Raw genomic sequence first — 71228 nt, 5'->3', positions numbered from 1 at the left:
AATGTGTGTAGCTTATTAGCAAGATGGAAAAGAGAATTGTAGAGAAAAAATAAGAGTGTGTTGAGATCGAAAAAGAAAGTAGGTAAAAAATGAGGATATAATCATCAAAATTAATTATCTTTATTTTTTTTTTGTAAGATTCATTTTATTTAAAATATTTCTTTAGGTTTTGTTCTTGTTGACTATGAATATTTTATTCTGTTTAAAGGATTTTTCATTACTACACCAAATATAGAAAGACGCAAATTTTGTTTTCTTACACACTTTTGTAAACTACAACAAATTAACATGACAATATTTATTATTAAGTTTGACTAGACATGGAGCACATGTAATAAGTGAACATAACAAAAGGTTTGAATAAACAAATATTTATCTAAAATAGAAAATAAATTAGTTGTGTGCAGTTTATTTGAAAGATAAAAGAAAGAATTTTTAGAGGATAAATAAGCGTGTGTAGAGAGTGACAAAGCAATGTTTGGGAAAATTTTGAGATGGTTATCAAAAATTTAATTTATCTTTATTTATATTGCTAATTTATTACAATAACTTAAGAAATATTATCTAATTTATTAAAGAAGTTTTTTTTTTTTTTTTTGGAGAAAAATTTATTTAAGTTAGTCATGAAAAATGGTGTAATTTCAAATTTTTGTAATATATATATATATATATAATTCTTTAGTTACAATGGGGAGGGAAATTTAAATCTTAGATATCTTGTAAAATATGATGAGATACCAACCAATTGAAATACATCTATACGAGGATATGACATCAACTTTTTATTATTACAATGTGTTTTCAAGTGATTTAATCTACACAATTTCTTCATGAATATAAATAAACAAAATATGTATTAAGATTAAAACTGTTGAAATAAACTATAATGTTACCCATAAGAATCATATTTTAAGGGTTGTATAAAAAATTCTCTTTTTTTTTTTTTTTTTTAGTTCATCCGATATATGTATATCAATTAGAGAAGTCAACCCTAGACCTTTGATTACAAGCTGTCATTTCAGGCTATTGTCAGACCATAGGGATGTTTGGATCTTCTAATTTGAATTAACAAAATATATCTCATGAGGAAAAAAAAAAAAAGAAGTATTAATGTATGAAAATTTCCAAGTGAACAAGAATTATAAAAATTTATTTCTTTCTTTGGTTTTTTTTTTTTTTTTTTTTTGGGCAAAATAACATTAGAGTCTATTAGCAAATAAATAAAAAAAGCCCCAATAACAACCACTGGGCAAGACAATAACAAAACAACTTGAAAACACGGCTAAGCACCAAACCCCATCCTAGGACTAAGGAGTTATTACATATCCATATAGAAGAAAAGGAAAATGCAATTTTTTTTTGAATTTGGCTCTCTTAGATAATCTATTCTCGACGTTCATACTTTCTAGCCCATATGTGTTTCCCATTGATCCGGAATTTTGCAATGTGAAGTCCACTCAAAATTCGATCAACATTCTCAACAGAACGCAAAACCATCTTAGCATACAAGGGCTGTGAATTATTGGAAGGTGCATTCCCCATATGCACACTCTCCACACAATCTCCATATTTTTTTGTAAAAAGCTCCCTCACTTCCTCTTCCAACACTGGAAAACCCCGAGAAAATGTCAAAAAGATTGTCCTATCATCCTCCGAAGCACAATCAGTTGCTTGCCAACCCCATAATTCTCCTGTAGGAAAATCACACTGTGTAGTCGTTGGTACTATAGTGATGGGACCAAATATTGGGTGTGGAGAACCAGGGAGATCAAAAGGTTGGCTCGAAGTTGATTGTGAAGTGCCAGCCATAACTTGTTGCAAAATATCTGTAAAAATTTGGCAACAAATAGTGTTAAGAAAATTCTTGATCCCAGTAGTTGCAGTGAATCTATTTTGCCTGAACAGTTGTAGAGATATGTCCCTTTCCATGAGTCTTGCAGTGATGGGAATGCCACCGCTTACTGCCGCAGAAGGAGTGCTGGGATCTAGGCACTTGAGACATAAAACAGCTTCGTTTGCCAATGCATTTACAGTAGCATCAGGCATCTCCACCATTTTTTCAACAATGTTGGGATAACCCTTTTCTTCGAGCCACAACCATGCAGCCATGACAAGCAAGGATTCTGTTGGATCTCGGGCTAATTTAATAACTAGTCGCGAGAATATCTCTCTATCAATTTTGTGAAAAAGGTGGAGCTCCTCGAGGCTAATTGAGGCCATCATGAGAATGTGTAGGTAAATAAACAAAAAAGCAAAATCTTAATAGAATGAATAGCAGAAGCTACAGTCACTGAAAAAACCTAAGAATGTGTCTGTATGTGGATGAATGATTGTATTATATAAACTAGGAAGGGTCACTATATGGTAAGTTTTGGCATATAAATCTACGGTAAAACGTGTTACACGCAACATTTCACACACCAATACACACACATGAATTTAAACTAAAATCGTGAATTAAAATTACTATCTACTTGCCCTAAAATCTATATAGGGATGCCCGCGCTAAGAAACTATTTCAAAAGAAGTCAGTATAATTTGCACATAATCCTAATTTCCTTCAAGTGATTGCATGCCCTCAGAGGTATTTTTCACTACTAAAGTTTAGAAGTAGTTCAGAGTGCAATTAATATCACTTCTCATGCTTTTATGAACTTCCCATCTATGGCTCTTTTTACTATATGCTCTCTTAATTTCACAGTCAAAATTTTGACTATGAATGACATTCTAATCCTTATTGCCACTACAATTTGTGAACCTAAATGCTAACGTGGTTTAAATAAAATGCACCAGGTGCACTTTAGGTGTATTAGTGACCAAGTCGAATGGAAGCCAATATTTTGTTTGAAAGACATCGAATATCACTACTGCCACATGATAGGGGACTGCAAAAGTTAGTGCAAAGAGCCAAACATTACCTGAAGGAGAGGAATAATGAAAATAAGCTCTGAAATCCAGTCGGGATTGTATAAGGAAAATCAAAATACGGTGAAGTTAATGCAAAACTACTTTCAATCCCATCCACTGGCAGCTCCACGTAGAGTCAAGAGCCAAACATTACCTGAAGGAGAGGAATAATGAAAATAAGCTCTGAAATCCAGTCGGGATTGTATAAGGAAAATCAAAATACGGTGAAGTTAATGCAAACCTACTTTCAATCCCATCCACTGGCAGCTCCACGTAGAGTCCAGCGTGGTTATAGGACCATCCTGACTTGGAAAAAAAATTAATTATTATATGTAAAATTTATGATTTTTTATCCTTAAAAAATATTTGGGACCACCTTAAATTTTTTTACGCTTAACATAATTACACTTCGGACAAAATTTAGCAATAAATTTAGTTGTAAATTAAGACTACAACTCCACTCAATTTTTTTTATTGGATATAAATTTTGGCAAATCTAACACTAGATTACATTTTTTTCTTTAATCCTCCATGCATGCTTGCAAAATTTCAAAAAGATCAAATATCAATAGCTATGTTATCACTCAAATCTTTTAATTTTGAATTTTTGTTGTCTAAAATTATATATAAAAAATAAGTATAGATTAAATAGTAAATAATTTTTGATTGACATGAAATTTGACATGTGTTTTAAGAACATAAAGAATATTCAATTTAACATTTGAATTTTCAAAATATGTAACTATATATGTTAATTTGTTTAGTGAAAGTTGTAACCTTAGGCTACAGCTTAGTTTGTAGTCAAATTTTTCTTTAAACTTTGATCATCTTAACAATATATTAAGTCCTTACAAACAAAAAGAAAAAGCCCAAGAAAATTTGTATGGAACTAAAATTTTGAAAAAGATGTAATTTGCAGTATTAATAATGAGACTATCGTGCAAAATTTTCAAAATAAGAAAATTCAAAAAGGAAATTGTAAGACTTTATGCCTTTGTGTGTGTATGTGGTTTTTTTTTTTTTTTTTTATGGTCAATATGTGAAGTTCTATTTTTATTAAATTTTGTATAATTTAAGTTTCTTAATGATCATCCTGAAAAATATTCCTGGAGCCACCACTGATCCCATCAAGTAAAATCTTTATTTAGAATCGTGAATTCTGCATTCTTCATGATCCTACCATCTATGTCCAAAGAAAGAATGGTTGATCCGCATAAACTTTAAATTGTGAAGATTAAGATGTTTGATAGGTTTGTGACTTGTGAGAGTTCTTGATATAATTTAAGTTTCTTAATGATCATCCTGAAAAATATTCCTGGAGCCACCACTGATCCCATCAAGTAAAATCTTTATTTAGAATCGTGAATTCTGCATTCTTCATGATCCTACCATCTATGTCCAAAGAAAGAATGGTTGATCCGCATAAACTTTAAATTGTGAAGATTAAGATGTTTGATAGGTTTGTGACTTGTGTGAGTTCTTGAAGGAGTAAAACATGTTTTAGGCCTAAAAAAAAAAAATTAGTTTCTTGTGGTGTATTAAATGTGTTAGGAGTTAGATGTTAGCTAAATTCATGATTAATTTATATATCATTGTTAGGCTTTCATATTATAATGTACAAAGTAGTAAAGGCTAAAGTTGAAGATTTTGTTCACTATGCAAGAAAGACAAGCTTGGTATTGCGAAGATTAAGCTCGATCATGCGAAACTAAAGTATTAGTCATGCAAGATCCAAATAGAAACTCTCGACAGAGTCTCAATAGAGTTTCGGTCAATTAAAACCTTGTCTCAGTAGATTCTCTTCAAGAGTCAATTTTGTGACTAGTTCAAGCCTGAATGAACCCTATAAATATAAAAATCCTATGTCAACCTTGATCTAAAAGGAAAGAAGACAACTACCAAAATACACATAAAAATCTATTGAACATGTTCTTTGTCTCCCAACCCTCTCTAATTGAATTATTCTTGAGAGGGGATTTTCACACAAATTAATTCTAAGATCACCTACTAAGTATTTGTTTGGGATGTGATGAAAAGTCCGGCTTATTTGAGTTTTTAGCTTCTTTTTTATACTATTCATGGGTCCCATTACACTAAAATGGGTTCCATTGTACTATTCAGCTAGTTTTTAACCTTGTTTCTTTTATAGTTTTAGCAAAAAAATTTCAATTTCAACTAAATAAATTGTTTTCAAACAGACCCTAAGTATATTAGACTCCCTTATGAAACCGCAAAGATGTCGAAAATCTTCAAGTGGCCTTAAAGTAACCAAGAAATTGGTTTTGTGATTGGTGATAGACTTGCAGCGTTGGATCATTGTGAAGACACAGGTTGGATTAGCAGTTGCAATAGGAGCAAGGAGATCAGATATAGTGTCCAATTACATGTACTGGAGGTCTTGTAAGTTTGCTTCTATAGCAACTTTTTTCTGGTGGATTTGGTGAGCTGGGCTAGGCCCATGAGTGTTTTTTCCAATTAAGTTTTCACTTCGTTGGACAATCCCTTATCTCAAATGTGTGGTTGTTCTTGTGATTTTTTTTTTTTTACAGCCTTATCCATATCATAATTGTAATTGGCTAATTAACTATTTGGACTACTAATTGTAAATTAATAAAATTGTTAGTAAATCATGTTTAGGGGGTCTAAAAACCGTAATTTTCAACTGGTATTAGAGCTTTCGTTCGCGTTATTTGGATTTATTTCCTCCATGTGATCCTTGACCCAAATATGTCATATACAAAGCACAATTGTTGACTGTCCCGCCATACTTTGATGACAATAATCATTCAGATTGGAAGGTTCACATGCATGCATTTCTAAAATCCATCGATGAACGAGTTTGGTTAGCCATTGATAAAGGGTGCACCAAACCAGAAACACCCTTTAAGCAGTACTGGAACAAAGAACAAATAGCTAAATCTAAATTTAATAATAAGGCTTTGAATGTAATTTACAATGCAATCTACCTAGATGAGTTTTAAAGGATTTCAACTAACCCAATATATTCTAGAAACTTCTCTTGAAGGTACTAAAGTGGTTAAAAACTCTAAACTCCATATGTTAATCACCAAGTTTGAAGCCTTTAAGATGGAAGAAGACAAAAGCTTTAACGAGTTTTATGCGAATTGAATGATATAGTGAATTCAACATTCAATTTAGGTGAGAAGATCGACGAGACTGAGATGGGTAGGAAAGTTTTAAGATCTTTTCCTATATAAGATTCTGTCCAAAGTTCACTATCATAAAAGAGAGCAAAGACTTAGAATCTCTTAAATTAGACAAACTTGCCTAAAAGATTTAGCCCTGTTAGAACATATGTGTTTCACTTGTTAGAAACATATGTCACTATTTTATGCAATTGGCTAATCTTTTGACAAAACGCATTTTACTTGTATTTAGGTAGAACTAGGATGTGTTTAATACTTCAAGAAACTTTGTTTCAAGATCAAGTGTTGAAGCCATGCAAGTTTGTCCAAGATTCAAGTCTAAAAAGTGTCTGCCATTAAAACTCGACAGCTTGCCATCTATCAAGCTTGAAGAGCTGTTCCAGCCCCATGGCTCGACAGTAGCTCAACAGATAGGGTATCTATCGAGGTTTATGAAAAACAGAGTTTCAAATTTGTTTTGACTCCAATCTGTGATTATGTGTTTGGGTTTTCTTTTCTCACAACCCTAGACATATAAAAGGATTATTTTAAGGGCCGTCAAACAAAACACAAGTTGCACAAGTGTTGAGCAAAAGTTTGTTCAAGCAAATTGTGACCAAAAACAGAGTTTACCCTAATTCATCGTTCTTGTGAAGAAGTTGTTATGTTTGTGCATCATAGGGTTTTGTGACCAAGCATCTTCTTAATCTTTATCGTCTAGATGAACTGAAGAATTTTGCAACCAACAACTTTCTCTAGTTGGTGATTGAAGTCGCGTACTAGGATCCGCGCAATTGGTTAGTCACATACTAGGAGCCGTGCATTACAAGGAGAGATTGTCACTACAAAACAAGTCCAATTGGGTATTGGGGTAAGGGTTCAACTGTAGGTTGGTATAAGGTACTGGGATTCATTTACTTGTAACCGCTTGTTGTGATAATAGTGGATTCTCGGAAGTGGTGACCTTAAAATCACCTGGTGGAGTTTTTGCCGTGTTGGTTTTCCCCATTCGTAAACAAATCACTGTGTCAATTTATTTTCCACTGCACGTAGTTTAATTGGTGATTTGTTTGTGCTACCACGCATTTGCATGTTAATTTGATTAATTAATAAACTTAGATAATTAATCAATTAATTTATCACAAGGGGCCAATTCGTTTTTTGGCCTATCAAGCCCAAAGGTCACTACCATAAAAGAGAGCAAAGATGTAGAATCTCTTAAATTAGATGAACATGTAGGGTCTTTACAAACTTATTGTTGGGTTAAGATAATTTGACTCCAGTTAATTAATTCAATTACTCAAGTTGATTAATTAGGTTTAATTTCATGCAAATCGTGAAGGCACTAACAAATCACCAAAAATACTAAGTGCAGCGAAAAATAAATTAGACACAGTGATTTGTTGACAAATGGGGAAAACCTCGCAAAGCAAAAACCCCACCGGGTGATTTTAAGGTCACTCTCCCAAGAATCCACTAATCAACAATCAAGCAGTTACAAGTATAAGGAATCTTATCAACTACCCTAACCTATCCGGAAATACCAACCTATAGCTGAACCTTCGCTCCAATACCCAATTAGACTTGATCTTGTAGTAGCCTTCTTTCCTTTGATGCACAAACCTCCAATTTGTGACTAACCATTTGCACAAATTCCAATGCGTGACTAACTCCAGCAACTTGAACAGATGTTGTTGGCTGCAAAGTTCTTCACATCATCAACAATGAAGATCAAGAAGCACTTGATTACAAAACCCTTTGGCATACAAACGCAGTAGCTTCTCACAAAGAAAATAAGTCTCTTGGTCTCTATATCCATGTGTGACGACTCTTAAAATAAGCCTTATATATGTCTAGGGTTGTGAGAAAAGAAACCCTAAACAATTGCACAAGACTAGGCCGAATTTTAGATCTGGAAATTCTGAAATCATAGTTCTCGATAAATCGAGCTACTGTTGAGCTATCTATTGAACTTCACATTAATTCTCGATAGCAGGCTTATGTCGAGCTATTTGTCGAGACTTAATAAATAGCTTTTCTTCACTTGTTTCTTGGACCAATCTTCATGTCTTTAATACTTGACTTGAACAGCATGTTTCTTGAAGTACTAAACCCATCTTAAATCTACCCAATTACAATTAAATTGCATTTTGTCAAAGGATTAACCAATTGCAATAAAATATGACCCTAACACTTTTGAATTTACCCTTTCCCTCAATAGGAAAAACAAGTCCATAACCCTAAAAATTGTTAAGGAATAAGACTCTTACTCATCCATTGATGATGATGCTGCTAAGAAAAACTTAGTTCTCCTAGCTAAGAATTTCAAAAAATTATTGAAGTTTAAGAAAAGTCAAAGGGATCTAAGGACAACGACAACATGCTAACAACAGCAGTTACGTAAGCGACATTAAGTCATTAAGTTACTGGGAGAAGAGAGAGTGATTATTAGATTTGAAACCCAATTTTTTTCTCAATCCGAAACAACCCAATATAAACCGGGACAAAATAGAAGTATTTTTGTGCTAACTTAGGTATTGAAACGAAGAATACGGGTTGTACCGATTGATATGGTACAGAATTGACTTCTTTGATTTTGAAACATTTTTAGGGCTATTTATTGTGTGTGAAACTATTTTCTTTTAAGCTTTGGGATGGTTCCAATTTCCAAGGATATATATATTTATATACATAAGTTGGGTTCAAGTTACATCCAATATAACTTTAAGTAATGTTACAGCACCTAATAATTTATTATAGAATTCATATTTTGAAAATTTTATCGTTGAATTACATATTCTATATGTTCTTAACATTTATGCCAATTTTCATATCAATTGAATGTTATTTACCATTTGATCCATAAACTCATTTTTTATACATTATTTTATACTACAATACTTGAATTTAAACAATTGATTGATGACATGGCTATTAATCTTTGATCACCTTGAAATTTTGCAAGCATGGAGAATATATGAAAATAATATAATCTAACGGTGGATTTGTCAAAATTCACATTCAATTAAAAAATATTGAGTGGTGTATCATTCCTTAAAGTTACACCAAATATAAATTGAACCCAACCCTTAAATTATGATGCAACTCATTCAGGGTCTCACCACTATTCATAAAAATCAAAGTGATCACACTATTAATATAAGTTTCAAAAGTACAACAAACTAACTTTCAAACTAACCCAAAAGAATTTAACTTGGAAAAGAATCTAATGCATAAATAACACATCTCGCCATTATTCATAAAAATCAAAGTAATCACACTATTAATATAAGTTTCAAAAGTACAACAAACTAACTTTCAAACTAAACCAAAAGAATTTAACTTGGAAAAGAATCTAATGCATAGATAACACATTCTCTCTCTCATTTGGTGAATTTCATTTTGTGAATTTCATTTGGTGAATTTCATTTTGTCAAAATCATACTGCCCAAGATTCTCATGCCGTTGATTTATCATTGGAAGGGTAAATAGATTTATGTTTATTACTTAATTTTTGGTTCTCTCATTTGCATGCATTACATCAATGATCGTGAGGATGAAAAAAAAAAACAAAAAAAGAGAACTTAAAATTATGATTTTGGGAGTTAGAACTGTTGAATCTCATACAACCTCAAGATTCTACAATGGCAGATTAACAATCACACACAAAGAGAGAATGAGAGAGAAACTATGAGAGAGCAAATGAGAAAATGCTTTCGTGTATTGATAAATATCTACCTCTGTTCTTTATATAAGAGAAATAGAGGAGCGGAAAACCATAACAGAATAACCAACTGCCTAACCAATCTAATCATGACAAGTGGCACCACTATACAACTAACTATCAACTACTCTATGCTATGTACTGTACAAACGACAATCCGTTCTGTACACTAATATAATTTCAATTACTAAACTATAGGTAGCTTAAGCAGTAATAAACTTGCATTGCTTCATCAATCTTGCTTCAATTTTTAACACTCCCCCTCAAGATGAATTATATATGCTAATCAAGTTCATCTTGGAAAGCAAGTGAAAGAATTGCTTCTGCCCAAGAGCTTTAGTAAAGAAATCTGCAATCTAGTGCCGTGTAGGAACATGAAATGTTTTAATAACTCCATCTTCAGTCTTTTCTCGAATGAAATGGTAGTCAATTTCAATATGCTTTGTTCTTTCATGGTACACAAGATTTGCAGCAATATAGAGGGCCGCTTTACCATCACAATAAAGGAAAGCAGGTTGTGTGTGATTTAAACCAAAATTTTTGAGCAAAGTAATGAGCCAAACCACCTCACTAGTGACTGTTGCCATAGATCTATACTCTGACTCAGTAGAGGATCTTGACACTGCCTGTTGTTTCTTACTCTTCCAAGAGATCAGTGAATCACCTAAAAACACACAAAACCCTATGATTGATCTTCTGGTATTAGGGTAGGCTGCCCAGTCAGCATCACAATAGGACTTCAATTGCAATTCTGATCTTGCAGACAGGAACAAGCCTTGACCTGGTGTTTTCTTCAAGTACTTAAGGATTCTATAAGCAGCTTGAAGATAAGGTACTTTAGGTGAACTCATGAATTGGCTTAACTTGTGGACTGAATAGCATATGTTAGGCCTAGTAATGTCAAATACAGAAGTCTCCCTATTAACCTTCTATACAATGAAGCATCTGGAACTGCATCACCAACTGAACTACTGAACTTAGCTGATGGTTCCATGGGAATGCTTGTTGGCTTAGAAGCTAACATACCAGCATCAGACGGAAGCTCAAGGGTATACTTTCTCTGACATAATGAAATTTCATTGGAAGTTCTTGCTACCTCAAGACCTAGGAATGATGATCATGGAACCTCCCTTAATGCTGGTAAAGACAGAGTAGTCTACCTTGGATTGAACAAAACCTTGATCCACAATTGTAGAGGACAACTTTGCAAACCATTGTCTACTTACCTGTTTAAGCCCATAAAGAGACTTTGTAAGTCTACAAACCTCCCCCTTGCTGCCAAATCCAAGTGGAGGAAGCATGTAAACCTCTTCTTGTAAGTCCCCATGTAGAAAAGCATTGTTGACATCTAACTGAGTTAGATGCCAACCATGAATAGCAACAAAAGCCAAAAGAATTCTGACAGTAACAAACTTGACCGCATGAGAGAATGTCTCATAAAAGTCTATAGCCTCAGTTTGTGTAAAACCTTTAGCCACTAATCTGGCCTTATACCTCTCAACAGAACCACCAGCCTTTAACTTGATTTTATAAACCCATTTACACCCAATTGGTACTTACCAGGAGGAAGCTTGCACATAACCCAAGTATTGTTAGCTTGAAGAGCATTAATTTCAGCTTTCATGGCATCAAGCCATTTAGGATCATTCAAAGCTTGAGCATAAGAATCAGGTTCCTTAGCAATGGTTAAGGCAAGGGCAAAAGATTTAGGGAAAGAAGAAAGTTTGGCATAGGAAAGAGTTGAAGCAAGAGGATAAAGAATACATGTATCACCAGAAGCAGTGGAATCATCTGATTGAGGAAGTGAAACTAAGGCAGACACATGTGCAGAAGCCAAGTTGCAATGATAGTCTTGAAGATAACTAGGAGGTTTTCTAACTCTAGTGGACTGCTTAACAGGTTGAACAACATGTGGAGACTGAGGAACTTCACAAGATGTATTAGAGGAGTCAGAATCAGGGTGAACAAGGTCTGGAAACTCATCAGGAGGAACAGCCAAATCTATGGAGAATGAAGGAGTGAATTCTGTAGTAGGAAAAGAAGAACTGGAATCTAGTATGACAGGTTGACTGGAATCTGATATGACAGGTAGAGAAGGAAACATGGAAGGGCAGGAAGGAATAGAAATAGACTTAGAATGTGACATCCAATGTTTAAAAAGAAAGATATTTTCCTTAACAACAACATCTCTAGAGACAAAACAAGTTTTAGTAGCCAAATCATAAACCTTATAACCCTTAGTACCAAAAAGATAACCAATGAACATACGAGGCTTAGCCCTGGCATCAAACTTAGTCCTATCTCTAGACAAGGTTGAAGCAAAGCATAAAAAACCAAAAATCCTTAAATGGCCATAAGAAGGTGAATGTCCTAACAGCTTCTCATAAGGAGTGATATTGTGAAGAAGTGGACTAGTTGTTCTATTAATCAAATAAGTGGCAGTAAGAACACAATCACCCCAGAACTTGAGAGGTAAATCTGCTTGAAATCTCAATGCTTAAGCCACAATAAAAAAAATGTTGGTGTTTTCCCTCAACAACTGAATTTTGTTGAGGTGTTTCCACACAAGACAGTTGGTGAATAATCCCTTTAGAAGCATAAAAGGAGTTCAAAGCAAACTCGGGTCCATTGTCTGATCTAATGACCTTAATAGGAAGTTTAAACTGAGTAAGAATCAGATTATAAAAGGATTGAAGTAATGATGAAGCCTCTGACTTATGTTTCATCAAAAAGACCCAAGTGCACCTAATATAGTCATCCACTATGGTGAGAAAATACCTAGAACCATTTAAAGATGGTGTGGAATATAGTCCCCAGATATCAACATGTATTAAATCAAAACATGCAAATGAATGAAAAACAGAAGTAGGAAATGATAATCTCCTTTGCTTGGCTAGTGGACAGATAGAACAATCAAAAACTTTATTATTGCAAGAAATGATGTTTGGTACAACAGATTGTAACAAGTCAAGTCTTTTAGTTGAGGGATGACCTAACCTACAATGCCATAAACTAGTTGTATCAACAGAATTCACATTACAAGAATTGAGAGTTGTTATAACTGGAAAAGAAGATGAAAGCTTGGAAAGAGCATCAGAAACACGTGGTGGCAAACTATCTAGCAAGTTGCTTTGCAATCTACCCAACCCAATCATCTTCCAGAGTTGTAAGTCCTGAATGAAACAGTATTGTGAAAGGAAAATACAACAACAACAAGGATGTTGGGTCAGTTTACTAATGGAAATCAGATTAAAAGAGAAACTAGGTATGCAAAGCACATTGTCAAGAATTAAGGTAGATAATAGTTGCACAATTCCAATATGTGTAAATTTAGCCATGTCTCCATTGGGAAGCCTAATAGAAATTTGTACTACAGAAGTAATTGAAGTGAAAAATGCTAAAGAATGAATCATATGATCAGTGGCTCCGCTGTTAAGGATCCAATCAGTGGACTGAATATGAGAAGTACAGATAGATGAAGAAAAACTAAGTATTCAAGAGAGGGAACAGACCATATACCTGATATCTCATGTCCTTGAAGATCAAATGAAGGCTAAGTGATGATATTTGCAACCTGATGGGCATCTGCAGCTCCCTCAGAAGGTCCTTCAATACCAAAATGGCAATTGGAGTTCAACAAACCAAGTAACTGCTGATATTCTAACTTAGTAAGGCTAACACCTTCACTTGCATCATCTTCAGAAGCAATAACATTGTTGGCAAATGGTGGTAGAATAGCTACAGCTTGGCCTTTATTAGTCTTGAACTTATAGCCAAGAGGGTATCCATGCAACTTATAGTATTTATCAACCACATGACCCATAGCACCACAGTGAGTACATTGGGACCTACCTTTCTTAGCATTCTTAACATTCTTTGTTGTTAATGCTGCTGCTAAGGTAGCTGCTATGTCAAGCTACATCTTCTTGGCAGCACCTATCTTCCTTTGCTTCTCATCTTGAAGTATAAGAGAAAATACTTTGCTTAATGGAGGGATAGGATCCATAAGCAAAATTTGACCTTGAACTGCTACATAGGTATCATTTAACCCCATCAAGAGTGAGATGGTACAATCCTCTACTTAATGACCACAGGTACAAGTTTTGTAATTGACAAATCATCCCAAAGTCCCTTGAACTTAGTGTAGTAAGCATTGATGGTCAAATTGTCCTGTGTCAAAGAATTCACCTCCTTTCTTAACTCAAAAACTCTAGGACCATTACCCTGTGAGTACCTATACTGCAAGTCTACCCAAACTTCCCTTGTTGTCTTGAAGTACACCACACTAGGTTGCAAGTCCTTAGAAATGGAGTTAAACAACCAAGCCAAAATAGTGCTGTTACACTTGCACCATGCTGTATAGTAGGGATGATTCACAAACTATGGCTTTGGTATTGTACCATCAATGAAGCCTAACTTGGTTTTAGCATCCAAAGAGATAAGGACTGCTCTACTCCAAGTATTATAGTTCTCCTCAATCAAGTGTTGGACCACAAGAGACATATCAGGGTTATCACTACTAGACAAGAAATAGGGGCTAGATGAATTTTCCCATGGTTGCACAGTTGGTGCAGAGGCACTCGAATCACTATTAGTCATTCTTAATCCAATGAAGGTCACAATTCACAAATCAATTAGAATATCAAGACAAGAATTCATTTTGTACAAAATCAACTCAAAATTTCCTAGTAACCAAACACTATGATCAAAACAAGACCTTGATGAATGAAGAAGTAGAATCACTGAATCCACAAACCCTAAATCAAGGATCTCAATTTGTTATTGTGAATGAAAGAATCAAGATTTTAATCTTGTTCAAAGAAAATCAAGATTCTAGAAGAAATGAGTTGATGCAAAAATCAAAAGAAACACACAAAAAAGTATTTCTACTTGATTCGAAGAAAGCATCAAAGAAACAAGAAATTGAACTAATTAAGAAACTTAGAGAGTACTAGATTGAAGACTCTACAACTTAGTTCGGCTCTGATACCATGTTGAATCTCATACAACCTCAAGGTTCTACAATGTCGGATTAACAATCACACACAGAGAAAGAATGAGAGAGAAACTATGAGAGAGCAAATGAGAAAATGCTTTCGTGTATTGATAAATATCTACCTCTGTTCTTTATATAAGAGAAACAGAGGATCGGGAAACCATAATAGAATAACCAACTGCCTAGCCAATCTAATCATGACAAGTGGCACTACTATACAACTAACTATCAACTACTCTATGCTATATACTGTACAAACGACATGCCGTTCTATACACTAATATAATATCAGTTACTAAACTGTAGGTAGCTTAAGCAGTAATAAACTTGTACTATAAACTTGCATTGCTTCATCAATCTTGCTTCAGTTTCTAACAAGAACATGGTAAGTATAGAAGGCAAGGCACAGTAGGCATAGCACAACTTCATCTTCGATGGACATTATTTGTAGAGGCAAATATTACACTTTCAATATCACAATCATCAATACCATTCAATGGTAACGTTGTTGGTTAGGCAAGGCACTTCAAGTATGATGCTACTAGACTTTCCCTCGGCATTTTTGCAAGAGGCAGATACTGGATCTCCATTGTACGATGCTATATATGATGACTCTTGGTCATCACATTATTTCTGGTGCATGTTGGAGTACAGTTTTCAAGATCAATGGTGAGTTTGGCTACATACCCTAATACAGGGAATGGCTTGAGGATGTCCTTTCTCGCTGTGAGATAATTATTCACATGGCTCATATTTTTGAAGTCATCATTGCATCTTTATACACAAGATCATAATTAATGTTGATGTCATTCGTGCATTTTGTGAGGCATGGTGTCCAAGCACCAACACTCTATATACTCCTCTAGGCAAGATGTGTATCTCTTTGGAACTTATATCAATTTAGTGACTCTTGTCATTGGCCTTTTCTTATGATGAAGTGAATCATTCCTTTTATATGAAAAATTGACTAGACATAGTGAGAGAAGTAGAGTCATCCCCAAGAGCTATGAGTACTTATTTACTGCTTTCCATCAAAAAGAAGGAAAGCCGCATGTTTTGGTGGATGATTGGATTGCCTTCTAGTTCAAAGGGAACTTAGAATACACAACGCCAACTACTCAAAGGCAAAAGAAATCATGTCATCCTAAGCCACCTTTTTGTCTTGCTGGCTATACACGTTTGTGTTTTTGAGTGAAGATATTCACTCGAAAACACAAACGTGCAGATCCAACAAGATAGGAAGGCGGCTAAGGCAATCCAATCATCCATAAAAACACTCAGCTTCCATTCTTTCTTGCTATGATATGGAAAGCAAAAAATAAGTATTTCCATCTCTTTAGAGACTTCATCATTAATAAAAATAAAAATAAAATTTAAAAGCCAATGATAAAGAGCTTGTGAAATCGATATGAGTCCCGAACAAAGATAAACATCTTGCCTAGAGGAGTAATTTGAGTGCTGGTGCTTGGACACCATACCTCATAGAATGCACGAATGACCTCGACATTATAGTCGTGTATGAAGATGCAATGATTGCCTCAAAGATATAAGCCTTGAATAATTTTCTCACTTCAAGAAATTACTTACCCAAGCCATTCCCAGTAGTAGGGGTATGTAGCCAAACTCGCCATTGATTTTGAAAACATTACCCTAACATGTTTTACCAGAAATAATGTGACGACTCGTCAATAAACTTAACTCAGGTGTATTCTTATAAATGTGTGGTGCGCAAAGACCATTCCCTAGAAGGAGAAATTAAAATCTCTGAGATGCGTCGTACGTCCACTCTGTGACGTCTTTTGTTTTCTTAAGTTCAGGCCCTTCCCTTTTCAAAACTAAACCAATAAGGAGCTTTAGGGTAAGCAAGGATAATCCTTTTTCAACCACATCATTTGAAAATAAACCAAGAATTTTCGTCTATGGTAAACTGATAGGCCAAAAACAAATTGACCGATTGTGATAAATTAACCAATTAATTTAGTCAAGTGAATTAATTAAGCTAATTAACATGCAAACGCATGGTAGCACAAACAAATCACCAATAAACTAAGTATGCAGCGGAAAATAAATTTAACACGGTGATTTGTTTACGAATAGGGAAAACCTACATGACAAAAACCTCATCGGGTGATTTTCAGGTCACCACTCCCGAAATTCCACTATTATCAAAACAAGCGGTTACAAGTAAACAAATCTCAGTACCTTATACCAACCTATGGTTAAACTCTTACCCCAATACCCAATTGGACTTGTTCTGTAGTGACAATTTCCCCTTTTGATGCACAGCTCCCAAGTACGTGACTAACCAATGCGCGGATCCCAGTACGCGACTTCAATCACCAACTAGAGAACGTTGTTGGCTGCAAAATTCTTCAGGTCATCCCAACGATGAAAATCAAGAAAATGTTTGGTCACAAAACCCTACGGTGCACATACACAGCAACTTCTTCACAAGAATGATAAACCAGGACAAAACTTTGTCTCCGGTTACAAATTGCTTGAACAAACTTTGCTCAACACTTGTGCAACTTGTGAATATTTTGACAGCCCTTAAAATAATCCTTTTATATGTCTAGGGTTAAAAGGAAAGAAAGCCCAAACACATAATCACGGATTAGAATCAAAACAGAACTGGAATTCTGTTTTTCATAAAGCTCGACAAATACCTGTTTGTCAAGATGCTGTCAAGCAGCTGTCGAGCCATGGGGCTGGAACAGCTTCTTAAGCTCGATGGATAGCTAGTTGTCGAGCTAGCTGTCAAGTTTTAATGAACAGCACTTCTTCAGCTTGAATCTTGGACAGACTTGCATGTCTTTAACACTTGATCTTGAAACACAGTTTCTTAAAATATTAAACACATCCTAGATCTACCCAAATACAAGTAAAGTGCGTTTTGTCAAAGGATAAGCCAATTACATAAAATAGTGACATATGTTCCTAACAAGTGAATCACATATGTCCTAACATAAACGTCACTGTAAGAACATCTATGTGAAGGGGAATGTCTCTGTAAAAACATTCGAACATCACTATATGAACGTTCATCTGGCAAGGAGTTTCTGAGCTAACCATTGGCAACTAGTGATGGAAATCTTGTCACAACATTCTTGTCTTACAAGATGAAAATCGCATGCAATATCACTCCTGCATTGGAGAAAAAAATAAATTATCCATGGTTCTAGGCCCTAACACATATTGGAGGAGATGCGAGTAAAGGAAAAAATAAAAACAAACAAACAAAAAAAGACCCTGTATGGGAAAAGTTGAGTATGAGAACATAAATTCGAGAAAATGATCAATGTTGGTTCGAAGTTGTGAAATTTGCCGTCAAAATCAGAAGGAACAAGGGGGAATCAATAACAGGCAGAGACTAGTTTCTAGTAGCAAAACAAAAAACAAAAACAAAAACAAAACAAAATATAGGTTGCATAACAGCAACAAAAATTTGTTTAGTGGAGCTGTGTCCAAGGTATGGAAAGTGACATGAAAGGACTGAACAAAGAAGGTCTAAACTTATTCTATGATGAACAGGTTTCATGTCTGTCCAGTTGACTAAGATGGAAGCAAAGATTGTATTCCACAACGTTTTTTGGGCAGAGGTGGAGTTACTCGGGCAGAAGAGGGTCTTCTTCTATAGCCAAAGTGGTGGCGACTATTGAAAAATTAATAAATAAAAAACACGAGGAAGAAGGAGTTGGCCTCACCTTGCAGCGAGTTTGATTATGGAATTCAAGCTTTTGCAAACAATGATAGATGATCAAAGCAAACCCATATAGTAAATACAAAGGTTAAGAAAATAAAAAATTTGAAACAAGGTATATTACCGAATGAAGAATAAGAGATAGATGTTGCTAATTGTGTACAAGAGAAGTCCATTGTCAGGCCTGTATTGAAGAAAACAATAATCAAGATTAGAATTTTTAATATGTAATGAAGAACATCTATTTAAGGTGTCTCTTCAAAGGTGCCTATTGAAGGGCCACACCTCCTTATCTATAAATAGTGATCTATATTTATTAAGAAAGACTCCCTTCACTATTACATAGAAATTCACAAGAATTCTTTCAAAAATGTTACTTGAAGAATTTTTAGTTTAGTTGTATCCTAGGAACAAATTTGCTAGAACCCTTTAAAATCATTTTAATGGGGACAAATATTGTGTAAGGAAGGAGATTCATGCCTAAGTTTTGGTTTATCAAACTTTTATTCATTGTTTGGATTTATTAACCCCAAATTTTCTAACATAACAAAGTGCCAAGTGGCATACCAACTATAAAAAAAAATGGTTCAAGCCAAACAGAACTAGTAAGGAAAAAAAAAATTCAAGATGTATCAGCTAATATACCAATTCAAAGCAAAAAGGCAACGAAAAGTACCTCTCCAATCACACCAAATTTTCAAGCTAAAATTGTTGTAAAAATGTTGTACTTATAGCTTTATCCGTCTTTCAAAGTTTGGGCCAATCCATTTTCTTTTCTTTTTTTTTGAGCAACTCTATTTTGGGAGAGTTATTGGTGCAAAAGATAATGTTAGTGATAGGTGTGCTATAGCATGGAGACACCAGCCTTCACGCCATTATTTATGGGTTGTCACGTCATATTATTAAGTGTGCGTTTGGATTAGGATTAAAAATTAAAATTATTTCATTATTCAGCTTATTTTTACTACTATTCATGGCCCTATAGCACTTTTTTGGCACTATTCATGAGTCTCATTGTACTATTTCAACTAGCTTTTATCTTTATCTACAGTACTTTCAACAATAATTTTTCAATTTCAATTAAATAAGCGATATCCAAACACACTTTAAGTGTATATGTCTCACTATTGTCATTTAGAAACTAACGAAATTAAGTGTCACTAAATGAAAATTACAAAGAATATTCAAGAGTCAATCACATATCAATACATGTCGAGGTCTTAATTTAAAGTGGCACAAGCAGTCTAATTACATATTGTCATGTGTTGATGTATGGGCAAATCAAGTGATGTCTTATGTCCCTCGAAGAACAAGACTTACAAAGTCTCATCATTTAAGTTATAACACATGTCGTTAATCAAAATTAACTATCTTTAAACCTTCTCAAGACTCCTATAAATAGAGACCCTCATCAATCTCAAGGGATAGACTCAAAAGTTTCGAAATTCTACTAGAATCAAACTCTAAAGTATTCAAGAACTGTTATTTATAGGCCTAAGGCAGGTGCTATAAAAAATTTTCTTTAGTTTGTGACTTCACCATCTTCACCTTTTCTTTGGTCATTTCAAAAAAATTTTGAAGACACTCTTAATTTGATGATCTGCATTTCCTTTACTAGAGCACCGGTTTATATTCTGAAAATTTGGAATGCTCAGATACTTGCAGAGTCTTTTCCAACCCTTTGGTCTCCAACTTAGACTTGTTTGTTTGATTATCATTATACATTCGCTGTGATTTAGTTTGACTACTAGATTATTTTGAAGGGTTTGAATATAGGTAAGTTTCCGACACTGGTGACTCAGCAGGAATTCCTGGAGTCGAAGGTTAATGAAACAAAAGCAATGGTGAAGTTTAAACTTAAGAAGGTTCTTTGTATGAGTGTTGCTGTTGGGAATTGCAGAATGGAAGGAAGCAGATCTTCCAGAACGAGCAAATGAGTGTCAACTTCCTTGTTTCGTTGTTGAAGAAAAATTGACACACTGTAAGCTCAAAAAAATATAGATTATACTGCAATCTAACATCATGCAAATCAAACATCATGCAAACCAAATACCCCGTTAGTGTTTTATCTTCACATTGTCCCCGTTAGTGTTTTATCTTCACATTGTTGAGCGTCGATCAATTTTGTGTATTTGGAGTGTGCTTAAGTAGGTGACGTATTTGCATATGAAGAGTACCATGAGAGTTATCTAGGGGAAGAAACAAGCAAAATGTCTAATGAACACTTTTGTTATTGATAGGCCAAGAATGTATTGACCCCTTGTAATTAATTAATTGATTAACTAGCAAAATTTATTAATTAATCAAATTAACATGCAAATACGTGGCAGCACAAACAAATCACCAAATAACTAAGTATGTAGTGGAAAATAAATTTGATACGGGTGATTTGTTTACGAATGAGGAAAACCACCGAAGCAAAACCCCACCGGGTGATTTTAAGGTCACCACTCCCGAGAATCCACTATTATCACAACAAGCGGTTACAAGTAAAGGAATCACACAGTTAAACCCTTACCCCAATACCCAATTGGACTTGTTCTGTAGTGATAATCTCTCCTTTTGATGCACGGCTCCTAGTATGTGACTAACCAATCTGATGCACGGATCCCAGTACGCGACTTACTTCTTTACATGAATCCAAGTACGTGACTAACTCCACAGCAACCCTTTGATTGTTGTAGTGGATTTGCAGCAGCTTCACATAGAAACACCAATAAGATCTTCAATGTTGGTGCAAGAGACTTTGCTTGGTTACAGAACTCAAAGGCGTACAAGAAACGCAGCAAGAACTCTTTCTTCTATAGGAGGAGGCTAGGTTTCAAAAGAAAACCTTATGAAACTCTCTAGGGTTAGGTTTTTCTTTTTCCACCTCCTTTAAATAGAAACTTAATAAGCTCTCCTATTCCAAATAGGTTTACACAAACCTTGAGCTTTCCTAGTCCAATAAGGATTATACAAATCCACAAACCTTGGGTTTTCCTAGTCCTATAAGGATTATACAAACCCATAAACAAATAGCCTTTTAGAATAAAAACGTTGCTAGCTATAGTCTGAATCCCGTAAGCTCGATAGATCGAGACATCTGTCGAGCTTTAATGAATCTCAATAGATCGAGTTTCTATCGAGGAGGTATCGAGACCTGCAGATTACACTTTTCTTGAGCAGTTCTTGAGTAATCTTCATGTCTTCAATTTAACCACTTGTAATGATCATCTTGAACCTACTTAGATTTACTCAAATACAAGTAAAGTGCGTTTTGTTAAAGGATATGTCAATTACATAAAAATATGTCTCTAACAGTTATTATTATTTCCCTTATTAATGGTAATTGTGTTTAAGTAGCTATTAATATTTAAATCTTTATTTAGGGAAATTTATGTAAGATATATATTATAATGTATGTGAATTTTGTGCATAATTTTTTTATAACAATCCATTAATTCATTGTTACTATAGTCATCCTATTAAAAAAATGTATTAATGTGGGAAAGCGCATTCTACACTTCTTACTAAAGTAAAACAATTTCATTTGGCATAATTACTTTTTTTAATAAAAGTTCAAACATAATACCGAACGCAATTTATCAAAATAAATTTAAACATAATACAATCTATCAGTACACTCTGAAAAATGCATTCTACTACTAGGATGCATTCCAACAGAATACAATCTCAAAGAGTATTAAACCCAACCTTAGCATGGTGAGAATTTTAGTATAAAAACCATCTAGTATAGATAGCTGATCAGATTCATGGAGTTCCTCGTGTTTGGCCCATTCTTTTGGCATAATCAAACTTGAGTAGTTATTTAGTGGACTAGACAATTATTAAAAGTGGGGTGAACTATATCACAAGACAAATTTATTGTATTATATTCTAGAATAGGTTACACTCATAAATCAGTCATCATTTGACACCCCTAAAGCAGGTTCCTGCTTATCAGCAGGACCTCTATCTGGCTGGGACATGGGGGTAGTCGGACTCGACAATGAGGATGGATTTGCAGCACTAATCTCACTGACCGTTGATGATGCAGTAACAGAATCAACACTATCAGTTGCTGGTGTTGTATCTACTATAGTAGACTTCGGAATTAGTCCTTGTGCCTCCATGGCCTCCCGTGCTGCTTTCTCCTTAGCTTTTTTGGCTCTTTCCAACACATCTTCCTGCATATCATCAATGAATGAAATATTCTCCTTTTAAAACAGTGATGGATTGGATCTACAGTACCCAAAGAACAGATATGCCATAATGAAAGGTCTTCCATTGCAAATTAAGAAAAATGTGCCCCAAGTAAATTCGATAAATCGTTGTTCATGATTCTCCTGGACAAAAGGAGTTTTAATTCCATTTATAAAATCAAAGAACTAAACATTTTCCAAATAATATATCGGCATATGGCAAATGGGGTCTATGCAACAACTGATCATTGTTCTTCATGATTCTCCTGGACCAAAGGACTTTTAATTCCATTTATAAAATCAAAGAATGAAACATTTTCCAAATAATAGATAGGCCTATGGCAAACGGGATCTATGCAACAACTACCTTTGTATTTCCCCACATATGGCTATTATCAAACATTCTGAATCCAATAGTGTTCACCAATCCCTAATGAAAGTTTTCTAAAACAATCTAGAAACTTCATATACACTGAAGATCCTATTATCAGTTAACTTTGTGCACCATCCACAGATTGAAACAAAATTCACTTACATTTTCGGCTTAAGTGCATGAACTTTGAAAGAAACCCATAAAAAAAACTTACCACCAAAAATCTGAAACCGAAGAGCTATGTGAGACTGGGAAGGGAACTGGAAATAGAGCAGCTCGGATTGGGAATGGTATTAGAGCAGTTGGATTGGGAACAAGAGAAACAAAGCAAAGAAATGCAGAGATTAGAAAGGCTGAAACTGATTTGGGAATTGGTGTGTTTTGTGCGTTTTCTTTCTCTTTTTCCTTTTTTTTTGGTGTGGATCGAATTTGGGTAATAGCCAAACCCGACCTGATAATTTCGAATAAAACCCACCTAATTATATTTACCCATGACATTTTGTAAAATGCCCGATAATTTCGAGTAGGGTCAGTTCAGGTACCCGTTACCGTGGGTAAAAATCAGGGTAGAAATCAGGTACAAGTGCTTAATGGGTATTGGGATCCGGGTATCCATAAGTAAAAGTTTCGGGTCAAGAACGAGTATACCCGACCCAAACCTGGTCCATGGTCATCCCTACCAAGTCCTAAGAGAGAGGAACACAGAGAGCTCTTCATTTGGCATATTATAATACTAGATTTACAAACAAAGCTCCATTTGATTTGGAAAGAAGATTCTAAAAATGGTTTTAGAAAATCCTACTTTTTGCAGCACAAGAATGAGAGTGAATGATAATAACAATCGAGTTCATCAAGATTATTAAAATTGGATTCTTTCATCATTTCTACATGCCGCTTTTCATAATTTAGCTAAAAGTACTGATTGCTTGCCAAATAACAATATTACAGTCACCATGCTATGCAGCTTTGTCCAAAGATGGGCACAATTGTGATTTTTAATTTTGATTTACAACAATATATTTGGTGGAAAAGTGTTAAATTTCTTTAATAAAGACAGAGAAGCTTTTACTTAGTTACTACCTCTTTTAACTTATCTTTTTTTATAAAGTACCTCTTTTAACTTGTCTGCAATAGAAATCAGCATATATGTGATCTTCCACAAGATTTAAACTGTAAATGAAGCTAGTATTGAAAAGAAAGACAGTAAAATGATGTAGAAAGTAGCTTAAAACCAGAAAGGAATCTAAAGAGAATCTACTACAGTTTGAACTGCCCACTACCTGGAAGTCCTGTATTTGCTTTTGTTGCTCAGCTTGCAGCCTACCAACTGCACTCAAAAACTCTCCAACTGTAGACTCAATACGTTCATTTAAGGCTTCCGCTAGAGCTTTTCCCAAGAAAAATGCATCCAGAACACCTCTGCTGTCACTATCACCTACAAGATTGAGAATGAGTAACTCACTCATTAGTCATTACAGAGATAATAAAGGAAGTGACATTCTATATTAGAAATGTTATATAAAAGATCAGCAACATTTTTTAGCAAACTTTTTTCAATAAATCTAAGTTTCCTTCTTTCGTCCATCACTAACACTCTTCATGTAAAGTGAATCACATGCTTTGTCAAAGAAAAATCTCTCCATGTATGGGCTAGAGATGGTATATGTAGAATAGAAAATAATGTTCTGCATCACATCATGAAACACAAATTGGTAAGGTCTGTAACACTAACCGCCCCCCCCCCCCCCCCCCCCCAAAATAATAATAATAATAATAATAACCCAAATCCCACACACGCAAATGCAAAAAAAAAAAAGAGTTTACTGGCAAGTGAAGAAACGAAAATTGAAAAGAGAGGCAAAGGATATTGTTGTAAGATGCAAAACAATAATATAGCAAGCACCACAACAGTAACACACAATTTAACGTGGTTTGGCAAACTCTATGCCTATGCCTACGGGCAATGCCAACAAAAAATCCACTATCAATAATAAGGATTACAACCACACTCAAAAAGTCTCACTAACTGTCACAAAAACTAACCCAAACCCCTAACACACCCAAAAGCTCCCTCATACTACCTCACAAGACAAAACTTAGCCTTTAACTCTCTCACAAGACAAAGCTTTACTCGTAACTCTCACACCTTAAACAAATATGCACTACCACTCTATTTATAGGGACTAGAACACCTCCCTACTTTTCTTTTCAATGTGGGACTAACTCTTTTAATAGGATTAGTGCACCTTCTTTTTATTTGACTAGCTAATGTGGGATTCCAAAACCAATAAAGAAATTTTTAAACTGCACATATCATGGATTGGACTTAACAGATATTAATTATTCATGCCATCAAAATCTGCTAGATCAGTACCCGTTTTTAATTAGAAAAGGAATGTGTAGAAATGGTCCTAGTAGGCCTTCTCACAAAGATGTCCCAAATTACTAATTCAATGAATTTCTTTCCAGCTATAATATTCCATGTATAAATTCACACCGTTAAGATGATCCTTCCATCAAAAATGAGAAAGTAAGACAAAAGTTACAGAGAAGCTAGAATAACCTACAAATGACAAATGCTTTTCATGGCCCTGGCAGGTTATATAACGAAATCTTATACAGAACATCCTAGAGGTTATTCCCTACAAAGGCACTTTTAAGAGAGAGAGTTTCTTGAGTCATGAAAGTAAGCCACTTTGTGGTTGAGTGGAACAACAGGCCATCTTGAGACAATAACTTGTATTTTTTTGTGCCCCTGGACTCTGAAAACCAAAATGAAGATGCATTTATTCTATTAACCCCGTCGAAAGAATTCTGTTTTGGTTCAAGAAATATATTCTAAAGTAAGTCACACACTTTAGTTAAATATATACCACCTAGACTCAATCATCAGCAGACTCAGTGTTGGCAGCCCATCAACAAGTCTAGAAATGTCCAAAACTTAAAGAGTTACTTTTGCAATTTAGTTGTGCCTAGGATCAATGCCTTTAAGGTTCTACTCTCTAAGCAAGCTTCCCTCAAATCAGATGGTACATATACAATAAATTCAGCATACATATACAATAAATTCAGCATTCATATATTCCCTTTTCATTATGATCACAAATCACCAAAGTATCATTGTCTGAGGACTTATCGAGCCAGAGTTGCATCATGAAAAATGCATGAACTGACCCCAGCTTCATCAGTACTAGCTTAAGGGTAATTTAAAGTCCAAATTTGTAGTAAAGCCTAAACTAACTGGTTGCTAGCAAGAATTAGTTCAAATTTATCTCACCCACAATTGCACCAAAAGAAATTCATTCACTGGAATAAGAGTTTTTTATTCACATAAGCTATGTTCAAAACACCTTAGCAGTTTCCTACTTTCCCCAGGGAGATCGCTGATTTCATGATGCGCACATTCACTACGTCTCTGCTTAACCAAAATTCCATGATTTCCCTGATGAGAAGCAATTTATGGAACTTTTGTTAGATCATTTTGAAATCCATCCATTGCCTCCATAATGATCTGCTAGCCTTCCCATTTCTTATTAGCATTAGCCAATAGCCAATTTCATGACCTCGTCTACCAACTTCAAAGTTCATCTCTTTGCAACTACAAGACTTACTAGCTCCAAATTTATATAAAACTCAGTTTCCATAAAGAAGAATACGATGAGAAAGCATATTTCACATATTACACAAAAAAATTAAGTAGACAATTAATATCAAACCTATATAGTTACAAAGGGAGGAAGAAAATTACAATGGTAGCCGAAACCAAAACTACTTCCTCAGCTGAAATTATTATATAGAGAATATATTCTAAGAGCAATTCTAAAGTGGTTGGAAGCAAATCTCAAACAATGAGGGAATGGGAAGGATGTTAAGTTGCTAAGAGGGGAAACTAGTGAAACAACTCTTCAAAATCACTTTTGGAAATTCAGTTCTAATCAGAATGGTTTGTTAAATCCTCTCAAAGACCCTTTACAAATGCCTTGACTTTGCTATTTATAGATGCAAACTTGTGTGGCTTACGCCAAACTTTTTCTAACTAATTCTTGGTAATTCTGGGCTAAAATCTTTAACAAACTAATTCTTAGCCAAGCTTTCTTAAATATGCCAATTACAATTTGTGACAAAAAGTACTCTAAACTAATTGTTACAAGACAATTGTAGCCCAAATGGTACCCTCCCGGTCCCCTTTAAATTTCAATCTCCAATGAAAAAAAAAAATTGTTACAAAAAGAAGATACAAGGTGTTATACAAGTGCATTGCATCAAACTTCGATATCATCATTGAAAAGATAAGAAACACCAACTTCTCTCTATGTTGAATTATAGAAATTAGAAATAAGTTATTCATCCCAACACTTTTTCGAAGAAACCCACTGGCCACTAGATATAAGTTTAACAAGTCACCACTTGAAGGTCATATTTATTTAATGAGAAATGTTTTGTTCAGATAAATTAGTTTGGATTAGGATTAGTCTTATTGATAGATTATGATTAGTCTTATTGATAGATTATTAGTCAGTCATGAATAAATTCAGATATTGACAATAAATTAAGAACAGCCATAACCCATGAATTTCTAAGTTACAAATTATTAGCTAGTCTAGCCTCCCTCAAAGTAGTCCATTTTATCAAATCAAAAGGCCTGGTCACCTCAAAGCAACCAATAAAAAATTGGGTCTTTATCATTCTACTACAAATAAAATTTGAGGAAAAGTAATGGGAATTAATAGTAATACCAGAGGCAGAACCACCATCAGCACCACCAGGTCTGTTGCTGCTATTGCTGTATATTCGACGTCCTTTGGGTCCAGAAAATCTGAGACCTTTGAGCTTGAGATTCGGGGAAGACAAAGTAGGAGGAATGAGTGAGGTGGGTGCATAGGAATAACTACTATATCTGCGGGTGGTTGGTGAAAAGCAGCTTTGTAGGGAAGCTGCTGCTGAACCCAAACCCCCACTACTCATTTCTCTCTTAACTTTTCTGTCTCTTTTCTTTCTCACTTTTTCCTTTATCTATGAACTATCAAAAGCAGTAGAAAATAGGTTTCTCTTTGTCTTTGACCTGCAATAAAAATCTCTCTTTTCTTGCTAAACTAAAAATCTGTCTCTTATATATAAGAGTCGAACTCGGAAGAATGTGAGAAATATTCCTAAACAATACTTTTACCACAGTTTACAAGTTGTTACTTACTGTATTAGTGTAAAAAATAATAATAATAATAATAATGGTACAGTTTAAATTAAAATTAATAACAACTTATTATTTAAAATTTTTTTGAGTAAAATATCATCTAAAATTTATTGTGAAAATATTGTAGATATAACACTTCTTAACAAATTTAAGTAAGTCTATATTTTTTTTTCATATTTATTGAGGTGTCAATAGTCAATATGTGATCAATAAACATTAAAAGTGACGTCAATAGCAATGTCATGTAAAGTAAAAGAAATTATTAGATCTATCAGGAGGATTACTGACGTAGTCCTTTCTGACCTTCCAACCAATAAAATGCTATTATTTATACAAATATGACATCACCTAGTAATTTTTTATTTTTTATTCCTTTTGCTGATTAGGAAACTCACTTACACATTTGCACATTTGCATAAATGGCATCGTCTCATTGGTTGGAAGGACCACATCAACAATCCTTCCGGTAGACCTAATAATTCCTTGTAAAGTAAGATCCACTACTCACGTGAAAAAAAAAAAAAAAAAGAAAGAAAGAATTGATTATACACCCAAAATATTCTATAATTACCACTAAATTACAATATTATTGAAAAAAAAAAAAAACTAATGAAATTTGAACATATCATATAACTTATTAAACAATTCATGTGACTAATATAGGTAGTGTGATTTGTCACTTGATAATCACTCAACACGAAGTGGTTTTGATGGTATTTTCTTTTTCCTAGATTTATGGTATATGTAACATTGTTGAAAAAATCTTGTAACTCTTTTTCTTTTCTTTTCTTTTTTTGAGTTTGGAATGTATCTCCACATATTTATTTGCTTTCTAATTAATATTTCAACAATGTTTAATAAAAATATAAACAGCTTTCAAATTTTCTAGTATAAATTCAAATAAAATAAAATACTTGTAAAGAATTTACTAGACTTAGCAGCTCCTTAATTCTTCTTCCCAATATTCCTTCCATTCAATTATATCTACAGATTCAAAATCCATGAGCTGGTCCAAGCTACACCAGGTAAAATTCAAGGTGCACTTCATTGACAATGAGAGTCGGTTGAGCTTGAGATATGAGATTGAGAGTTTGGTTACGCTAACGAAGGGGTCACGCAAAAAACATGCACATTTTGGAGTCACGCCCAAGATGCTGATTTATTAGTGTTGTGCAAATAAGCCCAACCTTAAATTGTTTATTAGAATGAAGACTAACACTACACACTATTTCCCAATTTTTTGTCACAATTTTAATGTGGCAGACTATGAGTGGTTATCTACAACTTATCCATAAGTCTACTATTTTTCCTCCACCACTTACGCTCTGTCACATAATAATTGTGGCAAAAAAGTTGTGAGATAAGTTATAATACTAGATTTTCTCTAAAAAGAATAATGTTTGAATAACAATTTATAAGAATATCTATGTGTATTATTTAAAGAAACATGTTTGAAACCTTGAGCTCCAACCAAAATAACATGTGTCTCGTCATATGCAAGTAAAATGCATTTGACTCACTTGATTGGTTATATATATATATATAAGTGCTTGATTGGTTAGATTAAGTGAATCATGTGAATTGCACATGATGTAATACATATCATCCAAACTTTTTCACAAAACACACCTTTGACACTGAGAGAATGAATTAATTTAGTGGTAGGCATTATTTTAATTTTGATTTTGATGTGTGAAATTTATTTGTGTGTACTCTAAATTTTGGGACGCCTAATAAAGAGGTTGCAATTTGGGTGTCTTAGATATGGGTAAGATATTAAAGTTTTTAGGCATTATTTTTGAGATTATATTTGGGGTACTTGCCTTAAGGACATAGATTAAAAAAAAAATAACAAATCCTCAATTATGAGTTATAGTTCACATTTTTTAAAGAATAAAATACACGTGTTAGTTATTCATTATCTTACACATACAAATTTATTGTAGTTGTTTAATAAAGTATTAAATATGCCTAATCAGTGTTCTTACAATATTCGTTAACAAAAACCTTATTTTTTGAGATATTACAATTTAGCTTCATTACGTTGGAACATTCACAGCTAGTTACTAAAGAAAAAGTTTTTGTTACTAAAGAAAAAAAAAATTAGCTCACCAAAAGATTACTTTTTCTATTTTAGATAACTACTTTAATAATACATCTCATTCTTCTCTTACCACTCTATTTAAATATTCATTTCTTATTCTGTCTTTATTATTTGTTCCCAATAGTCATTTTTTATTTTTATTCTTTAGTACAAAGTGGAATAAAATATGCATTTTGAATTTTTACATTTACAGTAATCATCTATATTTAGATGATATTGTACCAATGTGTACAAATTTGAACTATAATGCATGATCAGATGTGATTGTATTTTTGGTAATTTTTTACTACAAAATCATCTAAAATATATTTATATGCATTTTGCTCTCCCGATGTGATACCATAAAAATATGAGGTAAATCAAACTTATCCAATATGATGAATGAAGAAAGGCTGGAGATATATATATATATATATATATTGGTTATATAAAATAAGAAAAATACTCAAGTATTCAAATGACAGATAAATTTAGGACCAAAGCAAAACTCAAAAGGATACAAATATCACCACCTAAAAGAATTTAGCTAACGATACATAACTAAATTAGCTCACCACTCAATGGGATACATATTATCACTACTCAAAGAGATACATAAACCAAAACTCATCACTCAAAGGAATCTATCCAAGGGGTAAGAGTTAATTTAGAAGAAATTCATTTTTTTAAAAGCACAAAGGCTAATTTTCTAAAAAGCCTCTATATTCTCTTCGTTCCAATAAAATAGTTTTTTATAGTGCTAAGAACAACCCTCTAAGTATAGGAAAACAAAAATAGAAATTAAAACATTACATTTTCAAGAGCATAGTCAAATTTGACTTGTAGAAACTAGAAATAAAATAAAATACTTATATGACTATGAGAACTAAAACATAAAGGCTGAATATTTCCTAGGAAACCTAAAATAAATGATCTTTAACTTCTTAGAGAAAATGACACTTATTATTCTCCAATTATCTTCTGAATTGTTGGAAAATTCTGTTCAAGATAATGACCTTTTGCCACATAATCTGCTACTTCGCTCTAGTGTTACAATTCAAATGCTCTAAAAATACCGATGGGTTGGGCAGAATGATTGGGCGGTCCAGCAACTTTGGGGTTCGGTCAAACTAGTTGGCTGATGCGTTGGTTTTTTTTTTTTTTTTTTTTTTTTTTTTAAGGAGCTGGGAGATTTTAACTGCTTGGGGCCTTAACTTCAACAGGGGTCAACTTGGTGGCTAAGAGAATAGGAGAGAGTCTTTAAGACAAATAATTTGACACTTGCTGATGTGATATATACTAGTAGGCAAAAAAGTAATGTTAATAATGAACACGGATGAAAACCAGAAAATACTTGCCAACTCAATTACTCCGAGATTCTCAAGTTGGGTTTCAAGAGGTTGTATTAAGCTTTCTTCTTGTGGGTTGAATTGCGATAAATCTAGTGATTGGATGATTTTTGAGTTGATGGATTGGATGATTTTTGAGATGATGGCTTGTATTGTATGGTTTGGGCTTGTTGCCAGTGGCGGGTGGCTTTACAGACGATATGAGTGGGTTGTTTGACCGGTTTCGGGGTATGGTTTCATGTGTGGCTTGGCTGGGTAGATCTGATTACCGTAGCAGATCTAGATCGCGATGACATTTCAATAGCTCTAAATAGACCAAATTTTGCTCTAATTTGCTTGGATTTGCATTTATCCAATGGGTTGTGAGTAGGGGTGGCAATTTTTATCCATATCCATGAACCCACCCATTACCCACCTTATTTGGATAAGTCTTAACCCAACCCATTTGAATATTTGGATTAAATGGATAAAGACTCATTTGGTTATTTAATTATATGGGTCTAAATAGATAATCCCACTAATACCCACTAAACCCATCTAAAATTTAAATAAACAACATAAAATCTAAATTTCTAGAAAATAACTAAAATACCCCTGAAACTTAAAAAATGACCAAAATACTACCAAAACCCAAAAAATGACCAAAATACCCCTCAAAACCTAAAAATTACCAAAATACCCCCAAAACCAAAAAAATGACCAAATATCCTTGAAACCCAACAAATGACCAAAATACCCCCCCAAAACCTAAAAATTACCAAAATACCCCCAAAATCCAAAAAATGACCAAAATACCCCTAAAACCTAAAAATTACTAAAATACCACCAAAACCCAAAAACTGACCAAAATACCCCCGAAATCTAAAAATGACCAAAATACCTCCAAAACCTAAAAAATAACCAAAATACCCCTGAAACCCAAAAAAAATGACCAAAATACTCCCAAAACCCAAAAAATGACCAAAATACCTCTGAAACCCAAAAAATGATCAAAATACCCCTAAAATCTAAAAATGACCAAAATACCTCCAAAACCCAAAAAATGACAAAATTTCCCCAAAACCCAAAAAATAACCAAAATATCTCTGAAACCCACAAAATGACCAAAATACCCCTAAAACTTAAAAATTACTAAAATACCACCAAAACCCAAAAACTGACCAAAATACCCCCGAAACCTAAAAATGACCAAAATACTCCCAAAACCCAAAAAATGACCAAAATACCTCTGAAACCCAAAAAATGACCAAAATACCCGTAAAACCTAAAAATGACCAAAATACCTCCAAAACCCAAAAAATGACAAAAATACCCTCGAAACCCAAAAAATGACCAAAATTCCCCCAAAACCCAAAAAATGACTAAAATACCCCTAAAACCCACAAAATGACCAAAATACCTCCAAAATCTCTAAAATGAGCAAAATACCCCCCAAAACCTCTCAAATGTCCAAAATATCCCAAAAACCCAAAAACTGACCAAAATACCCTCAAAACCCAAAAAATAACCAAAATACCCCCAAAACCCACAAAATGAGAAAAATACCTCCAAAACCTCTAAAATGAGCAAAATACCCCCCTCCAAAACCTCTAAAATGTCCAAAATATCCCCAAAACCCAAAAATTACCAAAATACCCTAAAAACCCTAAAAATGACCAAAATGCTTCATAAACCTAAAAAATGACCAAAATACCCCCCTAAACCTTAAAAATGACCGAAATACCTTTGAAACCTTAAAATTACCAAAAATACCCCCGAAACCTAAAAAATGACCAAAATACCTCTGAAACCTGAAAAATGATTAAAATACCCCAAGACCTAAAAAATGACTAAAATAACCCCAAAACCTATTACAATGACCAAAATACCCCAAAAACCTAAAAAAATGACCAAAATACCCCCAAAACCTAACAATTCAAAATACGCCCTAAACCTAAAAAATTACCAAAATACTCCTTAAACCTAAAAATTACCAAAATACTCCATAAACCTAAAAAATGACCGAAATACCTCTAAAACCTAAAAAATAACTGAAATACCCCAAAAACCTAAAAAAATTACCAAAATATCCTAAAACCTAAAAAATGATCGAAATACCCCCAAAAACCTAAAAAAAAATGACCAAAATAACCCCAGAACCTAAAAAAATGATCGATAAAAACCCTTGAAACCCAAATTATGACCAAAATGCCCCTAAACATGTAAGATGACCAAAATACACCCGAAACATCTAAAATTACCGAAATAAAGATTTCAGGGTATTTTGGATGTTTCAAGGATATTTTTGATAAATTAAAGGTTCTAAGAGTCTTTCATTCATTTTATAGGTTTCGAGAGAATTTCGGTAATTTTTTAGGTTTCGAGGTTATTTTGATCATCTTTTAGATTCTAAGGGTATTTTAGCCATTTTTTAGGTTATGAGGACATTTCTGTCATCTTTTAGTTTTAGGGTTATTTCGATAAATTTCTAGGGTTCAAAAGTATTTTGGTAATTTTTAGGTTTTGGGGTATTTCGGTAATTTTTTAGGTTTCAATGGTATTTTGGTCATTTTTAGGTTTCAAGGGTATTTCGGTCATTTTTCAAGTTTCAAGGGTATTTGGTATTTTTTGAGTTTTGGGGGTATTTTGGTATTTTTTGAGGTTTTGGGGGTATTTTAGTCATTTTTAGGTTTACATTTTACTTCATAACAAACACTAGTTTCCTAAGCATTTTCAAGTAAGCAACAACTAGATGACTAACAAGTTGTGTATCAAAAATTTCTTCAGGGGCTGCTCATTCAAGTTCCCCAAGAGAGTTTTAGAAAACAGGCCAGCACCACAACATACCTATATATATGGCCACAAGCCCAACTCAATTAAAAGTGTGAGAACGGAAGGAAAAAAAATGGAATAAATTTTCTTTTGTTTTGTAAAATCAAAATGAAAATAAATATAAATGATTGATTTCTAATCAACGCCACATCTTCAATCTTCCCAAAAGGTAAAGAAAAGAGAACATATTCTATCAGCATTTCTACTCCTACCAAACTCAGAAAGAAAATCAGTCTCTCGTTTTCATTCTGTGTATCCTTTCCTTCTTACCTAACAAAAGCCTTGAGAGCACTCAAAAAGGATCCTGCAATTATACTCTGATTACATGCAGCTTTTAAACGAGCAGAGGGTGGCCGATGACAAGTACTAAATGCAATCATCATAGTGGGGCTAACAATTTTCGTAATTCTAAGATATCAAGTTTTATTCTAAGCTCCAGCTATAAATGATTAAAATGAAGCCCTGATTAATACATAATACTTCCAAATCAACGCAGCAAACAAAAAGCAACTAGTGCAAAGCCCTAATAGCATAAACTCTAAATCCTCACATGCTATGCGACCAGCAACAGTTTTTAAAGGCTACAGTAACTCCGATGCAGAGTACACCAGATCAAGAAACTGCCATTTCCAAAGTCAATTGTTTCACATCAGTTTGAAACATAACACAAAGGGTCTGCAGCACGCCCGCCAATTTTATCCAAGTGATGGTTCCAACGTGGATATGTCAACCTATGATGGCACTACAAATAACAAATTTTAAAACAGTTAGTATATGCTCCTAGCAAGACTTTTTTTCCAAAAATATAACACAAGTGTACTAACAAAATGCTATAACAAAAAAGCTAGTGTTTTCTACAGCAAAACATATAAGGAAAAATGCCAACATTCAATTCATAGAACTAACAAAATGAAAAATAAAATAGAAAGAATAAATTGGCTAATTCACGTATATTAAAAAGAGAGAGATACTTCTAGGTCATGAAATCAACTGGGATACACTACACGCTACTAGGGAAAGGTGTGGAGATTGATACAATGTCCATCAGCATCTTTCCCTCGTACAACGGGAAAGCACACACAAAAGGCAGAATTTGGTATAATTTATTGAAAAATACAATTCATGCTAGCAAACACCCAAACTCAACCGAAATGAAAAGACTTCTGTCACACCAAACCGCATAATTATCAAATATTTGAAATCCAAATTGCCAAATAGGTTCCAATATACCCTCATCAAATAACTAATGTAAAGCTGGGTTCGAATAAATGAAAAATGGATGGAACCATTAACACGCATGAGACTTACTGTATGTAGAGGTATCAATCTGTTCAGGAAGTTCTTTTATATCCACCTCAAACCTCATCTGAACCTGCAACCATCCAACCAAAGAAAATTAGATCCACCAACATTTGAGCAACAAAACAATAAAAAGTAAAATACTGGATGCCATACATTATTGAGAACCTCCGAATCAGAAGCAGATGAAACAAACGTAATTGCAAGCCCTTTGGTGCCGAACCTACCAGCTCTACCAACCTGTTAGAAGCAGCCAGAAATCTCAGGAATGACAATGTAAAAGAAACAATATCAGATAAATGATCATAATTACTTTGTACCTACCCTGTGCAGATAAGTGTCTGCCGAATCTGGCATGTCATAATTGATGACAATGTTAACGCGTTCAATGTCTATCCCCCTACCAACCAAATCGGTGGCTACAAGAATCCTTGACTGCCCTTCCTTAAAACCTTTGTAGCGCGTCAACCTTTCAGAAAATCATGTTATTCCACATATTAGACCAACACTTTTTTTATAAGTAACAAAAACTTATTGAAAAAGGGAAGAACCATTATGTAACACTTTTTTTATAAGTAACAAAAACTTATTGAAAAAGGGAAGAACCATTATGTACACATGATATATACACAACTCCTAAAGAATTAGAATTTAGAGTTCTCAAAAACTAGGATTTCAGCTCAATAACCAAGACCTCTAAACTGAAGAAACAACAGAAAAACCAGAAAAGCCAAACACATTTCAACCTAAAAGATAATAATTAAACATGGGAAAATTGAAGAAACGCAAAATAAATGTGTCAACCTGATAATATAAAAAATAAAATAAAAACATCATAAATCCATACTATTGCACAAGAAAAAATCATTTGTAATTGGAAAAAAAAAAAAAAAAAAGAGGTGGTTTTGTGTAGTTTTGCTGCTCAACTGCTATGAACATTTCAATTTTATTCTTTTCCTTCCAATTGCAACAACGTTACAACCGGACATTTAGCAATGATTCAATGTTACCCTCTATGATTGGAGCTCTAAGAGAACCTTACAAGTTATAAGTAACACCACATAAGTAAACATGGCACCATTTTAATCCAGTTGCCGTTCTGCCACAGAAACATTAATAAAAAATAGTTTAAAATTTTTTTTTTTTCTTTGAACCCCAAATCTCTTATTTGACGACAAGAGACTTTATCAATTGGGCTAGCTGGACCCCACAATGTTAACTTAAATCAAACAGGTTTGGACAAAGGGACAACATTAAAAAAAAAATGTTAAAAATCTGATTACTGAATTTTAGGACAAGAACAAAATTTAAAATATCAATAGAAGTCGGAATATCAAAATTGAACTTCACCCAAAATAATATAACATTGTAGCATACTGAAGTGAAATACCCCTTAAAATTTTAAAACATGAGAGCATTAACAATCCCTTATAGTTTACTTACAAGTCTACAATAAATATGATACAAAATTAATCCATAAAGGAGTGTCTTAAGAAATAACATATCCAGGGTGCATCATAAACACCACAAAATCAAGCACAACTTCTAAGCCACACACAATAACAATGACTGTGTGCAATTCTTGGAGAAAATATTAACCAAAATAGTCCAAGTACACAGGGAGTATACATGGAAACAAGAAAATCTTGATCTTAAAAGTACAAAGATCAAGCATATCCAAAAGAGTATACATAAAGGAAATTACATTAGACAGAGAATGGTAAAATTAGCCATATAAAGTATAAACTATGAAATACAAAGCAGAACAGCAGCATAAAATAAACAATAAAAATCAGGGTGCATTATTATAGATAAGTAGCTTCAAATACAAACCTTTCCTCCTGGGACATCCCAGAATGGATGCATATGGAGGGAAAATTGCACTCCTTCAGTAGCTTGTTCAGTTCAGCTGCTCTATTAACACTTTTGACAAAGATAACAACTTGATTGAAGTCCAGTGCATCGAGGAGGTCATTCAACTTGCGGTTTTTCTCTGACTCGCTCAATTTGATGTAGTGCTGCCATTATAATTGTCAGAGTTAAGAAATATCAGCAAAGACCAGAAAGGTGAAACTTAAAAACAACTTTAAAATATATAATACCTGAACAAGACCATGCAGGGTCAACTTGGCCTCGTCGTCAACATAAATTTCCATTGGCTGTAAGGAACAAATGTCACAGTAAATCATATTAGGGCCTTTCCTCAAGCTATGGAATCCAGAACGAAATTAATGATGGATGCACATCCTGTGAATCAAGATCCTGCTCCATCTGCTTTGTCTCCTCGCAGGTACTTTCCCAGTCATGCCAATCAAGAACCATTGGCATTCACAGAAATCTACTGCTAAACTGACAGCAAAATCCACGAAGATAACCACCCACCCCTATCCCCCTCACTTGAAAGTCAAAGCACACACCCAACATCCGTACTCATAAAGTAAAAAGATTAAATGCGTAAGAAAAATAAGTGCAAAACAAAAAGACACTAATCCCATACGATTTTGGGACCACCTAAACATTTGCCACCTTCTTACTCAAACCTCCCCATAGAATGACTGGATATAACACAACGCCAATAACAAGCTAACAGTGACGGAACCACCAGACCTCTAATTTCTATAACTTGACTCTCGGAGAAAGTGGGCATAATGAAAAATAGACTTCTAAATTCAAGTAGTACTGGCCATGGAACATTACTTCTTGCATAAATCTCTTGCAAACTGGGCGGATTTCTTTGCTGAGTGTTGCAGAAAACATCATTACTTGTTTATCATGAGGAGTCATCTTGAAGATCTCCTGCACATCTCTCCTCATGTCTGCATAAAGTATAAATCATAAAATGATTAAAGTTAATCCCTTTAATACCAGAAAACTTGACATTGAAAGAATAAATTTAATCAAATCAAGGTTAGAGGGTGGTTATGTCTTATACCAAGTGATTCAAGCATCTTGTCACATTCATCCAGAATAAAATGCCTCACATTCTTCAAAGAAAGGTCCTTCTCTCTTGCCAGTGCCAATATTCTTCCAGGCGTTCCAACAACAATATGAGGGCATTCGTTTTTCAGCAAATCCTTGTGAACTTTGATGTTGACACCACCGTAGAAGACAGCAACCTTTAGATCAGGCAAGTATGTGCTGAATCTCTCAAACTCATGACAAATCTACAGAGTTTTGAATGAAAAAATGAGGGACTAGACAAACTAATAATCTTAACAATGGAAGGCAAACGTGTTTTATAAGCCTTTCGAAAATGGAAGATATTAAATATACCTGGTATGCTAACTCCCTTGTATGACACAGAACAATTGCAGAAACTTGGCCGGCAACAGGTTCAATCTGCTGCAATGTTGAAAGAACAAAAACAGCAGTTTTTCCCATTCCAGACTTAGCTTGACAAATGACATCCATACCCAGAATAGCTTGAGGGATACATTCATGTTGCACTGATGAAGAACCAAAGAAAATTGGATCGAAGGAACCATCGGTAAGTAAAATATAACCTCTCTGATCCTTTTAATGGAAAGGGTAACCAAACCACATAAGTTTCCCGAAATCAAGTTTATGACAATAGTATATTACCTGAAAACAAAAATTAAAATAAATTAGGGAGCATAAACCCAAAAAATAGTAACAAATAAACATGCAATACAGGAAAAATTCACATAGGCTAAGATACAAAACAGGTGAAAGAACTGTTTATATACACAGAACTGAACTCAAGTAAACACCAAATTAAAAAGACCAATGTGCTGGCCAAAACAGAACTGGAAATATTTCATTCAGACCAACAGTATTCACTGGAATAGAAATTACAATAAAATAGACCAAGTCAACATATTTCCCTCTTACACACTAAAAAATATGTTTAGGGAAAAGAAAAAGGAAATCCATAATTCATCTACAGAAAATTGATATATGAATAGCATACACGAGTGCAACAAAAAAAATAGAATCCCTAGGAGTGCTGCTAAAGCATAATTCATGCCGACCACAAAATATTTGAAAAAATAAATCTCATAATTTCTGCCAAAGCATAATTCATGCAGAAATACAGGGTTACAGGTCACAGAATATTTGATAACAAGCTCTGAATAATTAGATTTGTTGTCAGCCAACCACTAATCCCTTTTTAACCTTTTATTCCGAATTTTCCTTAAACTAGCAAAGGTTATAAGGTTATTAGACGATATAGCTTCACCAACAAAAATAGTTGAGAAAATGCTTAGATAGTTTGCCTTCAGAAGGATGCTCAAATCCCGAGTCCACAATAGCTCGAAGAAGCTCTGGCTTCAAAAGAAAGTCTCTGAATCCTGAACTGTGAATTCCAACATAGCCCCTGCAAAGAAGGAAGAATCACATTTATAACCAACCATAGACCAATATTGCTATGGGAACTTGTCATGGTTAGTATACATGACTACCAACTAAAAGAGGAAAAGAAACATCCATACATCAAGTTGAAAATGCAATAATAATCCCACCCAAATGTGAGATATGGTTCAAAATTGTACTAATAACATTTTTTTGGGTGGAAAAATACAAAAAATCCCTCTGTGATTTCTCTGTAAAACACAAAACCCCCCTGAAGTTTTGAGTTCAACCTGTGGTATTGTTTTATGGTAAACCATTAAACATCCATGAAAATCAACCATGAATTGGTCATTTGATCACACGTCCATATTTAGAGTTGATTTTCACATAAAAAATAGCGCAGCAGGGTTTTTTCCTCAATGGGTTAATGATTTATATGGTAACCACAGGGAGATTTTGTGTTTTCCTTTTTTAAATAAAATGAAAGCAAGAGACCATATTAGACACACAAACTTTTTAATCAAAAAAGGGAGACTTACTCGTTCCTCAATTTTCTGAGAAACCAAACACGGTTTACAATAGTGCCAAAAGGAATAGTTTGATTCTCCTACTCCTATGTTTGAAACTAACTAGGTCTTAACAAAACACAAACGAATACATTCAAAGTAATGTTTTCTTTCCCATTTTCCCATCAAATCCGAGCAAGCAAACAAACAAACAATGAGACATCTATTTCCTAAACTATCTGATAAAGCAAACAGGCAACATATAAAGCAAAATCAAAAAACGAAAACAACAGCACACAAGGGCTACTCTAACTCACTTCTTGACTGTTTCGCCGTTGACTTTGGCTGCGACGGAGGCCGGGGCATTGGCTTCTTCATCATCGTAATCAACAAGCTCTTCTTCGTAACCATCGTTCTCCCTGGTCTCTCCCATATTCTGTACAAATACACAAAACAGATTAGCGATTAGGGTTTCGGAAAATTAGGGTTTGGAAAATGAAATTGAAGGAGAGAGAGAGATTAGAGCAATCTTTACCTGAGAGGCTGTGTGAGAAGGTTGGAAATTAGGGTTAGGGTTAGGGTTTGGAGAGTCTGCAAATGAAAAAGGTTAGCTGAAAAATACTAGGAGAGAGAGAGAGAGAGAGGTCGAAGAGAAAGACAGTAGAAACAACAACACGAGCACACAACTCCAGAGTGAGTAAGAATAGGGTTTGGAGTGTCATTTTATAGAGAGCGATTTCGGAGTATTGACCGGAATGCCCTTGTTATCTGTCAATCATATCTTATCTATGGAATGTGAATATGTATCCATATCATTCGAAAAACATGTTTGGTATCCATTTCTCCAATTTTTTTATACAATCATAAATAACCCTATTATCTAATCAAAAACCAATTTAATAAAATTCAAACTAATGATCACATAAAGTGAATAAATAGTTATTAATAAAAAATATATAGTTATTAATAGTTATTACTATCTTCTCAAAAAAAAAGTTATCATACAAAAAATGATAATAATATAATTCAAATTCACCTCAAAAACGACACCATTTACTTCTCTCTTATTTCACTTCATTATACTTCCAAACCTCCCTCGTCCAATCAAAAGAGAAGGATATATTCACATGTCATCCAACATTAGTAAAATACAACCGGAGAGAACTAAATTACATTTTGATTTTTTTTTTTTTTTTTTGAGAAGATGAACCTTCTAAATTTACGGATGATGAAAAATAGAGAAAAAAAAGTTGGGAAAAATTTTTTTTGTAGGTATTTGGTTGGAGGGAGGAGGGGAAAGAAAATTAGTAAGTCGGATATTTTTTCTCCAAACCCATCAAAAAGTTTTCTCCCTAAAATAAGGAGAAAATTGAAAGGAAAATAACTTAATGTTTTGAGCTAACAAAAATGTCCATGTGCATTTGCACATGAGTTTGTCATTTCTTGCCAATTTGCCTCTTTTTTTTTCTTTTCTTTTTTTCCTTTGGTTTTTGTTTTTGTCTCTCCGTTGTACTATTTGTTTCCCTTTTTTTGTTCCTTTCTTCCTTTTTTTTTTTTTTTTTTTTGTCTTTTCTTGTACTCCTCATTTTTTTTTTTTTCGCTCATATTCCTTTGGCTTGGTTCTCTTTTTATTTGAAGCGTACACTCACAATTTTTCAATAAAAAATGTGTGTTACTTTTTTGTTTTATTTTAATGAGGACATAATTGTAAATTTATATTAGCTTTAATTTCCATCTTCTCATTTTTTTTCTTCTTAACTAAACAAATAAGTTTTCCATCTCCCAACTTTTTCATCATCCCAACCAAACACAAATGAGGAAAATCTAATCTCTTCTATACTCCCACTTTTCTATCTCTTCTCCATTTTCTATCATCTCATTTCTACTTTTCCACCCTCTAACAAAACAGTCCCTAAATATATTCAAAAAATACATAATTTTTTAACTTATTTTTAAATTAATACACTTTAAAAAAATGAATTGAATCCATGCTTTCAAGATTTGAAAATCATGAATTTAATGGTGTGTCCAGTTTTACAGAAATGTAGTGTGCTTGTGTCTCATAAGCCATACCTTAATAGGTTACTTATTTTCTTTTCTTTCTCTTAAAACATTTTTTGTCTATTGAAAAAAAAATCTGAAAATTATATATTTAACTTACAATTTCAAAATTAGTCGTGAATATTTTAATAGGACAAATCGTCCGTGGATAAATTTGTTTCGGAACAAAACAATAAAAATTAAGTTAAGGATTCACTCTTTTAACATTTCAATATAAAATAATGAGTTCGGCTCACATTTTTTATAATGTTTCAATTTTCGAATAAGTTTCATAAATTTAATATTTTCAATATTTTTTATTAAAATAAAAATTTCAGCCTAATCAAGCTAAATTACCTACCATTACCAAATCAAGCTAAAAATTCACAACGAAACCGAGACCATAAATCTGTCTATTTGGGCTTGTGCTCCAGCCCTGCCTGGCCCTACACGCTTTTCTCACTAAGGTCCAAAGCCAATCTTGAATCCATGGGCCAACACTGCGCCACGTTTCAATGTGAGAAAAAAAAAAATCTTGTTTTCCATTTCCAACCAGTTCCAACCGCCAAGTAACTTACCTTACCTAGACCAAATTCAACTGGAACTTGGTTCTCAAATCTTCAATGGCTTCTGTTCTGTGCTCAGCACCCATAACTTCCTTCAATGCTACACCAAAACCAGGTCTCTCTCTCTCTCTCTCTCTCTCCCTCTCAATACCCTGAAGTCACTTATAATTTAGCAAATTCATTGTTGACTTCTGTTTTGCTAAGGAATTGTCTGTTCATTCCAATGATCAGGGAAGTGTATGAGCAATGATAACAATCAAAAGCATGCTCAATATGATGTGTTCCAAAATTCTCCAGCTGCTAAATTTGGCAAACTGAAAGCTAAGGTCCTGCCTTTTCACATTTAAATCAGTTCCAATAGTTGGGTTCTTTATGGTATTTAAATTTGCAACTTAGTGGATAATATAATTGAGATGTTTATTGGTAAGAATATATATTGCATTTTTTTTTTTGTTACATATTATGATTTTGATTTGTGTTTCTCTTTTCACGATTTCACCCTTATCCAAGTAGGCTGCAAAAAGTAATCAAAGTGGCAAATCGAAAAGCATTATTTGTGCTGATTGTGATGGAAATGGTAAGCTTAAAGTAGTTGGTACATCTTTGATTATCAAAAGATAAACAAATAAAATTGGTACATCTGAGAATACAGGTCCTTTCCGCTTGATCTTTGTTCACTAATTTAAGATGACTGTGGGACTTACTATTGAATGGTTTGTGTTGCTGTTACACTAAAAAGCATTTTAGTGAGCTAACTACATGTTTCCGATGATGAAGGAGTAGAAAATTTCAAAAGAGAATAAATTCTATGGTCACTTGAAAGAGTGCTCATACTTCCAAGTTATGAAAGGAGAAAAGAAACAATTGAAAGAGTATGGAGGTTATATATATATATATATATATATATATATATTTAAAAATGTGTACAATGGGCATGCAGGTGCAATTCAATGTTCGCAATGCAAAGGTAGCGGAGTGAACTCTGTTGACATTTTCAATGGACAGTTCAAAGCTGGTGACTCATGTTGGCTTTGCGGGTAACTACTTCCAGTTACTTCTTCTTCTTGTTTTTGTTTTTGTTTTTCTTTGTTTTTTTATTTTATTTTTTTATTGCCATTTGCATGTGTTATCTGTACTACTACTGGAAAAAATACCACATCACTGCCCTTGTGATCTTATACAATAATTACAATTTCAAGGATGATCCCCAAAAAAAAAAAAAAAAAAATTTACAATTTCAAGGGTGGAGACTGGAAAGAATGCTTATGTTAGAGGGGAGAGGAAGAGAGGGCCGAGAGGATCATTTAGCTTGCACATAGCAGATACAAACATAATTAAGAACTATACAATTCTGTTGCTTATCATTCTTACTATAATTTCTTTCCCTCACAGTGGTAAAAAGGAGATGTTATGTGGAAATTGCAATGGAGCAGGTTTCCTTGGAGGTTTCATGAGCACCTTCGATGAATAGATTTTTTGTTGTTTTTCTGCTATTTCCGAAGAATTGAAGTTGAGAGCTGGATGATGCAGCAGGAGTGCTTGTGCCATATATAGAAGTCTGATTTGGTCCTCAGTAGTCAGTACCCTAGAGCAGTTGTATGTTAGTGAACACATGTATCAACATAGGAGGTTTTTCTTGGAGCATTTATAGCTTTTGTATGATATTGTGGCATGTAAATCCCTTCTCTGTTTTCGTCTAAATATTGGGCATGTATGTTAGAAAGTACACTGGTGCTAAAGCAAGCAGAAGACAATGATAGTTTCCCCCTACCCATTCCTGTGAGAACTAAACCTACTCATTACTGTGAAGGCTAGATTTCTGTTAGTTATTTCTTCTCATTTGTATTACATCACCAGGTTGCATTTAGGGCAGGAGATTGGAGGATTCTGCATTCTGCAGTGGCAGTGCAAGTTTGGAAAAACAATTTGTACCTATTTTGGATCCACAAAATTGATAAAAATTCTCATTCCATAAATTTCACTAATAGCATTTTTCATTTATTTAAAATTCCATAGTCCATAGTCCTTATGATTACTAAATTCCAATAAGAAAAAAATATTTCGAATGTGCATATTGGATGTTAATACTTAATAGCTCTTCAGGAACTCATCCATTTGTTGTTGGAGCAAGCGAGTCGCCTCAGATTTAGGATGAAAAACATGAAACACATGCGGCTCTCCCTCAGTCTCCACCAGCCTCACCACTTCAACCCCTTTCTTCCTCAAAAATTCTGCATACGTAACTCCCCTTTCCTTCAAGAAGTCCAAGCCAGCCACAAAAACCACCACCCTAGGAAATTGATACCATTCAGATGCAGACAATTCTGCCTTATCAAAATTACAGCCAAAGTAATCACGATTTGATCCTTCTGGTATACTTAGTCCCCAGAACATGTCATTGCTTGCCACATTCCCTGCTTCTCCTTCAGCCATCTCATTCTCAGTCCTCTTCTCACTCCCAAAATAAGGATGTATCAACAACAATCCCTTGATTTTTACATTACAAGTTTTGTTCTGAATTGCTTTGATGGCAAGATGGTGTGCAATGTTCCCTCCAGCACTGTCGCCAGAGAGAAACACACGTGAAAGATCAGCTTGCTCAAGCCATGGTTCAGACCTTACTTGGTGACTAAGCCAATCTAGTGAGCTATAACAATCTTCATATGCTATAGGGAGACGATTTTCTGGAGCTAAACGATAGTCAACAGAGAGAACAATGGATTGTGATGCCACAGAGAAATCTCCCAGGAAATGATGGTAGCCAAGCCATGTAGTCGAGCCAATGCAAAAGCCACCACCGTGGAAATAAACCACAACAGGAAGCTTACTTGAGAACCCCTGAGTAGGAGTACTAGGAAGAAATAACCTTCCAGTAATTGGCTTTGATGAGTCAATGATCACATCCTTGAACTTGTGTCCATTAATTGATTCGGTTGAGGCCGGGACAATCTCAGGATCAAAGCGTTTTACAGACCCATCAGAAAAGACTTGAAGGAAACCAGGTGCTTCTGCTATTATGGACATTGTTCTTACAAAGGCGGGGGGAGAATCGAACACTAAGTTCTCTGTCTTGTTTCTAAGAGTTTGTGGGGGTAGTTATAATAGGTTCATTGGAAATGTGCTAACTAAAATAAAGCTTTAGTATAATGGCAATGGGTTGGTCATGACAAGTGCATTGGGAATTTGGGAGTATGTTTGTGAGAAGTTAGGTTGGAACTTTGAAGTCTTTGAGATTGTGGGTTGATGGAATGGTAGAATGACCACAAGGAACATGCCAGGTAGCGGTTGTAGTTGAACTCTGATGACCTTCTGCTTATGATACTTAACACTGCCCCACTTGTTACTGGAGATCCATTATTTGGGAACTATTTTACAGAAATAGAAATGTCTATTGAACAAATTTAAAAATAAAAATAAAAATTCAATAGTTGGGAGAGAGGGAACGTCTGGAAACAGTAACATACTCTTGACCATTGAACAACATTCTCTCTCTCTTTCTTTTCTACAGACCCCAACATACTCTTTTTTTCGTTTATTCACTTTGCAACAAATATGTGGAGAAGCAACATGTCCTGTTGTTCCACTCATTTTTGTTTTTTGTTGTTTGTTTTTAATAAACATAAATAATAATTACAAATTTGTTGAGGGAGACTACACCTTCGACGTTTTTACTTAATCTAAAAACTTGGGCTCTACTCCTTTTTTTTCTTTTTTTCAGCTCTACCCCCTTTTTGTTTCCTGTTTCATTTTTCTTATCATATTTTCGGGTATTGATGACACAGAAAGAGGATTGCATTCTCAGATGCCAAAAACAATTACCAGCAAGCAGTTCAATAAGAATAAAGAAAGGGGAGGGCAGGCTAATGCACTGGAGAAGGTATTTAGTATCACGGTGATATACTAAATCTCTCTTACAGGGGTGGAAACCCTAGCAAGAGATATATGATACATCAGTGTCTAAAAACAAAAACTGAATGCACTGACAGTGGCACCTAAACGTAACAAGCCGCAAGACAACATGCTAGCGCGAGAAACAACCCTAAAAATTTTGCCAAAAGCAGAAAATGAGAATCAAATAAGAATGATTAAAATTATCAGAGAGAAATACAATCTCAATGAATTCGTCCAGTTACTTTTCATCAAAATCAAAGCCCATCCAAACTCCAAAACTAGACATAGCCACAGCCCAGATAGCCACATCTACAACAAATGGTTTGGCAAAGGAAAAATCAATGGCAAACCAAAATTTTTCTCTGCATGCTATTGTTCACCTCATTTCACATTGAAAAAACAAAAGTAGGAAAGATCCTCCATTGCACAAACCGATTATAGTCAGCTTTCAATAAGTAGTGGTCCTTAATATTCAAGCTAAAAACATCATTTTGAAAAAATAGATCAAAAGCATACCAAGATCTGAAATTCTCTACAAAAGAGGGAAAAAAGATTTTCCAAAGTACCATCCAGAAAGTGGTTATTAGCATACAATTGTGTTGGTATCCAGTGACAATGGAAAGGGAAATGTACAAGGGAATGGGAGAGAGAGAATTACTCTATAACTATTTGGCTGCTTGTTCTAGGAGAGGAATATTTTTCAACTCCGTTGCATTGTTTTGCAGAGGGGGCAATGAAAACTCACTCACTGTTGAGCTTCCACTCCGAATCTCTTTTACGGCACGCAATGCTGATAACGTTAGCTTCATGTACATGCTCTCCATAGTCTCGATTTCTGCGAGTTCTTTGGGAACTTTAAGTTGTTTTTGTTTACTTTCAGTCGCAGCCTTGGGATCATTCCCTTCTTCCTTATTGGTTGCTTCAGGACAGCCTGAAGGGTCATCATTCTTGGAGAAAAGATTATCAAGCACACATTCACACTCTTTCACAAGATTGTTAAGCACATCAGTTGAGAAGAATGGTTCTTGCAAGACTTTTTGGATAAAAGGCAGGCGAACAAGAGCACCGCTTCGCTTGTCATATTTCTTCAGTATCTTCACTAATCCTGTGTATATCATATCACAGCTATTACTAGGAAAGAAAAGAAATGCGCACTATGTTGTCAGAATCTAAATTTAAAATAAATAAAAAAGAGGTCACAAGAGCTGACAGTCAAATATTAACCATCCATTTGTTGATCAATTTCTCCTCCAGGCCTCCCAAAAAATGTTTCTCTTCATGACATCTAATTTTGCATATTTATCTCATATCATATCAGGCTTGCTAACTATATACAAATTAAACTTAACCTGGATTTTCAACTGATCCAATTAGTTTTTCTATCAACTGGATTTTAAATTTATTCTCTTGCAACCCTTCCTTCAGGATGCAGCTACCCCTTTTTTCCCTATCTTGAACACATAGACAGCAGCCTAGCAAATGTACAATAATGTAATCCAAGAAACCAATCATGCCCAAACATCAATCACATTAATTTGTGACATAGCAACTGTTATTCATCAAAATGTTTTTCTCCTTTTTGTCAGCTTCATTCATGTTTCTCTTTCCCCAAAGAAAAATTCAGCAAAAAATACAAATTTTGTAACAAATGGGTGTTAAGTTACATATTCATGACCATCGTAAGATCCTTGATGCTTGCATCAAGGGACACTCATTTTTACCAACTTGAGGAAGTCTATGTTTGCTTAGTATAAGAGGATGCCAAAATATTCTCATAAACATTAAATAAGCCACTTTTTTAGTACAAGAATTCTGATCAATTTGTAGGAAAAAATTAAGACGGATCAAGAGAAATAGGCTCCCACACCCTCACACTCTCAAAATGGAATTTATATTCAAGTATGACATTCTGCATGTAATGTATGCATTTTTCAGTGCTAGATTAGTTCATGCTAATTATATGAAGGTAAAACATCACTGAAGGCTTCCAACACTCACTCTCTTAAAAGCCATTCTGCCTTAAAAAAAATTTATAAATATTTTCATAGAATTAGCATCTTCCTATGCTACTAAGGGTTTCAGCTACTTCAAAGGAGAAACAATATATGGTTACTCAAGTTTTTCTTGCAATAATTGTCAAGGATCAAAAATTCAAAATTAAACCCATGATATTTCACAAGTTTATCTCACCACATTGTCTATATTGACCTACATGTAAACATGGTATGCTATCTTATATGATACTAACAGTTTGTTGGATTAGTTCTAGCTTATTAGTATTATTTTGCATATCTATAATTACAAGAATCAATGATTGGTTATTTCTCACAAGCATTTGCACAATCAGAATTTGAAGTTAGTCCAGACCACACATCTCTATTGACCATATATTACTTATTTATTCACTAATGACATGGCCCTACACATCCAGGAAAGAGAGAAGCACCTGTGTAGTTAAGTGCACTGTAATTCTCTAAGAGAATCATCTCTCCGTGAAAATCCACTACTTCTCTCCCTACTTCAATCAACTCTTCGCTTGAATCTTTGGCCTTTGCTATACCATCTTGCAGCTCCTACATTCCAACCACAAGCCCAAACAAGTATTTTAATAGATCACTTTAGAACACTTGCCCATGCATATTAAATCCTTTCCTTGCCAAAGGGCATGCCCCAAAGCAATCAATGTATTCCACATATGTAAAGAATCAAAAAAAAAAAGAAGAAGAAGGTAAATGTAGAAATTTCCAGAGACCTTGAAAAACACAAATAAATCATGTGAAGAGCAAGGTGTTTAGTGCCATCAAATATGATGCTTAGATGGTGGTGCTAAGAATGCATGATTTCGTAGGACAAACAAGGACTTGAACATACATGCAGATCAATTGGGAAAGAAATTAATTTAGATTATATAAGAGCACCTCAAGGGACATGGAAACTTAAAAAAACTAATATAACGGAAATCGGAATTGATTAAAGTGTAAGAACTAGCAAAGCATTAATTGTGGAATGCAAATTATAATATACCATATAGACACAATGACATTGAACAAATCAAAGAATATGAAATGGTTAACCATCCTCTTTCCTCAAGGAATGGAAATCATTATTGATTGGGCAGTAAACCAAGAAATGGGAATGATAATTTGATTAAGGCAGGCAGATTGCAGTATTTGTATGAGGGGTTTTAAGCTACAACTCCTGGTGTAGTGAGCTAGACTATTGTCTCTTTTGTGTTCTTTTGCTAGTCAATATTGTCATAACAAAATGACTCTTGCACTTAAAACCAGAGCAGACCATGAACTATAAGAACAAAATATAGATCAATCAAGCAATCTCATCTGCTTCCCATTGCTTTCATTTTCACAAAAACCAAAAACAAACCCTTTTTTTTTTTTTTTAAATATCAGCTTTCCAATTATTCTTCTTCATTCATGACATCTTGTTGCAGGGACCACATCCGAATCTCATATTCAATATGGTCATTTAAATTGCCATTAAAAACAAAAATACTTCAAAACATTTAAAAACCCAAAAACGCAAACGCTCGCAAAGAAAAACTCAATCCTCCATAACATTCTAAAAATGAAAGTACCCATAAACAAACAATTCCTCAATTTCCCATATCTCTAAAAGACAAAAAAAAAAAAAACAAAAAACACATTACCTTCCATCTAATAACGTATTCCTCCTCCTTGTCGACAAAGAAAGCGTTGAACTTGTCGATCTCGACCTCCAAAAGCCTGAGAAAATCGACGAGCTCCTTCGACACCTGGGTCTCGCTTTCTTCGTCGGCTGTGGAAATGGGGTGGTCCAATCTGCGGCGTTTATTGTTGGGTTGATGGGTCGGGTAAATAAGCTTAAGCTGCTTTTTGAGGTCCTTGTAGGACAAGAACTTGTCTTGCCACTCAGGCAGAGTTTCCTCGATAAGGTTGCTTAGGATTTTCCAGAACTTCATGTTGTCGCCGCGCCGCCACAAAACCAGAGATTGCAGTTTGCAAAGGTTCGATAATGGATAGTTATTATATATATGTATATATATATTTGATAAGAACAGCACTGTTGTTGATGTTGGTATGTTTATAGTTATCTGTATCTCATGTGGTTGAGATTGGAATATTCGGAAGGAAGGTGAGAATTCGGGAATATACTCTTTCGGAACAGGAACAGGATAATCTTTCGGAATTATTCTCTACCACTTGCCCCCTCTCTTCCCTATTCTCTCTCTCTCTCTCTCCAACCAACGTCCCAAAAAAGAAAAAGCTCTTTTTTTTAATAGAATTGGATAATTATGATAATTATTCATTATTGGTAATTATAATTATATTTTTATATAGAACTATCTGTTTAGTATTAGGAGTGGAACTTATCTAAAAAAAAAATTATATGTTATTTAGAGAAAATATGACATAAAAATGATAAAATGATATACTTTCCAACTTAGAAATCGATATTCTAATAAAAGATTTAAGGAGTATTTTTTTATATTTTTTATTTAGAGAGTTTCATATCTTGCATAGTTATAATATTAGGAATTCTATCTTAACCATTGTCCCTAACAAACTCAATAATAAGACCAAGATTTAAATATAGATTTTAAAAAATAAAAAAACAAAATAAAAAAACACATCCTCTAAGGTTATTATTTTATTTATGTCAAAGTTTTTCATTCATGCCAGTTTTATGTTCATTTTTTTGTGTTGGGTTTTAATGTCTTATCACATGCTTGGCTATTTGAATGCACCAAGATTCTTTTTCTTTTTCTTTTTTCTTTTTTTTTTATCCACTTATGCTATATGTCTCTCTATAGTCTTAGGTGTAGTTACGGGTGTGTAGCCAACTCGCCAAAATTGACTTGACCTAACCCAACCCACTGGATTGGATCAATTTTTAGGGGTTAGCAGGTTAGGTTGGGTTATGCAAATTTTTTTAACAATTAGTTGGGTTGGATTTGGGACATAATAATCACAAACTCACCTAACCCGACCCACCTATATATTTAAATTTTAAATTATATCTATTTAATATATGTATTTAAAAATATATTATATAGTTAATAATTTTTTATTTAATTTTTTTCCCTCTTCAGCTCTTCCTATATAAAATCCAATTATCTCGCAAACCCTAACAATCTTATTTCTCTTTCTGCTACCTCTCACTCTTACTCCCACTCCACTCCTATTTGTTTATAATTAAGTTGGGATACTAGTTCACGTATATTTTGTTTATCAACTCAGTTGAATATATTTTGTTTATAATTAAGTTGAAATATTAGTTCATGTATATTTTATTTATCAGTTCAAGTAGCAAGTGAGATATATTTTGTACTACTCAATTTAATAATAATAATAATAATAATAAAATAACTGTTGAACCCTTGTGATGGGTTGGGTTGGATTATAATTTTTTTAACTCACCATGATGGGTTACATCGAAAAATCCCCTCAACTCGAGTCAACCTGATCCATACACACCCTTAAGAGTAGTAGAAGTTGTTTAACTTGCATCTTAGGCTCAACTTGGTTTGGGAAAAACAATAAAAACTTGTACTTTTGTTGGTCTATTTAGTAAACAAGTCTAACTCAAATATAATAATGTGTTTATGAACAAACTGTTACATGCGAGCCTCAACTAAATATATCTAATATTATACATTTATAAGTATACATGTATAAAATTGCTTATATGAACTTGATGTTGTGTCAAGTAATGTTTTAACTAAATTCCTAAGATATCAAAGTAGTATTTGTAATTTATTGATAATATAAATAGTATATTGTGTAAAAACTATATATAATTTTTAACAATACAAGGTTTGATAGATTTAATTTGTATAAATTCATAAACAAAAATAATTTTATTTGAGTACCTCAAAGAATATAATTTATTTATTATTTATTAGTAGAGATTTATGAATGTATAAAAAAATTTAGTAGTGGTGTTTTAATACATACTAAAAAAATAATAAGTGGGTTTCCAGTTAACTCAATTAGTAAAATCTCTAATGGTTAAATAAGAAATTTGGGGTTCAATATCCGTCTACACTAAAAACCAATGGGTGTCTTGGTCTAATGATAAAAAGCAAAATCACAGAGACAAATGTCATAGATTGAAACACTATAGAAATGGGGGGAAATTATATTTTACCACTCTAAACTATACCCTTGATTACACTTTACATCCTAAACTTTTGAAATGGATATTTTGCACCCTAAAATTATAATTCTTGTTACACTTTGCACCCCAATGTCAAATTTGCCATTAAATTTGATGGAAAAATAGGACACTATATGAAAATACCTAATTTTCTCTCTTCTCAATCCTTTAAAAACAAAAGATAAATTATATTTTACCATCATAAACTATACTTCTAATTACACTTTCAACCCTAAACTTTGAATTTTCATCCAAGTTAACACACTTAACGTCGGGGTGCAAAGTGTAATATGGGTCATAGTTTATGGTGCAAAATGTGCATTCAAAAAATTTAGGATAAAAAGTGTAATATGAGGTATAGTTTAAGGCGGTAAAGTGTAATTTTTCAAAAAAAAATATAATTAAGTAGATGGTGAGCAAACTCGAGCATGTTCAAATAAACAAAGCTTAAACATGTGATCTAGTTTGTTAATAAACTCAGGCTCGCTTGGTGTACTAAATAAAATTAAATGAACAATCTTGAACAATCAGTGTGAGTTGTTTCCCTTTCTCATTCTTAATTATTGAGATATAGTGAAATTCCTCAAATCCAAAAAAAATGTCCTTCAGTATAGTTATAAACATCTCCACAATGTCTTGGGTAATCAAATCTTTCCCAATCCTCCTCTCACACATAAAATTCCCAGTCCCACCTCATCTTCCACAAAACCAAATAGCAAAAACCTACAAGACTAATTGCAAATTGGTCAAACCTACAATATTGAGTGTAAACACTCCATTTGGTACCCCTTCAACTTAAACTATTGTTAGATACCCCTATTTTGGTTATGAGTGGAGGATTGACCACCCATAATGGCGTCATGCGAGAAATGTTCACCTATGTTCTCCATTCATGCTCTATGTGCATATGAGTGTGGACTGTAGGGGATTGCCTAAATTTTTGAAGTCATCACCAATCATTAGGATTCCTAAGGTGCAATTAGTCACCTATGTCTATCTTATTTTGTTACCAAGCTTAAATTGGTGCTCTTAATCTAAACATGGGTAAAAAAAAAAATCATGTCTTAAACCACTATCATGAATTAAGGAGTTTAGTTATGTATAGGAGAGATATTAGGCACCTCACAACATCCATCTCATATGACACTATATTTTGACTTGTTCCTAGGCTTTTTTAATTGATAGATAAAAGAAGCTATTGGCATTAGCTTTTGGGACAAAATGTTTTTGGGTTTTTAAAATTATTTTGAAATCGTGTGTGGCCTATTTGCATGCTTTGCTAGCTGACAGTAATCCTTACTATATTTTTATGAAATAATAACATTTTGCCTTATATTCACAAAGGAAATTTAACAAAGTCATATGCATGGTGTGCCACGATGCACCTAGCATGATTCTTAACAAATTTTCACAATAAAATTTTGGCAGTATATTGCCTTACTTTCATGGCAAAAGTCCATAAGAGTTTTGCATTAGGTGTGTTGTGACACAACAGCAGAGTTTTGTGTCTGTGTGTACGATGTGCACTTACAACAATCTATCCTAGGTGTATTGACCTACACCAATGACTTTACATATAGTGCATGTCATGGTGAATCTATGTGTCACTAGTTGGCATAGGTAGGGCCAATCACACATAATGACACAATGTACAATCATGAAATATATACACATCTACAACATATGCCTTGATACATGCATACATCCTTAGGTTAAAAAAAAATGCATTCCCAAAGAGTATCACTCTCAATTATGAACCTCCATTACAACCTACCTTAGTGCACACACTAACATCACACAACTTATGTGTGATGTAAATTATAAATTGAAAATATGGCTGACCAAAGAAAGTGAAAATTATGAATTGGTGCATGTTCTACAATTTGATTTGAAGAGTTTGGTTTGAACTCCGTTCCAAATGGAAAACGTGTAGAGCTTTGTTAGATGGAGGGGACTAAGGGTCCGTTTGGATACATCTTATTTTGTTAAAAACTGAAAACAATGTAGCAAAATAAATTTTAAATGTGTGAATAGTGCCATGGGACCCATTTTTAATGAAAAAGTTACTAAAAAGTGAAGTTTGTGGGTCCCGTGAACAGTGCACGGGACCCACTTATGTTGCTGAAATGTGCACTGTACACTGAAGAAAAGTCAACAACTACGACTAAAAAAAAAAAAAAAAGAGGAAAACGCAAAACGTGAACGCACAAAATGTGAATCCAAACCGCACCTAAAGGGGAATAAAGGGAAGAGAATGGAAAGGTTTTAAGAAACCTTGTTTGGAATTTTTTTCTTTTTTCTTTTTGTGGGGGGGGGGGGGGGGGTAGTTTGGTCCGTTTGGAGGGAAATCTTAATTCCACCAAATTTGAGAATTTTGGAAGGTGAGTAGAGGGGAAAAATTTCACTTATATTAAAAATATTTAAATTATCAATTTAACCTTTAAGATATCAATTTATATCTATTTCCTCAAAATTATCAAAGAAGGATTGAGGATTTTAGAGGGGGAGTAGAGGGGAGAGATTTCACATATATTAAAAACATTTAAATTATCAAAACATCCTACACACGGGCCATAATCAAAACATCACATAAAATATATTTGTTGGGATATTTTTCATGAATATATATTTTTGGGCTTACTTAGTTTGAAAGAGGATTTTTGGGCTTATTTTGGTAAAAGATTAAAAAAAAAAAATGTCATGTTTATTTTTGGAAAAAGTGCATTTTTGCATGAAAAATGACTTTATTTTGGATAAAACATGCCTACAGCAATTTTTTTTCTTCAGTTTTTGCTTAATCGTGAAAAATAGCTACATGCTCATTTGAAAATTTTAAAACAGTGGAAGAAATTTACATATCTCATGCCATTGTTGTTCTAGTGATTTGTAGAGAAAACTTACTGCAAAATAAAGAATTTCATAAATCACTTGAACAACAATGGCATGAGTAGAAGAGTAAGACAAGTTTTTGCTTTAGAATAGAGGAATAAGTGCTCTCATGTTCTCTGGACATGTGGTAGCAATGTTTGTCCTGTAGTTTCTCTTACAGGAGTTTAGTGACCTCCCTGCGTGAGGTCTGGTTCGTGGCTATGAGATTGCTAGTAGTTTTTGGTGTAGTGTACGCTGTTGTGCGTGAAAGCAGATTAAATGGCTGTTGAGCTGGAACAACTGTGGAGTAAACTAAAGGTTACAAAAGAGGAAGATGAGGGTATAGAACTAGGAAGTAGCTGTACAAAGGCTGCGAAAGATGTGGGTAAAAATTGTTTAGTTATGAAGATTTTGACCATGAGAAGTTTAAATCTAGACACACTGAGGAAGAACTTGAGAATGCTCTGGAAGCCGAATAGAGGATAGCAAATTTCGGAAATAGATGAAAAAATTTTCCTTGTGGAGTTCGGTGATGGAAAGGATAAACAAAAGGTACTTGAAATGTGCCCCTGGAGCTTTGAAAAACAACTGATTGTTATGAAGGAGTTCGAGGGGGAGCTCGTTCCAAGGACATTAAGATGTAGCACTGCCTTTTTGGGTGCAGATTTTCAATCTACCTCTCAAGAGTAGAACAAAGGAAACGGGATGGGCAATCGGGTCTACACTAGGGGAAGTGTTGGATGTTGATGTATTGGATTCAAGTGTCCAATGGGGGAGATGCTTAAGGGTACGTGTTTGTGTTGATATCAGAAAGAAACTCATCCGTGGGAAGAAGATAAAAATTGAAGGAGGTGAGAACAAGTGGGTAATCTTCAAGTACAAAAGGTTACCAAATTTTTGTTACAGGTGTGGAATGCTTGACCATGCCATTAAAGAATGTTCGGAGGGGCAATTGGTAAATGAAGGGGAAGAGGAAGGAAGCTTACAGTATGGGGCTTGGCTGAGGGGTGATCCATGGAAGAAGTATGAAGGGGATACGACCCATTCTGGTCAATGGAGAGGTCAAGTAAACCGACAGAAGTATACCGAGAATGCAGCAGTGAAGGTAGTGAAGCCTAGAAGGGTGGTCGGAGCTGAACAGGGGCAGAATGGTGAGTAGGTGTGGTCAGTACCAGGCGTGAATCACAGTGTCCAAAGGGAGGTTTTTCAATGTTTTGACAGCCAAAGGAGTTGGGGAGTGCTTTACACGAATTGGGAAAGGTCAGTGGGAGTCTAGAGAAAATAGAGGAAAAGGAAGCTAGTTTAGGTGATGATAGCCTAGGAATCCAATCAACTCAACTTAACATGAAGATGGCTATGCAGTGGGAAAAAGTTGATGAGGACAAGACTGTGCCTCCCTTTAAATTCAAGCTGGCGCCAAACAAAAGCCCTACTCAACCCGGTTTGGAGGAAGTAATAGCTAGGAATGAAATGGACCCTATGGCAATGAGTTTTGAAGAAAATGTGGGCTGGGTTGCTGAAAAAATGGGTCCAATATCCAAGCATTGGAAGAGGTTGGCAAGGAAGATTAAGTCAGATGCCCCAAAGAAAAATAAAAGCCCAACAAAACAAAAAAGGAAGTGCTCAATACCATTAATAGAGTTAGACCCAAATGCTCTAGAACTGAAACACAGAAGGGGGAAAAATAAACAACATGTTGTCTCAGAATATGAAAACACAATGGATGGCGGTGAGGCGATGGCTGCGAGGCAGCACCGCTGAGCCCAATGACGCTCTTAGCCTGGAACTGCCGTGGTCTAGGGTCAAACTTAGTAGTTCGAATCTTCACTGACGAAGTGAAGGCATCTGACCCAACATTGGTCTTTTTAGCAGAAACAAAGGCTGGCGTCAATCGAATAAAAGGTGTTCAACGTAAACTTGATTATACTCAGGGGATTATTGTTCCCAGTGACGGAAGAAGTGGTGGCTTGGCGTTATTGTGGAAAGAAGGTACTATGATTGATTTAAAGAGCTGTTCGAATTCACAAATTGATGTGGTTGTCTGTGATTCACCATCCTCTGAGCCATGGCGTGCCATCGGCTTCTATGGCAATCCGGAAACCAATAAAAGGTACATCTCTTGGCACTTACTTGATTCACTAAGTATACAATGCAATTTGCCTTGGGTGGTTTTTGGAGATTTTAATGAGATACTATATTCTAATGAGAAGTTGGGTGGTGCTGTGCGTGAGGCAAAACAAATGGCGGAATTCAGGGAATGTTTGAACAGATGCAGCTTAGTTGATCTTGGTTTTATTAGGCAGAAATACACATGGTGTAACAAACATTTTGGGGGAGAAAGGACCAAACTTAGACTGGACAGGGTTGTGGCCAATGAGGGTTGGATGCTGAGATTCCTGGATGCAAGAGTGTTTCACTCTTCTATGTCTATATTGGATCATTGCCTCATTAAGCTAAGCCTGAAAAGGGATCATAATAGGAGACCACAAAAAAAAGAGATTTATGTTTGAAGCCATGTGGACAAGAGATACCAGATGTCGGGAAGTTGTGGAATCATCATGGGACTTTGGGGGGAATTTGTCTAATGCTCAATTGGTTGATAGGTTGAGGAATTTTAAGGAAAGGCTAAAGAGTTGGAATTGGAGAGAATTTGGCAATGTGAACCAATTACTAAAGCAAAAGGAGAACAGCTCCAACATCTGGAGTCTATGAACAGCCTTCAAGAAAAGGCAGAGGAAGCTCAGCGGCTGAAATGAGAGATTAATGAAATATTGACAAGGTAGGAAATAATGTGGAATCAAAGGTCTAGGACTATGTGGATGAAGTGGGGGGATCGAAACACAAAATTTTTTCATGCCACTGCGAGTTAGAGGTGTAAAAGAAACGGTATTATGGGGTTGTTGGACTTGGATGGGAGATGGCAAGTCAACCCAAGAAACATTGAGGGCATCATTTTGGAGTATTTTGGTTCCATTTTCAAGTCAAACGAGCCTGCTGATTTTGAAGCAAGCCTAAGTGCTATCCATCCCAAAGTGACCCCGGTAATGAATGCAACTTTGACAACCAACTTCAGAGCGGAGGAGGTATGGAATGCACTTCAGCAAATGCACCCAACTAAGTCACCAAGCCCAGACGGTATGTGCCCAATTTTTTATCAAAAATACTGGGATGTAGTTGGTACAAATGTCATTGATTATGTGTTGCATACTCTTAATACGGGGGTGATACCCCTTGGCCTGAATGAAACTTTTATTTGTCTCATCCCAAAAGTTAAGTACCCCCAAAAAATTATTGAATTTCGCCCTATTATTTATGCAATGTTAGCTATAAGATAATTTCTAAGGTGCTTGCTAATCGGCTAAAGAAGATTCATGCCGATGTTATTAATGAATCTCAGAGTGCTTTTGTTCTAGGGAGGCAAATAACGGACAATGTCCTTGTGGCATTTGAAACAATGCATTGTATCAATGGAAAAAGGAAAGGTAATGAGGCTCTGATGGCTCTGAAGCTCGATATGAGCAAAGCATATGATAGGGTGGAATGGCGGTACCTGGAGGTGATTATGCAAAAATTGGGTTTTAATGAGAAATGGATTTCTCTTGTGTTGATGTGTATTAATACGGTTTCTTATTCAGTGCTAATTAATGGGAAAGCAAAAGGAAACATTGTTCCTTCAAGAAGGCTTCGACAAGGGGATCCAATTTCTCCTTAGTTGTTATTGTTGTGTGCGGAGGGATTGTCTGCAATGCTAAGAAAAGAAGAAAGAGCATGGAAACATTCGGGGAATCTCAGTTTGCAGAGGAGTGCCCCAAATATCCCATCTCTTCTTTGCGGACGACAGTATTGTTTTCTGTAGGGCAAATGTAGATGAGGGAAGAAGAATCCTTAAAGTCTTGGAGGATTATGAGGGTGAATCGGGGCAAAAACTAAATAAAGATAAAACTTCCTTATTTTTCAGCAAGAACACAAAGAGGGAGTTACAAGAACAAATAAAGCAGATCTTTGGGGCCCAAATCATCCAACATCATGAAAAGTATCTCGGTTTGCCACCACTAGTTGGAAAGGGGAAGAGGAAGGCTTTTAATCGCATTAAGGATCAAGTGGGCAAGAAAATTGCAGGTTGGAAAGGGAAATTGCTATCAAGTGTCGGAAGGGAGATTTTAATCAAAGCCGTTGCCCAAGCCACCCCCACATACATGATGAGTTGTTTCAAGTTGCCGGATTCACTTTGTAGGGAGTTAAATGCAGTGATGAGTAGCTTTTGGTGGGGACAGAAAGATAAGGAGAGAAAATTGGCGTGGATAGCATGGGAGAAGCTCTATATTCCAAAAGAAGAAGGGGGCATGGGCTTTAGAGATTTAAGAGCTTTCAACCTTGCCCTTCTTGCAAAGCAAGGATGGAGAATCCAACAGAATTCTAACTCCTTAGTGCATCAGGTATTCAAAGTAAGATATTTTGCAGATAGGCCTTTTAAGGAGGCCGTGCTAGGTAAGCACCCCTCATTTGCTTGGCGTAGCATTTTTGCAGCAAAGGATGTTGTGGTTTTAGGGTCAAGGTGGGTGGTTGGAAATGGTGAGCAAATTGATATTTGGAAGGATAGGTGGTTGCCCACTTCGGATTCCTTCAAAGTAATTAGCCCGAGGACCAGCTTGGAATCATGCAAGGTTGCCTGACTGTTGGATAAGGAGACTAGATCGTGGGATGTAAGTAAAGTAAGCAGTTCTTTCCTCCCTCATGAAGCCGATACAATTCTTGGGATTTCCCTCAGTCCTCGCTTATTGAAGGACTCTTTAATTTGGGCATGGATAGCCAATGGGAGGTTTTCAGTAAAGAGTGCATACAAGGTTGCTAAAAAATGCCTGAATGTGAGTGGCCATAATGCGAATGCAAGGAGTGCCTCAAAAAATGATAAGATGAGATCCCTATGGAATTTGATTTGGAAGTTAAAATGCCCAAACAAAATAAAGCAATTCATGTGGAGATCCTGTAGAGACATACTTCCAACAAAACATCGGTTGAGAGCTAGGGGAATTCACATAGAGGATGACTGTGAACAATGTGAGATGTGTGAATCTACGGGGCATGTCTTATGGGGGTGTAAGTTGGCTGCTGAGGTTTAGGGTGCTTCAAGACTTAAGCTGCTAGCAATACCCAACCAGACACAAGATTTCCTTGATTTAGTTTGGGAAATTAGAGAGAGGAAACCGGGCATTGATTGGGAGACTTTTGCAGTCACGGCTTGGAGCCTATGGAATCACAGAAATGCACTCAAACATAGGGGGCAGCGTAAAGATGCAGGCCGAATTATAAAAGAAGTAGCAAAATATGTAAAGGAGTTTAGGCAGGAAAACCTCTGCCTGAAAGAGCCTTCTAAATCACCAAAGTCTCATTGGTCTCCTTCTAGGTGTGGCTGGTATAAAATAAATATGGATGGGGCTGTTTTTAAGGAGTCTGGAAGTTGCGGAGTGGGGGTGGTCATAAGGAATGAAGAGGGGCTGTTGATGGGTGCCATGAGCAAGCAGGTGGAGCTACCGCTGAAGGCTTTGGAGGCAGAGGTTTGGGCAGTGTAGGAAGGTATTTAGTTAGCAGAGGAGTTGGGCTTAAGGGAGATCATAATTGAAGGGGATGCTCAATTAGTTATAAAAGCATTGCAGAATTTTGAGTCTTGCCCATGGCCTATGCAGAAAGTTGTTAAGGGCTCTTTGCAAAGCCTTAGCTGGTTTAAGGCGTGGTCTGCTTCTCATGTACGTAGGAGTGGAAATGAAGCAGCTCATTTGATGGCTAAGATGGCCAAAACTCTATCGACGTGTAAGATTTGGGTGGAAGACATTCCGCCTATTATTGTAGACCAAGTGCTCAAAGATGTAACAAATATGTTCTCTGTTTCGGTCAATTGAAAAGTTATCCAAGTTTTTTATCAAAAAAAAAAAAAAAAAAAACAATGGCATGAGTAATTCTGTTATTTAAAGGTGTGTTGGTTAGCGTGAGGGAGAAAGAGAGGAGTTACAATAAGTCTGATCACATGGGTCTTACAAATTTCTTAATATTTACAAAATTGTCATTAAACAATGTTATTTGAAAACTGAAAACTGGTAAAAGGATTTTCTAAATTCAGTGTTTAAACATCTTAAAATGAGTAGCATAACTCAAACAATTATAAAAAAAAAAATACTCCTATCAAACGCGTTTTTTTTTTTTTTTTTACAACAACTTTTAGTGTTGAAATACTAAAAATTGATGTATGGAATCAACAATGATAGCCCTAAAATACTATGTATGTATGCCATATGTGTGGCAAAAAGTCAAGATGAGGTGTAACTCCCGTCCTTTTTCTCTGGTTTTGTTTGTGTTGTTATCCTTTCTCTCTGGTAACACTAAATCTTGTTCAGAAAAAAAAAAAAATAATAATATATATATATATATATATATTGAGGAGTAAGTCCTATGTAATTGATATGGAATTTAACACTCCCACGTTTTTATTTATTTATTTATATAGGGTTAATAAGATTTAACTTGGGTGTTCTTAAAAAAAAAAAAAAAAAAAAAAAAAAAAAAAAAAAAAAAAAAACTCGGGTGGGTGCTTGTTTGGATTGGAGTCCTTGAAATTATGTATAACTACAAAGAAGTAAGGACAATGCAAAATAGCTAAACAGAGATATATGGGTGACTCAGCCCCATTTGGTATTATTTTGGAAGTACAATGGGAACCATGTGTGGTATTTAATTGTTTTGTTTACATGCTTTCTTTATAAACATATTTGTTATGGTATTATACTCTTTATGATTGTACTATTTATCATCAGACTAGGACACTAAAGTTTTTTGTATAGGCGGGGATTAAATCTCAAATCTCTTATTCAACCATCAGAGATTTTACCAGTTGAGCTAACTAAAACTTACTTTTTTTTTTTGGGACCAGAAACTCACTATTATTATATTATGTTTCATGTGCATAACTATTGTGAATTTGAATTTATACATGGCATGGCAATTTTTTTTGTCATAGATGGAGAATTAATAAACTGTTTTTTAGTTTTAATCTTGGTTGGCACTCTTGCGAATTCTAATGTATTTAAAGTTCCTTCCACTTGTTTTGAAATGATAATTCGTAATATTGTTTGAGTGTGTATAGCCATGATCAACGTTTAGATTAGTTCCTACTTCCTATATTAAAAAAATGTTTAGATTAGTTGATCTTTATGATGTCATTCAAAGTAGTAAATATCAAAATGACTTAAGAGTGATGGTAACAATGATAGTCACATAAAATAATAGTATCTAAGTAGCAATTTATTCATGAAGATAATGACTTGGCCTCATAGAGAGGTTATTATTTTTGTAATATTGTCTGAGTGCATATAGCCATGATCAACATTTTAGTTAATCTTTTTCGAAGTAGTGAATATCAAAGATTCAAAATGACTTAGGAGTGGCCATAACATCTTAAGGCATGATGATAATGATTTCATGTTTTCATATTTGAGTAAAGCCTCATTGGTGTTTTGAAATAGTCTCCTTTGAAATCTTATATCAATAATTATAAGTATTATTTTCTTGCGACCTATAGATCTAACTAATGCTCATAATAGTTTTTACCTAGAAGGAGGGGTAAAGAAAAGAAATAATAGATTGACATCAATGCGATTTGTTTTTTCATTCCTCTTTCAAAATTTCCCGGAACAAGCCACAAGTGTGAATTTTCTTTTCATTCTTCAATTTTCATGAATACCTTGGAGCATTAGGTAGTACAATTACACCGGTAAATGGCTTAACATATGTGTTTCTTTCTATGTTTTTTCCCCTTATTTTTATAGCTTTTTTTGTCGAGGTAATGCTAATACTTAAATAGTTAAATGTGGTTTCCTAATTTCTAAGCCCCCTGTCAATCAAGTTCTCCTTTAGCAGACTCAACCTTATGCATCATTTCATTGATTTAAATAGTAAAACTTTATATTTATTTTGTTCTAATTATACAACAACAATAAAATTTTACTCTTCTCTTATCAAGAACTGTCTTTTCTATTGTGTTTTGCGATGGTTATGTGGACTCGCAACTGTTTATGTATCACTCATAGTGTGTTTGGATATTATTTATTTTTGCTGAAATTGAAAAATTATTACTGAAAATACTGTATATAAAAGTAAAAGTTAGATGAAATAGTACAATGAGACTCATGAATAATGCAAAAAAGTGCAATAAGGTACCTGAATAATAATAAAAATAAGTTGAATAGTGAAATAATTTTAATTTTTAATCTCTATCCAAACCCACACATAGTATCCAAAATTTTTAAGGTTAATTTTCGTTTGTTCTAATGATTAGTAAATAATAGGGATTTAAAAGGTTTATACAATATTCCAAACAAAAAAGACAAATAGTATGTTAATTAGCAGGTGATGTCTAGTATTATATAATAAAGATTATATATATATATATATTGAGAGGTATATTTTATATTATATATATATATTTTAGTTGTACAAAATGGATGCCTTCACATTTATTTTTCTTATGTCCTGTAATTACTTTAAAAAAAGTATATCAAAATAATTAAGTCAAAGTCTAATTTGAATGTTTCGTGAAGTTTAAAGAATATTAAATCCCGTTAAAATTCTAGTATTTTAAATTTAGTTTTTTATTACTTATTTTTCTATTGTTTCAAAATTTATAAAATCTTTTTAATCTAAAGTAAAAAAAAAAAAAAAAAAAATTCAATGGTCTAGTACTTTCAATTAAAAGCAGGGTGGTCCTATATAAAAAAAATCAAAAGCGGGGTGGTGGGATCCACCGATGCTCACTCACATCAGATCAAACTCATTGATGATCAGACTAAACCCTCTTTTCCCTACCACCATCACACCCATATTTTAATTTGGCAACTATTTAACTTTTTAGTTTCGTTTTTATGTTATTATTTCTTTAATAAAATTATTGATGTGATAAATAATTAAAATAAAAAAATTAATTTATTATTACGTTAATAATTTTTATTAAAAAGATAATGATAAAAATTAAATTGACACAACGAAACCAAACTGATAAAGAGAACAAATTAAAATATGACCTAAAAAATAGAAACAAATAAGTAGTTTACCCAAAAACAAATATAATAGAAAATAGAAAGTAGTTTACCCAAAAACAAATATCATAAAATAGAAAGGAAAGCAAAAAGCCAAAGCGGGAAAAGAAAAAAGAAAAACAACACACGTGATTTTTTTAATTCTCTTCTCTCTCTCAAACGAACTTGCTTGAAAAGTTTTACCGAAAGGAACACACAACATGCTCTCTGCCTCTCAAACGAACTTGCTTGAGAAGTTTACCGAAAGAAACACACAACATGCTTGTTTTAAAGTAAACCACACTCGTTACACTGTCACACACATTCTCTCTTACTCTCTTTAATTGTCTCGCTCACACTTTTGAGGTTTTCAGCACTGTTTCGATGATCCCATGAGCTATTTGCTTGAAAAGGTCAGTTGGGTTTTATCTGATTTTGTTTAATCTATAATCGTCTTTGAGTTAATTGGGTATGTATGGTTATCCCAAGTTTCGGTTTTTTTTTTTTTTTCTTACTGTGAAAAAGTTTGATTTCTTATAGTCATTGATTGATGGGTATGTGTTTGAGATTGTGTTTGAATGCTGGGAAATAATCAAATAATCGTCTTTGAGTTTATTGGGTATATATGTTTATCCCATGTTTCGGTTTTTGGCTATGGAAAAGTTTTAACTTTTATTGTTATTGATTGATGGGTATGCGTTTGAGATTGTGTTTGAACGCTGGGAAAATGTGTGGGAAAGAAATGGATGGTGGGATTCTGTATTGGGGTTTTTTTGTTTGTTTGTTGGTGAATGGGTATGCATGAAGACTGTTTGAGTGTTTGATTGCGGAGAAAAATGTTGGAAGAGAGTTAAAACGAAAATATGTACACATGGCTTGATTGATAGGATCGTTATTATGGAAGGGTATCAATTTTTTTTTAATTTGTGATCAGGTTTATCCTAATTTAAGGTAATGCGTTGAAATTTTTGTTCATGAAATTTGGCTGTTGACAATATAATAGGTAAAAGAAAAAGCAAAGAAAATAAAAATTTTGCATACTCATGAAATGATTATCAACACTGGTTCAAAATCATACTATTTGTCACCTCCTTAATTAATATACACTGTTTTACTACTTCCAATGTTATTTTAGTTCTTCCTCTACTTGTTTTAGTTTTTTTTTTTTTTTTTTTTTAATAAATTTTTTTTTTTTTTTTGATGGGGAATTTGGAAGAGAATTCAATCCAACAAAGAAAAGAGTACACAGAGGCAGGAGACCTGCTAATACAATAGATCATCATTCAGAATTTCCTGAATACAAGGGGGAGGGGTTCCTTTCCATATTTTAGATTGGCCTGTGCGTTTAGCTTCAAAAGCTAAGTGATGGGCAGCTCTGTTACCTTCACGCTTCAAGTGATGAAAGGAACAAAAACTGAAGGAACTGGTTGCTACCCGAATGTCCTCAAGAATATGCCCAAAGCCGCTGCCAGAAGCTCCAGAGGTTAAGTCTTGAATAATGGCTAAAGCGTCGGACTCAAAGAGAGCTTGGAGGACTTGCATTTCAGCAGCAAAGAGAACACCATGAAGCAAAGCATATGCTTCTGTGACTTCAGCAGGAAAACAAGAGGGAAGAACCAGGCTGAGCGCACCAATGGGGAAGCCCAAGGAGTCCCGGATGACAGCACCAATGCAGGAATTGCCACCCCCTACATCAGTGGCACCATCCACATTAATCTTGAAGAAGCCGGCAGGGGGGGCTGTCCAATGGGCACGGGCAGGTGGAGGAGCAGGGGGAGAGGATAGCCTAGCATCAACAAAATCCAAATGGGCTCTTTTTGCAGTCTCCCAGACCATGGCTGGCGGAAGAGCAGAATCCCCATAAATGGCTTGATTTCTATTCCCCCATATTGACCATAGGACAAAGAAAAGAAGAGCTAAATCCTCGAATAGGCCTGGATCCATGAACTTTGATATAGAGTCCATAAAAGGTGCATTTGGGGAAGAAATACTTACAGGGCAGTCCGGCCAGTTAGCCCAAGTTTGATTGGCATGAGGACAAAGAAATAAGGCATGTTGGATGGACTCCATTTCCATATCACATATAGGGCAGAAACCAGAGACATTTAAGCCCCGACATCGTAAATTTAGCATTGTTGGGAGGCCGTTTCTGCATACTCTCCAAGCAAAAATCCGGATCTTTGGGGGGACATTCAAGTGCCAAATTGCTTTCCAAAAGGAGGTTTGACTATGAGCATCTGAACACTCACCTAGCTCAAGATCATCAATTATGCGCATAGCAATGTAGTACGCGCTTTTCACGGTGAAAGAGCCTCTTTTGTTGCCTACCCAAACCAGCTGATCGTCAGGGAGTCTAAAGCTGATAGGAGTCTTAAGGATAACAGCAGCCTCATGAGGTAAAAAGATAGATCTCACCAAATCCGGTTTCCACCATTTTGTATCCTCATCAATGAGAGAAGAGACCATTGGGAAGATGCCAAAGTCTAATTGAGGCGAGGTCACTTTATAGGTGGTTGGAGTTGGGAGCCACCTATCTTCCCAAATGTGAATCCGTTTACCATTGCCCACTCTCCACCGAGTACCCTCCTTTAGGACCCGAAGGCTCTTATAGATGCTCCTCCAAGCGTAGCTTGGATTGCTTCCCATTCTTGAGTTAAGGACGTCCTCGAAAGGAAAATACTTAGCTTTATAGACCCTTGCAACCAAAGAAGTGGGGTTAGTGAGGATCCGCCACCCTTGTTTTGCAAGTAGGGCAAGATTAAAGGCTTGAAGGTTCCGGAAGCCCATACCACCATACAACTTGGACTTACACATCTTTTTCCAACTAACCCATGCAAGTCTTGACTCATGGTTTCTTTGGCCCCACCAAAAGTTCCTCATCATGCTTTCCAAATCGTCACACAAGGTTTTTGGAAGTTGAAAACAACTCATTGTGTACGTGGGCACCGCTTGTGCCACGGCTTTGATGAGAATTTCTCGACCTCCAATAGAAAGAAGTTTTCCTTTCCAACCCGCTAGTTTCTTGCTCACTCTCTCTTTAATTTCAGCAAAGACTTGGGATTTTGATTTCCCAATCAAGGAAGGGAGGCCAAGGTACTTCTTGTGTCGAGAGTCTTGCATTGGTCCTAATGAATTTAGGATCTCATCCCTGGCTGCATGAGATGTATTTGGGCTGAAAAAGACCGAGGACTTGTCAGGATTTATCTTTTGCCCTGAGGCAGATTCATAGACTCCGAGGATGCTCATGAGAACATTACATTCCGTGACCTTAGCCTTGCAAAATAAGAGGCTATCATCCGCGAAGAAAAGGTGGGTGATGGCCGGGCAGCCCCTACAGATTGAAATTCCTGAGAGGGCTTTATTTCTTGCGGCTTGATGGATGAGGGCAGAAAGACCCTCGGCACACAAAAGAAAGAGCCCCGGAGAAAGAGGGTCGCCTTGGCGGAGGCCCCTCGTGGGAGTGATGCTGCCATAAGCTTCTCCGTTGATGATGACAGAGTAAGAGACTGAAGAAATGCATTTCATGATCAGAGAGACCCAATTGTTATGAAAACCCAATTTTTCCATGACTCTTTTGATGAAACCCCACTCGACCCTATCAAATGCCTTGCTCATGTCGAGCTTGACAGACATGAAACCGTCTTTGCCTTCAGTTTTGTGGTTCAAATAATGCATAAGCTCAAATGCCACTAGGACATTATCGGTTATAAGCCTATCTGCAGTGAAGGCGCTCTGATTTTCAGCTATGACATGGGGAAGGACAGCTTTGAGACGGTTAGCAAGGACTTTTGAGATAAGTTTATACGTGACGTTGCACAAACTGATAGGCCTAAATTCTGTCATTCTCACAGGGTGGCTTGTTTTTGGAATTAAAACAATATTAGTCTTATTTATTTCAGTCATGGACAAATTAGAGTTTAACACATTCAGCACCATATCAGTAATATCTCTACCGACAATATTCCAATATCTTTGAAAAAATATAGCGGACATACCGTCGGGGCCGGGAGATTTGGTTGGGTGGATTTGGTGGAGGGCCCGCAGGACTTCTTCACTGGTAAAAGTTCTTGTAAGCTCAGCATTCATGTCCTCTGTTACCCGGGTTGGAATGGTATTGATGACCTCTTCAATTCTATTGGGAGAACTGGATGTGTAAATTTTTGAAAAATAATCCACTGCTGTACGAGCAATGCTGTCTCTATCATCACACCAGCAGTCATCATCGTTCCATAATCCTAGAATAGAATTTTTTCTTCGTCTCTCCGAAGCTCTAGTGTGGAAGAACTTCGTGTTCCTATCTCCTTCTCTGTACCAGTGGATTTTGCTTCTTTGGTGCCAAAGGATCTCCTCACTATCCAGAAGACCATTTAATTCCTTCCTCAAATCATTAATTTCTACACTGTGCGAGCCATCCCGATCAAGAGTGGTTAGAGTATTCAGTAATTTCTTCTGCTCTTGAATTTTCTTAGGAATGTTACCAATGACATCTCTGCTCCATGAGGTCAGTGCAGAAGCACACAAACTAAGGTTTGAGTTGATACCTTCAGGTGTGTTTTCAAAATTTCCCCTGTTCCAGGCGGCTTCCACAATGTCGAAGCAATCATCCCGCTTGGCCCACAAAGCTTCAAAATGGAAACGCCTTTTCCGGCGAAGGGGAGAGGCTATAGAGTCAGTGATTCTCAGAATACAATGGTCGGAAGTGGAATCAACAACATGATAAACCTTGCAATTTCTAAACTTGTTTGACCAGTCGGAGTTTGCAAAGGCTCGGTCCAGGCGAAGATAAACCCGGTCACTATTGTCTCGCATATTGCACCAAGTATACTGGGGCCCTGAGAAGCCCAAGTCTTGAAACCCACATAAATTCACCGCCTCTCTAAAGCCATCCATTTGACGCTGAGTTCGAATAGGGCCACCTGATTTTTCAGTCACAGACAGAATTTCGTTAAAATCGCCGCAGCAAAACCATGGCAGAGAAAATTGGTTATTTAGATAAGAGAGAAGTTTCCATGAATCTTTCCTTAAGTTTGATTCGGGGTGACCGTAAAAGCCCGTGAATCTCCAGGTGAAGTTGCTGTCCTGCTCAGTGATGGTTGCATCAATGTGATACTGAGAGTAAGATTTAATTTCCAGATTTACGTCCATAGACCAGAAGAGAGCAAGACCCCCACTCCGACCCCGGCTGGGAACAATTAGACCATTAGAGAAACCCAGAGAAAATTTGATTTTTTCCATACGTTTGTGTTTTACTTTGGTCTCCACAAGGAAGACTAGATAGGGAGTCCATCGCCGCACATAATCGCGCAACGAATATACTGTCCGGGGGTTCCCAATTCCCCGGCAGTTCCAGCATAAGGCATTCATTGTGCCCGGCGGTGCTGCTTAGCAGCTACCGCCGATAATGCGAGAGTATGCTCAGAGATTTGTGGAAGCATGTCACAGAGTCTTTTTGGAGGATGAGTTTCATTTAAATTATCATCAAAGACTAACTTACCCGGTCTTTTATTCCCTGAGAGATTGTCTTTTTGCTCACCGTGGGCTTGCTTTCCTTTCTCACGGGCTATCCTTTTTATTTTTGGTTTTCCATTCTGCTGAGATGGTTTAGTAGGTGAATTGGGCTTCTGTGTATGAGTGGGGCTACTGCATCGGGTTGGGCTTTTTGAGGGGGGTTTGAGTGGGCTACTGACTTCTTGGGCTTCCTGGTGAGACTTAGAGGTGCGGCCCACTTCAGAAACTACATCCATATCTTCAGCGTTTGAGCCTACAGCCCCTTCCTTGTCACGTGAGGCGGAATCTGACTGGGAGAGTTTGAAATTTGAACTATCACTGTTCTTTCCCTGGAAATCCGCTGCATTCGATTGTGAGCTTTCTTTTCTGTCAGAGTTTTGGGGCTTCGCAAAGCCTCTGCTTTCTTGATTTACTTGAATTTCCATAGGTGCCCCTGGTTTGGAGGTAGAGTCCGATGGGTTTGTCCTTGTTGGAGCCGATCTGCCACTTGACCGGCCTGAGTGGTCGTCTTCAAAGCTCCAACTATTTGAAGATTTTTGCCTATCCCCACTGTTTTT

At 35.0% G+C, this 71228-nt stretch overlaps 9 protein-coding genes across 15 annotated transcripts in view; 2 read left to right on the top strand and 7 right to left on the bottom strand.

Moving 5' to 3' along the window:
• Positions 1-1383: 1383 nt before the first annotated feature.
• Positions 1384-2220, bottom strand: LOC115976728. The gene has a single exon (XM_031098189.1). It carries the CDS (start codon positions 2218-2220, stop codon positions 1384-1386), a length of 837 nt encoding a protein of 278 aa, XP_030954049.1.
• Positions 2221-13854: 11634 nt separating this feature from the next.
• LOC115961172 lies at positions 13855-14376 on the bottom strand. The gene is made up of 2 exons (XM_031080204.1): positions 14178-14376; positions 13855-14132 (listed from the first exon to the last, which is right to left on the bottom strand). The coding sequence occupies exons 1-2, from the start codon at positions 14374-14376 to the stop codon at positions 13855-13857; spliced, it is 477 nt and encodes a 158-aa protein (XP_030936064.1).
• A 7665-nt stretch (positions 14377-22041) lies between these two features.
• LOC115974964 (uncharacterized protein At4g13200, chloroplastic) lies at positions 22042-28170 on the bottom strand. Its single transcript, XM_031095563.1, has 3 exons — positions 27767-28170; positions 24311-24465; positions 22042-22642 (listed from the first exon to the last, which is right to left on the bottom strand). Exons 1-3 carry the CDS (start codon positions 27993-27995, stop codon positions 22376-22378), a joined length of 651 nt encoding a protein of 216 aa, XP_030951423.1. The 5' UTR covers positions 27996-28170; the 3' UTR covers positions 22042-22375.
• A 6403-nt stretch (positions 28171-34573) lies between these two features.
• Positions 34574-41291, bottom strand: LOC115974963 (DEAD-box ATP-dependent RNA helicase 56). Of its 2 annotated transcripts, none has more exons than XM_031095562.1 (12): positions 41119-41291; positions 40901-41019; positions 40002-40102; positions 39037-39345; positions 38696-38927; positions 38461-38579; positions 37866-37922; positions 37597-37781; positions 36088-36232; positions 35920-36003; positions 35773-35836; positions 34574-35206 (listed from the first exon to the last, which is right to left on the bottom strand). In XM_031095562.1, exons 4-12 carry the CDS (start codon positions 39172-39174, stop codon positions 35196-35198), a joined length of 1035 nt encoding a protein of 344 aa, XP_030951422.1. In that variant the 5' UTR covers positions 39175-39345; positions 40002-40102; positions 40901-41019; positions 41119-41291; the 3' UTR covers positions 34574-35195. The 2 variants fall into 2 exon arrangements, with proteins under 2 accessions (XP_030951422.1, XP_030951421.1); XM_031095561.1 differs by having other exon boundaries at positions 39037-39209.
• Positions 41292-43148: 1857 nt separating this feature from the next.
• Positions 43149-45023, top strand: LOC115974962 (protein BUNDLE SHEATH DEFECTIVE 2, chloroplastic-like). The gene is made up of 5 exons (XM_031095560.1): positions 43149-43304; positions 43421-43515; positions 43703-43766; positions 44130-44226; positions 44582-45023. Exons 1-5 carry the CDS (start codon positions 43247-43249, stop codon positions 44658-44660), a joined length of 393 nt encoding a protein of 130 aa, XP_030951420.1. The 5' UTR covers positions 43149-43246; the 3' UTR covers positions 44661-45023.
• A 120-nt stretch (positions 45024-45143) lies between these two features.
• LOC115974961 (probable carboxylesterase 6) lies at positions 45144-46529 on the bottom strand. Its single transcript, XM_031095559.1, has one exon. The coding sequence runs from the start codon at positions 46211-46213 to the stop codon at positions 45278-45280; it is 936 nt and encodes a 311-aa protein (XP_030951419.1). The 5' UTR covers positions 46214-46529; the 3' UTR covers positions 45144-45277.
• Positions 46530-47471: 942 nt separating this feature from the next.
• Positions 47472-51279, bottom strand: LOC115974960 (SPX domain-containing protein 1-like). The gene is made up of 3 exons (XM_031095558.1): positions 50745-51279; positions 49527-49653; positions 47472-48185 (listed from the first exon to the last, which is right to left on the bottom strand). The coding sequence occupies exons 1-3, from the start codon at positions 51033-51035 to the stop codon at positions 47746-47748; spliced, it is 858 nt and encodes a 285-aa protein (XP_030951418.1). The 5' UTR covers positions 51036-51279; the 3' UTR covers positions 47472-47745.
• A 14043-nt stretch (positions 51280-65322) lies between these two features.
• The window catches only part of LOC115974958 (RNA-dependent RNA polymerase 6), a 16833-nt gene continuing 10927 nt past the window's right edge, over positions 65323-71228 (top strand). For all 6 annotated transcript variants that reach the window (XM_031095554.1, XM_031095552.1, XM_031095557.1 and 3 more), the window contains exon 1: positions 65323-65576. The gene's annotated coding sequence lies outside the window, so the exon portion shown is untranslated. The remainder of the gene's footprint in view (positions 65577-71228) is intronic.
• The window catches only part of LOC115961157, a 1437-nt gene continuing 732 nt past the window's right edge, over positions 70524-71228 (bottom strand). Inside the window, exon 1 of the mRNA XM_031080190.1 lies at positions 70524-71228. This exon is cut by the window's right edge and continues 732 nt beyond it. Coding sequence (XP_030936050.1) covers positions 70524-71228 — 705 coding nt within the window.

The sequence above is a fragment of the Quercus lobata genome, chromosome 2 (genome assembly GCF_001633185.2).
Source record: "Quercus lobata isolate SW786 chromosome 2, ValleyOak3.0 Primary Assembly, whole genome shotgun sequence".
NCBI classification, from domain to species: Eukaryota; Viridiplantae; Streptophyta; class Magnoliopsida; order Fagales; family Fagaceae; genus Quercus; species Quercus lobata.
The sequence above is the reverse complement of the archived record's forward strand: the minus strand, read 5'-3'. Positions and strand labels throughout refer to the sequence as shown.

Excerpts from the sequence above, each read along its gene's own strand:
- LOC115976728 (XM_031098189.1), bottom strand. The coding sequence starts at position 2,220 with ATGGCCTCAATTAGCCTCGAGGAGCTCCACCTTTTTCACAAAATTGAT.
- LOC115961172 (XM_031080204.1), bottom strand. The coding sequence starts at position 14,376 with ATGACTAATAGTGATTCGAGTGCCTCTGCACCAACTGTGCAACCATGG. Across the intron at positions 14,133-14,177 it reads CAAGTTAGGCTTCATTGATG|CATGGTGCAAGTGTAACAGC; the intron begins GTACAATACCAA and ends CCTACTATACAG.
- LOC115974964 (XM_031095563.1), bottom strand. The coding sequence starts at position 27,995 with ATGAGTAGTGGGGGTTTGGGTTCAGCAGCAGCTTCCCTACAAAGCTGC. Across the intron at positions 24,466-27,766 it reads TGATGGTGGTTCTGCCTCTG|GTGATAGTGACAGCAGAGGT; the intron begins GTATTACTATTA and ends TCAATCTTGTAG. Across the intron at positions 22,643-24,310 it reads AGCAAATACAGGACTTCCAG|GAAGATGTGTTGGAAAGAGC; the intron begins GTAGTGGGCAGT and ends GATGATATGCAG.
- LOC115974963 (XM_031095561.1), bottom strand. The coding sequence starts at position 41,016 with ATGGGAGAGACCAGGGAGAACGATGGTTACGAAGAAGAGCTTGTTGAT. Across the intron at positions 38,928-39,036 it reads CAAGGGAGTTAGCATACCAG|ATTTGTCATGAGTTTGAGAG; the intron begins GTATATTTAATA and ends AAAACTCTGTAG. Across the intron at positions 38,580-38,695 it reads CAAGATGCTTGAATCACTTG|ACATGAGGAGAGATGTGCAG; the intron begins GTATAAGACATA and ends TACTTTATGCAG.
- LOC115974962 (XM_031095560.1), top strand. The coding sequence starts at position 43,247 with ATGGCTTCTGTTCTGTGCTCAGCACCCATAACTTCCTTCAATGCTACA. Across the intron at positions 43,305-43,420 it reads CAATGCTACACCAAAACCAG|GGAAGTGTATGAGCAATGAT; the intron begins GTCTCTCTCTCT and ends TCCAATGATCAG. Across the intron at positions 44,227-44,581 it reads GACTCATGTTGGCTTTGCGG|TGGTAAAAAGGAGATGTTAT; the intron begins GTAACTACTTCC and ends TTTCCCTCACAG.
- LOC115974961 (XM_031095559.1), bottom strand. The coding sequence starts at position 46,213 with ATGTCCATAATAGCAGAAGCACCTGGTTTCCTTCAAGTCTTTTCTGAT.
- LOC115974960 (XM_031095558.1), bottom strand. The coding sequence starts at position 51,035 with ATGAAGTTCTGGAAAATCCTAAGCAACCTTATCGAGGAAACTCTGCCT. Across the intron at positions 49,654-50,744 it reads AATACGTTATTAGATGGAAG|GAGCTGCAAGATGGTATAGC; the intron begins GTAATGTGTTTT and ends GTTGGAATGTAG. Across the intron at positions 48,186-49,526 it reads CAGTGCACTTAACTACACAG|GATTAGTGAAGATACTGAAG; the intron begins GTGCTTCTCTCT and ends TGATATACACAG.